Source organism: Staurois parvus, unplaced genomic scaffold (assembly GCF_062004578.1).
Source record: "Staurois parvus isolate SC_StPar_1 unplaced genomic scaffold, SC_StPar_1.0 ptg000001l, whole genome shotgun sequence".
In the NCBI taxonomy this organism is placed as follows: Eukaryota; Metazoa; Chordata; class Amphibia; order Anura; family Ranidae; genus Staurois; species Staurois parvus.
This window is the reverse complement of record NW_028317797.1, coordinates 2,139,523-2,211,611: the sequence shown is the minus strand read 5'-3', so window position 1 is coordinate 2,211,611 and position 72,089 is coordinate 2,139,523.

The following is a 72,089-nucleotide window of genomic DNA, read 5'->3' as shown; positions in this document are numbered from 1 at the left end:
GAATCATATGGAATTTATATAAAATTTTTGGAACAATTACCATTTTACAAGGGATTCTAAGGATAGGACAAACAACAAAGGTGACAGTGGACATCCTTGCCCGGTCCCATTATACATCTTAAAGTTCTCTGATATTTCCCCATTAACCTTTATTGCCGCCGTTGGCTTACTATACAATTTCTCTATCCATGTTCTCATTATAGGACCTATTCCCAAAACTTTCAGTGTATCTAGCATGTAGGACCAGTTTACTCTGTCAAATGCTTTCTCAGCATCTATCAACATTAACAAAACAGAAGATTTTTCTCTTTTACTTTTTTGTATAATCAACAACGATCTTAATCCATTCTCCCTACCCTCTCTCCCAGGAACAAACCGCACCTGATCCATATGAATCCACTCCAGCATTAAGTCTTTTAACCTATCTGCTAGCACTTTTGCATATAGTTTAGTATCTATATTTAACAGGGATATTGGTCTATAACTAGAACATTGTGTACCACCTCTCTCTTCTTTTGGAATTATTGTTATGTGGGCCTGTAGGGATTCCTCTCTTATCTCCATCTCCCCTCCCAGTGCGTTCATATATGCACTCAATTTAGGTATCAATTGATCTTTACATTTTTTTTAATATCTCACAGTGTACCCATCCGGTCCTGGACTTTTCCCTACTTTAGTGCTCTTCAATGCCCTTTGAATTTCTTCTTCCGATATTGGTCTCTCCAGGGACGTTAACTGCTCTTCTCTCAATTTCGGTAACCCCGCTTCTTTTAGGTATCCCTGTCTTTTTTTACTTCTCTCTTCCTCTTCTCTTATGGACTGTTGAGGATTGATATTATATAATTTACTATAATACTCTTTAAACACTTCTGCTATATTTTTAGTAGAATATTTTAGTTCTTCTTTATTACCTCTTATTTTCTCTATATAGTTCTTACCGTTATTTTTTCTTTGAGCTCTCATCAAATACTTCCCAGGTCTATCTCCCCACCGATATCTCTCACTAATCATCTTATTAAATGCTCTCCTCTTTTCCTCTTCCATTAAATTATTTATTTCTTCTCGTTTTTCCATAACCTTCTGCTTGGTCTGTTTTGTTATTCTCTTTTTGTGCACCTGTTCTAATTCAAATAATTCTCTAAGGAGTGTATTAATTCTTTCATTCCTTTTCTTTTTTTTTTTCACCCCAATCGCTATTAAAATTACTCTAATATAGGCCTCATGGGCTTCCCACTCAATCGCCACAGACACCTCCTCAGTCTCATTTCTTTCAAAATATTGTTCTATTTCTCTTTTAATTCTCTCCTCTGTCTCATGATCCTGAAGAAGTGTCTCATTTAATCTCCACATGTTCATCTTTTTTTGTTCTTTTCCCCATATCAACCTCATTGTGACAGGTGCATGTTCCAATAGTGTTATAACTTCTATCTTTGCTTTCACCAAAGACTCTATGGGATTTATTTACTAAAGCTGGAGAGTCCAAAATCAGACTCCCTTCTGCATAGAAACCAATCAGCTTCTAACCTCAGCTTGTTCAATGAAGCTTTGGCAATGAAACCTGGAAGCTGATTGGTTTCTATGCAGAAGTGAGTCTGATTTTGGACTCTCCAGCTTTAGTAAATAAACCCCTATGAGTCTGTGATCTAGCAATATATAATCCAATCTTGAATACGTCTCATGTGCATGAGAATAAAATGTATAGTCTCTATCGTTCAAATTTTTAATTCTCCAACTATCTACCAACTGACACTGTTGTAGTGTTTTCCTTAGTACTTTCACATATTTATTCCCCTCTCTCAGCACATGTGATGTCGTATCCATCTGCGGTTCCAAGCAACAATTAAAATCTCCTGCCACAATTAATTTAAAATCCAATAGTTTCTTCAATATGTTTTTTAGATAGACCTCCGGTTTTTTATTAGGGCTGTATATATTTGCCAATGTACATTCTACCTCTTGCAATTTTCCCTTTCAAAATAAAAATCTCCCCTCTGGATCCTCCATTTTTTCTTCCAGACAGAACCCTATATTTTTCGCACACCCAATTGCTACTCCTTTAGCACGTTTAGTTGGGGAGTCTGCATAGTACCATACTGGATAATGCTTAGAATACAATGTCACGCTTGTTTCTTGCACTAAATGGGTTTCCTGTATAAACACTACCTCAATAGATCTTTTTTGTATCTCTAAGTATATTAAATCTCTTCTCTGGTCAATTTAACTCCTTAACATTATAAGTCATAAAGTTAACCTCCTCCATTACTGTATATTTTTCCATTCTTTCTTTCCTTAGGATTCTTCCTGCATCCTCTATCTCCTTTCCTTATGCTGAGTATTACCTATATCCCTTCTGGGGTCTGTGATTCCCCACAGCCCCTTTCTCAAGGTTCCACTGTTCTTTGTATGGTGATTGAGGAGGGAATGTGAGGGATTTAAGCAGAGATGGATAGACGAGGCGATTCGCCCCTCTGGGTCCGCTTCCTCCTGGTCTTCTATGGCCAGGGGCACGTACACGAGTCCCATTCTGTCTAGGAGAGAACCGGCGTCCTCCTCCTCCTAGGCACGCCAGCTGGCTTCTCCCCTCCCAGAGCTCCTTTGCGGCCGGTCACATGGTTCGTTCTGCGTCCTCCTGGCTCCAGGCTGCCCGCAGCGCCTGAAGGAACTCACCTCCGCCTCTTTGCAGCGTCCACCTGGAGCTCCGTCCAGTCCCGGGACCTCTGTGCTCCACAGCCCCGCGGCCTCCTCCTCTCACAGGCAGGTAGTATTCATCACTTTCTCCCGGGCTTTAACAGATCTTCCTGAGGGATGGGGCGGCTGTCTTGACGGAGAGCTCTCACCTTGAGTTCTCCCTCCCTGCCATTTTCAGGCTCCTCCCTCACATTGTGGCACTTTATGATACCAGGAAGGAATGATTTTTCACTTGTCAGCACTTTTTGGATGGGACTTTTTATATGAGTTTTTTCTATTCACTCATTCTATATTGTTTCACAATTTATGTACTATTATGTGTTTATTTTTAATTAATGGACCAAGAACACATGTAATATCTGTATACATGTAGCACAAGACATCTTATTTTTCAAGTATATATAGTATAAGGGATATCTTCTTTTTGTGTTTGCTGCTTTAATTTTTGTTTTGGTTAGTGCACAAGTGCATGGTTTTTACATATAGTTATCTTTAGTCTTGTATATTTGTACAGGCTCCTGTCTGCTGCTGAAATTGCTTACTGTGATTTTACTGCACAATGTGAGCCCCTCAAAGTGTGTATTAGAATCTGCAGCAGGTCAAGTTGAGCCTGCCTCATTTTCTGGCTACTTGATATCCAGTCATCTAGCTTTTCCTCCCCATCTGAACTGTCTTTAGCCCACCCATTTAATTCCTTGGATTTCAGTTCTTTTAATCAAGGGGACTCTGAATCAAGTCCTCCAAAGAGCCAGACCATTGCTAGGGGCTGAGGGCTCTTGAGAGGAGTAAAAAGTTAGGGTGTTGTGTAGTTTTCACGTAACTATGAACAGCACCCTACTGTCCCATCCCACCAACCATGATCTGATTACTTAAAGAAGCACAAAGGCCTAGTGATAACATCAAGTTCAAAATAAGGTAGATAATAAAAATGTCATTAGCATGTTGATGAGGGGCAATGGAGGAACCAAGAAAGGCAAAATAGAAACAGATGAAACTTCACCTTTAACTGGCAGTAAAATAGATTTAGGAGAAGCCATCTCTGACCTCTACAGCTGTTTTCAATTTGAAGTTATTCTATCCCAAAATCACAACAAAGGCACTGCGCTTGGTTTGTATTTTTTTTATCTTTTAACAGCTTAGAAACACCTTCTAGTTGTGTACATTAGAAGGCTGGTAGGTTGCCAAGATCCAACAGAAAGTTTGGCCCCTTTCCCTGAATTGCTCATCAGTAGATATGTCCACTGATCTCCTGCTGAGCAGAGCAAAGTTTGGTGGATGAAAGATCCCCCTCTGCTCTATGGATGGCCGGGTGTAAATAGAACGGCTCTCTGTTTACAGCTGACTGCCCTCCAATCTGCCTACATGGAAAAGAACAGATTCGCTTCCATTTGTTTTTAGCAGATCAGATTGGAGGTAGGCGGGTGTAAACAGACACAAGACCTTTTAAGCCCACCTGTCTACAGGGATGATTGGACTGTCTGATCAGGTCCACCTAAAAAAAATGACCGGCGGACCAGATCTAAACAGTCATGTGAAAGGGACCTAATAGAGAAAGAGATACGATTTCAATACCTGTGTTGGGAATTTGAAAGTTAAAATGGTAGTAAACCGCATAAAAAAAAAGAAAACTGTTATCGCTGCATACTAACAGATTATGACAGACTTACCTGTGGAACGGATCCCTCCAGCGGCACCCTGTCACCGCTGACAGGGAATCCATCTTCACCCAGTCGTCCTTCCAGGATTACCAAATCTGGTCGCTTAAATTGCCGAGCTGCAATGACGTCACTCTGGTGCATGCGCTCAGGATTCACTTTTAATTTATCAACAACACTTAAAAATACAGAAATGAATGAAGGCTTGTTTTAAAGTACCTTTACTGCTTGTTTAAAAAATATAAACACTGTAGCACGCATGATCTGTGCACAGAGTCACTTTAAAAAGGAAATGTAGTTAATGATTACTCTACTGGAGGCTTTTCTGTTTCTTTTAGTTCTGCAAACATATAAAAAAAGCCAACACTTACATATAATTGAATGATTGAAATTGGCAAAACGTCCCTTAATTTACTAAGCTCAGTGAATTTTCTTTTTGCAAAGTGAATTTTCACTTAGTTTAGCCTCAGTCTGCAGCTGCCCAGTCCATAGTACAGCTTTGCTCTACAGCACAGACTGGACTACTATTGTAATTTCCACCCCTGCACCTTCTCTACCCATCTAAGGCCACCAGAGATCCTAAGCAGCTGTGTGAGGAGAGAGGGGAAAAAGAGAGGACACAGATGCTGCAGGGTTGTATGAAACCATAGAAAAGCTCTGCCGACCACCCGAAAAAACAAAGGAAGAAGTAATGGACTACTGTAAAACCTCGGAGAGGACAGAACTTGATTGCAAGTGCAAGGACATGTGGGGGATGTAGTCCCCAGAGAGACTGACAGGAATATGCAGAGGAGGAAAAGGGCAGGGAGTTCCTGTACCCAAGGCAGTCATTTGAAGGACAGTGTGGTTACACAGTGAAGCAGGCTGTCTTCTGGATAATTCACTGTGGTGTCAAAACGTGGAGAGGCTCGGCCACTGGCTTCACCAAGTTGAGATCTCAGCTACTTTTGCCCATTGTTTAAGGGGACAGTACTATTAGTTTAGGACACAGTTTGAGCACTTATGCCCAGTTTTGTGGGACTCAGCTTGAGTGCTCCAAAGCTGGATTTTGGTCCCCATTCTACACCAATGTATTGGCCATTAGGAGTGGGTAGGACAGAGACTAATGGATCCCTGATTCATGCATCGTCCATTAGTTAGGACTCCCCTTAGCGTAAGAGACAATGGTCCACTTTTCCTTTACTGATTTATGCTGTACATTTATTTTTGCAACCTGTTGCATGCCTATATAGTGTTAATTGTGTTTTTGTTATTGATTTACAGTTTTCTGCAACAATATGTATTCACCCTTCATCCCTGGTGTATAGGAGAGTGTGGTGCTGCCCAGAGAGTTATTGGCACTACCTGAGATACAGTCATGTATTTGCACAGACATGGTCCACTGTTGCCACCATCTGAAAACCCTCCCTCAGAAATATCATGCATTAAAGATAAAGGGTCTATAAAGGCTGCAGCAGCAGTGAACATATGCAACAATATACAAAAACAGGTTAAAATAGTATTTCATTGAAAAAAATAAATAAATACACACAGTGCTTTAGCATATTAAATACAGTGCTCTAGGGATTGCTGGAGCACTTATTTTGTACTATGCAAAACTTTCTTGCAACATTTAACACACTCTTGTAATATTCTGTTTTTTCTTGTAACATGCATCTGTCTGTGGTAAGAGGGCAGCATTTTCCTGTAATATGCATATGTCTCTGCTAAAAGCAACTACCTCTTTTAACACAGCAGAATTGCGGCCATTCATCCTGGAGCAATTACAGGTGCAATAATTGAATGCATCTTTATAGTCTTTTGTGGCAAGGCAGTGGATAATCCAAAACGTCTGTTACAATCCATACCATTTCTTTGTCTTCTTTCCCCTTTCTTTAGATACGTCATCTACAATCTGCCTCAGGTAATTTTATAAAAGGCAACCATTTATAAGATAATTCCTCTAAATTAGCCACTGAAATGAATAATACACTGAAACTCTCAAGTTTAAAAAAATGCAATAACAACATTTTAATCAATGATATTGTTGAAATTGACAGACACATCCAGAGTGGCTTTCCCAAGCACATATCAGTGACAGCAATGGAATCATGGATAATAACACTACTGGGCAAATACACAACAGATATCTTAATATAGTTAAAGAATATGTAAACCCAACATTTCCTTGTTAAAGTTTTTATTAGTTTGTCACAAAAAGAACATCGGAACAGATAAGTAGAAAAAACAGGCCACATCAATCACATAAGTGTACAAATTATTGTGCAAATAAAGATAATGGTAGAAGACATGAACAAATACCTAAGATATACAGACCATATGTGACCTAACCATAGAATCATATCTATCAGGTGAATTAGGTAAATGTAGGCGCATCAATAAGGTGGGCTATGGTGAAGGGTGTGGCAAATGCAATATATATGGCGTTCCAGTAATCCAGGTCACAATATACATATGACCATCTAGATAATACAGCCTAAGAGGAATTGATAACCAAAAAAGGAGTTCAAGAAAGAAGAGAAAAGTCAGGATAGCAGAGCAGATAGCGAAGGCTTCCATCTTGACAAATTTATTGGAATGATACATGCTATGCTTAGTCTCAACCAAAATCAAAGAGGGGGATTTCCATGCTTGTGCTATGGTCTGTTTAGCGGCTGTCAAACATTGGATAAAAAGTTTAAATTGTCTCAGCCACAAGGATGCAGGTTTTCAGTTAAGAAGAGCAGTGGTAGGGTAAGGTGGGAGAGTTACCTCAAAAAGAACGGAGGCGAGTGCAAAGATTTCCTTCCAGAACGATTGAACCACTGAACAGTTCCACCAAATGTGCATGGGGCTGGACAGCTGAGAAAACAGAGAGCAGAGCTAGTTGGTGTGTATTTAGCAACTCCGTTGGGTACAAGATACCATCTGGACAAGACTTTATAGTTAGCTTCCATCGCGAAAACGTTAGGCGAGGAGGACTTGGTCATTTGCCAGATTTCAAACCAATCGGCTGTCTAGCGAGTGGTCCAAATCCTTCTCCCATTTTGCTACGTAGAACGGGGTACCTTGGTTAGGCTTGGAAATTATCAATTTATAGAGGGTCGAGATAAGGCCTCTGGTATGGGGATCGTTAGTGCAGATTAGTTCAAACTGGGAGAGATGAGTCAGGACCCTATAAATAGAAATGTAGGTGGAGTAAAAATGTTTTATCTGCAGGTAAAGAAACAGCTCTGATCATGGGAGGCCAAAGGATTAGCAGAGAGTGGGAAAGGATAAAAAGGATGAAGGATGAAGTGTTGACCAACTTGCGTAAGCGGATGAGACCTGCTGCAATCCACGTATGGAATAAAGTGGGACTCTCCCAGGCTGGGAGGAAGACAGGGTTTTTAAGGAAAGAAAGAAGCGGGTTGTGAGAGGATTGCAAGCCTTGTACGATCTTAAGTTTGTCCCAAACAGAAAGAAAGTGTTAAGTAACTGGATTGTGCAAGGAAGCACGGTCCACTGGTTGGAGCCACAGCAAGTTAGTTACCATCAGGGGGTCACAATCTACAGATTCTATAGTCTATAGATACCCAAAGAGGGGTTTTGGCAGTTGTGTGGTATTTGGGTAGGAGCACCAAGTGAGCTGCATAGTAATAGGAGGGGAAGTGGGGGAGACCCAATCCACGGCTAAGTTTGGGAAGATAGAGTGTAGATTTGGGCACTCTTGGTTTCTTTGTGCCCCAGACATAGGCCATGGCTCTCCGTTGCAGAATCCATAGGAAATGGGCTGGGACAGGGAATGGTAAAACCCTAAAAAGGTACAATAATTTGGGCAGTATGACCATCCTACGAACATAATCTTGCCCATCCAAGAAAGTGAAAGTGAAGACCATCGGGACATCAAAGCCAACACATGTTTAAGCATGCAAAAATTAGCAGCAAAAAGGTCTGTATGGACCGTGGTCAGTTGTACACCTAAATAGGGAAGATGGTGATGGGCCCATGAGAAAGGCAATGCCGATTGGGCTAACTTCTTCTCTTCCTCAGGTAAGGATACATTAAGTTTGGTGGATTTCTGGGTGTTAACTGAAAGACCCGAGATAGTGGCGCATTGGGCAAGTGTAACCAGCAGGTTTGGTGCTGAGATGTGTAGAGTGGAAAGGAACAGCAGGATATCATCTGTGAACAGACATAATTTATGATGATGGTTGCCTAGCTCGATACCCTTGATTCTAGGGTCATATAGAGCTGAGATCCAATGCAAGAAGTGGGGGCCGAAACCCCACTTTCGTAGGGTATAATGCAAGTATGACCAAGAGACCGTATCAAATGCTTTTTTAATATTGAGTGAGAGGAAGCATGTAGCTGCATAAGCTATCAACACTGCCCGCCGAATGCTGTCGCCCACTTCCCGATGTGACTGGAATTTGTGTAGCACCCTGCCGGGTTGCTGGTGTAGATGTGCCATGTTAATTTAAGTCTAATGCTTAAAGGGTTTGTTCATTGATTTAAGGGTGAGCAAAGTGTCTGGCTTGTTAGCTTTGAAATAATATTTATATCGAGAGTGTCGCAGGGAGTTTTCCGCTGATTCAGTTAGGAACAGCTCAAACTCCAAACGTGCTTTGTCCAATTGAGTTTTATTTGTCAAGGATGGGTTAGTTTGAAATGCTGCATGACAGGAGTTCAAGTCAGATTCCAATTTATGAAATAGGGCTGTGCGTTCCCGCTTGAGAGTTGCTGTTTGGCGTAAGATTGCTTCACGTATTACTGGCTTATGCACCTCCCATAGGAGGAGAGGGGATATGTCAGGTGTGGAATTATGTAATACGTAGTCCTTAAGTGCTATCTCGATATCATATATGGGTTTTCAAGGATAGAATCATTAGAAACCCAGGAGGTATTGTGGGCCGACGGAATAGGGGATGCTGTGGTGGTTAACACCGCATTGTGATCTGACCAAGTAAAGGGAATTAACATGGATGCGAGCATTTCGGAGACCATGTCTATATTTAAAAAAATATGATCAATTCGCAAAAAGGATTTATGAGGATGTGCATAATAGGTGAATTGTTTTTAGTAGAATTCCATTCACGCCAAGCATCCACCAGTTTGTACTTAGTAAGCAGGTGGCGGAAGGGAAGCTTAGTGGGGCTGTAAGAAGGAGAGAAGGGTGATTTATCTAAGAAGGGCAGTAGTACCTGGTTAGAGTCTCTGCAGAGTATAACTGTACCCAGTTCATTTACTACCTCAAATAAGTGGGAGAGGAAGAATGTGGGATGCCTATTGGGAGCATAGTAGGACATGATAGTAACATCCGAATCCATGAGTTGACCAGTGAGGATTATATAACGTCCCATTGGATCTTTAATTTCGGCTGAGAGAGTGAAGGGGGTAGTGTGGTGGAATGCAACCAATACTCCTCATTGTTCAGTTTCCGCAGAGGAGGTGTAAACCTGAGGGTACTGTGGGTGGAAAAATTTGGGTGTGGCTTGTGTCAAAAAAATGCGTGTCCTGTAGGCAAATTATGTGGGCCTTTTTGGCCGCAAGTGAACGGAAGACCTTTTTAATCATTTTTGGGGAATGTTGAGTCCCTAAACATTCAGGGGGCCATAATAGTGCACCAAGAGATCATAGAAAATAAACAGTCATACTTACCATGGGTGGCGCACCAACCCTCGGGGGGGGGGGGGACCAGAAAAAAGATCCAGAAGAAGATGTGATAAATAAAAGCATTCCAAACTTAACATGTAAAGAAACTGAGAAACCAAAGTTGTGGGCCTGTTGGTGGGAAAATCAATATCACTCCAAAGGCAGGGATGATACTGTCGAGTGGCCACATAAATAGCATGGACAGCCGAGGGTATCATAGTGGGGACACAAGGAACAGTCCAGAAGGGATCTAAGCCCTAAATAAGAGTAGATGACAATGTGATGTTCTGAGCCCAGCGTGGATATCGAATTCTATTGCTCCACAGGAGGATGAAAAGGGGCCAAGGGGTTAGAATGAGAATAAAAAGGGAAGGGGGGAGGGGGGCAGCAAAGGAAGAAAGAGGAAAGGGGGTAAGGGGAGGGGTGACCATTGGATCAAGAGAAGGCAGATAAAATGCATATCATAGATGAACCCAGATGGACAGTGCAGGGTGAATAGACACCCATTATCAACACTGAGACTAAACTAAGGGCGGGAGACAAGCATAAGTAAATACATAAGGCAAAGGTATAATATTGAAAAAATGTGAGACCATTAGAAACGGCCAACATTTAAGTCCCTGAAACTGAAAAAACACAGACGGATCAGTATGCGTGATGGGGAAGGGAATGTGGAAGGGAGGGAAGAAAGGGAAAAGGGGACAATGGAAGCAGGCAGGGTATGTGGAAGTATGGAGACTTGGCCCATGGTATGCTAACATTGGTAGGCCCAGAGATGAAAGGATATACTTGCGTGTCAGTCGTGCAGGTAGAATTCGTTCAAGACGTCATCTACATCTAAGATGAGCGCCTCACAGGTGGACCAGACGAGGGGAGAAGAGGTACCATCGATATGGGAGGGAAGCTGTCAGTCCACTGAGTCCTCCACAGCCTGGGCAGGTGAGGCAAAATGACCCCTCTTGTAGGAGCTTTGTCACTTTCTTCCAGAGGTAGCTGACCTAGGCTTGCGTGGAGAACTGGAGGCAGAATGGCAATGTGCCCCTTCCGCACTACGGGAATGCTCCATCAGATGCAAGTCCTGTAAGATGATTTGCAGTTGTTCAGGAGAGAGGCATACATTCCTAGAGCCTTGGTGGGTAAAGCGGTAAAGTGGGGAAAGCCCCACTGGTACGGGATGTGGTGTTGGAGTATTTGGAGCTGAGGTTTTATGGCTCACCTCTTAGAAATTGTAAGTGGAGACAGATCCATAAACAGTTGGTAGTAATGACCCTGAAAACAAAGGTTTTCTTTTACCCTGGCTGCCACCAGAAGTTGTTCTTTGGTGCTATAGTAATGAAGATTAGCTATAATATCTCTAGGAGGGCCCTCCGATGTTTGAGGTGTTAGAGCTCTGTGGACTCCATTTCCAAACACTTGACAGGTATGGTGGGTAACCGCTCCTGAAAAAGGACCAGCATAGTTGCTTGGAGGTTCAAGATTGACTCAAGAATGCCTCTGATACTCAAATTAGAGCGTCTGGCCCTATTTTCATAGTCTTCAAGCTGAGATTGAAGTGTGAGATTTTCCTCCTTTAAATTTTCGAATTCTGTCAGGTAATCTTTGGTGTGTGATTCTTTCTCATCTACCCTAATTTCAAGCTCAGCCATGCGGTGTCCCAGTTCCCTGATTTCCAGGTGAGGCTGTCTGTGATGTGATGTGAGGTCTGCTTTAGTGTTTTATGGAGTATACGCTTGATATGTTTAAACAGACTGGGAACACTGCAGCTTGTGAGGGCTGTTGTTCCATGCGCCATAAACACAACATTTCATGTCCTTGATATTTGTCTGCTGTACCATGTACTTGTATGACTAAGTATCCTGTTCTCTTTGTATTGCTTCCTTTGTGTGAAATCCCTGATATCCCTGCCAGTCCCTCTGCTTTCCAAAAAAAAAAAAAAAAACTGACCACACTAGGCATGAAAGTGTAATGGTATGGGGCATGGATAAATACTGATGTACAATGTTAAACTGCAATATGCTCTTTGGTCAGTAGATGGCAGCAAAGTACAAGAATCGATATTGCATTGAGGTTTACTAAGACAAAAACTAATGCTTATTTACTTTATAAAGTTTATTGAATGCTAATTTAGGGGCTGAGTAGGACCCTCAGAAGGGTCATAGTGAACTGTAAGTGCAGGTTTGAGGCTGCAATTAGGAAATTACTTACTGCATCACAAACTCTCTGGGAAGGGGAGGAGTTCCGGTGCAGAGCATGAAGTGACAGGGAGTCTGTGTCTGGCTGGTGTGTGCTGAGGACGTCTGGAGAATCTGTGTGGAGCCTGGAAGAGGATTTATGGCTCACAGTGGAGTCTGGTGACAGCACCTAGGGAAGATTCATTGCGACGAGACCGGGAAACAAGTGACTGTATGGTCCGGTTCTGGAGTGGACCAGTGGATCAGGAAAAAGCACCAAGAGCCTGCCAAGGAACTGTGAGTGCGGCTTTGCCTCAGCACATCGCACCACACGTGTTCAGTGACATTTAGGATATACCAGAAAGCTACAAGAGACGTACTCCACTTTTCTTTGGATTACAAATAGTATTGCACAATACTTAGGGTGCACCCCAACGTTATATCTTGCTCAGGAACATTCAGGCGCAGCAGGCTGCTTTCTGGACATTGGGGAAAAGTCCGCAAGTACGGGGTTAGTGTTAGACTGTATTATTCTTACTGTATGGTTATGCGCTCTTATCATTCTGTTTATGTATGCTCAACTACTTGTTCACTATAACTGTTCAGTAAATGTAATTGTTGTAAAAGAACCGCTGTCTGTGTCTGTGTGGCATCATGTACCCTCTGAATCTGTGGGCCCAGCCCTCGGTTTTCCTTCAAAAGCACAGCATGGTCAGTTCTCTAGCTGTGCTGGGAACTCAGTGTGCTCTCCCCAAAAGGTGATCAAACGTGTCCTGATATGCCCTGCAGCACCTGGGGTTTACATAAATTTTAAGAATTGGTGGTATATTCTTCCAAAACTTTGTATTCTTAAGGCATAGCCAAAAGCAGAGTATTCAGCTAGCTTGATTACTCAAGCACCTGGGTCAGTATTTTGCCCTGATTTTTTATGGTCAAGGATATCATTGGTGTTTTAAAGTCTGTTTAGTTTTACTAAGTGGGTTTCAGATATAGCTGAGAACATGCTATTAGTTTCAAATATGATCCATGATGTCAGTACTTGCCATGGTATGTATAGTAATACTGGCACCACACATGGACTAATTTATTGAAATAAAGTTCAAGCAATAAACATAAACAACACAAAAGTTAGGAAAAGTCTGATAAAATGAGTGGTGAAGAAGCAGAAAGGAAAGACAAAAAAGAACTATAGGTGCAACGCTGGGAAGAAAACTGTAATGTTCCATAAAACTTTTAGCCTTTAGCAAAACATGTTTTATTTCAGTATATCTGATCCTCATACTCACTGTGTTTTTCTGTTTGTTTCTTACTCAACTATACCTTTTCGATCTCTTATTTCTTATCCTTATTGTACTGGATGAAGTATCTGTTTAGTATAGAGTACATTGGAATGAATTAGATATACTTAATTGTTTGTAATCTGACAAATTGTTATGGCACATTTGTACGCCTCTTATTCGTACACTAATAAACTAAAGTAAGCCTTCTACCAAAAATGAAAGTATTTTTTGTATGCCACCAACCTAAAGCTTGTAATGTACTCCCAAGTTGGTTATTCCTAGGCCTGGAATGGTATTGATCCAGAAAATGTGCTTAAGTGTTCAGTCTTTAAATTTGAATTGATGCAACAAAATGTCTAGGCCATGCTCTGAACTTTTTATACCTAGATAGGAAATATTCTTAATCACTCTTGTGTTTATAGCAATGGCTGCACTGGTTTAAGTGATTTTGTATGTGCAAAAATCTATAAACAAAATATATTGAAAAAAATTTTCATATTATTACTTCCCCCTCCCTCTTACAAAAACACTGACAGCTTCCTTACTTTTTAATTATATATAGAAATATAGAAAAGCCCTCCAGCTTATTCTTCTCTTGCCTAGACAAGAATGATATGTGCATTGCCCTCCAAATGCCTTCTGAGATACCTACATCATATATCACAGGAGGTATTTTCATGATTAACAAAATTCTGTGATATCTTGCAGGCTGGCAACATGTGAACAAAGACACAGAGCCAGATCTCTGTCTGCACTTGATATCTGGAGCTGCATAATTAGGGGGTTGGCTAATTACAAAATGGAAGAGGATGAGAAAGACCAAGTCAAGGAGGTTGGTATAATGGAAAATATGGAGGATGATATATTAAGGAAGATGACAGCTTAGGACATGGCCTGTAGTAGGACAATGGTGTGAGAAAAGAGGACTATGCTGAATTCACTGGGCTTGTAAGTACATTGTGTGACGGTCAGACCCCCAGCCCTTCTCAGCAACTCTTGACTGAAGGACTAGCCAATCTAAAACTGCGCTGTCACATGCGTAACAATGCCACGATCAGCTACACCCTGCACAAAGATTTTCCAGCTAATGGACCACAATCTATGTACCGCAGCCTGAGAGCGATTGTTACTGGGTCAGGTTAATTACGCAATTAACCCTTCACACTGCCACCACCACCTTTTTGTACAGAGTAGAAGGAAATTCGCGAATCTTAGCAGTAACACTATGATGTTTGAATAAGCATCTGTATACACACTGTCACCGCAGACAGATGTATGCAAAAGTTTAAAAACACACAGTAGCGCTCTTCAGAGACAGGGATTCTTAGTTTGCATTAAAAAGCATTAGAAACAGTTCAACACTTTTCAGAAAATAGGATTTATTACTAAAAGGTCAAAATGGTGCAATAAAAATATTTACAGAAAAAGATGTAGCATATATATATATATATTTATAAATACAGAGAGCAATACCACAACAGAGAGATAACATAAAGACATTTAGAGAGGTAGAATACTTGCCGTCAGCCTTGGTTTAAGCAGATCAAGGTCCTGAACAAAAGGGTCCCGTTCTCCCAAGTTTGTTCCTGATGTTAAAAAGGGAGAATTCTTAATTTTACTTGTCCAGGCCTGACAGCCTATTTTGTAGTCCTCAGCAGGGGGTGTCTCTGAAGCCAAGGGCCAATTGCCTCATTTGGGAAGGGGGGTTTAGGCGGAGACCCAGGCTAGAACTAAAGTCCCTCTCAAGTAATACCAGGGTCAATAACCTTCCCTAGGTACATGTAGCATCCTATCCACTGGCAAGATAATATGCAGAACGATATTCTGACTGTCCAGACATCACATATGACATATCTGCCTGTGACGGTTAAGGAGATATCGATTTCTGCTCTCGGGTAGATGTAATCTAGGGGTGTAAGATATCAGGTGACTTGTAATAAAATTACCTCTCTGAATATTGTTTTATGGTATGTATTACCTACGAGAAATTACGAAATTGTAAGAAAAAGTGTTTTCACATGGGATGCAGGTTTTACTGCTATTTCGGAATGCGTTTGAAGTCCAGTGACTGACAAGTTTATAGCTTTACAATCAGCTTCAGAGCAAGAGTTTGCCAGACACACTGGAATCAGCTAATTGGGTTTACAACCATGAAGGATATCCAGCTGTGTTCTGTGCACTCCTGAACCCCGCACACAAGGACCACATGTCACTCAACAGAGAGGGAGGGGGGAGCTGATTTGGAGTGAAAAATGATACAAGATGGAGGGTCTTTACCAAAATGAATGTTTGCGTCCATATTTGTACGTACTATTGCTAAACATTGTATATTTTTGCAGCATAAAAAAGAGCACCAAAATGTAAGGGGCAAATACACTGTACATTTTTTAGGAAGTTGAAGTTCTTTTTAATTCGTTTTTCCTCTCCTTTGCTTTTATAAAATATAATGGGGGTTTGTAAGACTACAGATGAATTTATATGAATTTCTATAGCTTTATTTAGCACCAGTAATTTTTTTTTATGAATGTTCTGTAATGTCTACCCCCATTATTTATAAATGTATAACTTTTACATTTATTGAAAATCTTGATACCTAAAACCTTTGTCTTCTAGAGAGAGCAAATATTGAAACACATCCCCAAAGTGTTAAAAAAGGATGCTTTTTAACTTTCTTAGTGATTTGTGATTTTAAGGGTTCTTATCTAAAAAATCCTATAGATTAAATTACTTTTGGATTTAGGGTCACTTAGGATACTGGCAGTTAGCCAGTTCCACATTATCACAGTAAGATAATAGTTTTCTGGACAACATAAAATGGTTTTATGCATGGACTCAAAGTGGAGTACTTGTTTATTGTTTCTGTGATATATATTTATTATGCCTCCCTTTTATGTCAGAAACATAGGTGATTAACAGAAAGCATTATTTTACGCTCCAGTTTAAGTGTATTAATGTAACTGAGAATTAAAAAAACATCCCTAAAATGAGCTGTTTGCTTGCTTTTTATAATATTCTCAGCTTTAATGGCCAATGAAAAACAAACAAACAATATATGGTCTTGTCGCACCTTTCAGCTTTTACACCAAAGTGTACAATGTGATTAAACAAATGGTGAAGTTTGCATTATACTTATAAATTATGTTCTTTATGGAATTAATAAAACAGTTTATCAGAATATAAAATGAACAGGAAGAGAAGTAAGAGGAATATTATGAAAATGAAAATGGAATTCTTAAAGAAGCATTACTAAAAAAATAAAAAAATATTTTTAAAGGGGGTTCTAGTGTTTAAGGACTAAAAGGAGGAGGTAATAGGAGAGGACAATGCCAGAATATAGTTGGGTGGGGGGGTGGCGAAGATGAATACAAGAAGAAGGATAAGACAAAAAAGAATGAAGTGGAGATGGAGGGGAATAGAGTGGATTGGGGGGGGGGAGGATGCAATAAATGAAAGGACAAAGAAAGAGGGGAGAGAGCAAAATGGAGGAGGATGAGAAACACCAAATTAAGGAGGTTAGTAAAGAAAAAGATATACAGGATGACCAATATGAAAATGAGGAGAACTGTAGTCTATTGCCTTTAATTCAGTAACACTCAAATTTTTTAATACACTCAACTATTTGAAGGAATAGTTTCAGAAAAGTATTCATGGAAACGCTTTTATTGAAATGACATAATTAGCCTTTTGGGATTTTAGAAAGGTGATTTTAACATTGGTGTAAGAGAAAGACTTTTATTAACTGGAAAAGTTGTGTTGGCTGATACACTTAATTTCATTCAATTTGAAATCCTGAACTGGAGAATTTGATGCAAGCATGCTGGTGTAGATAACAGTTATGTCTGCCATATATCCTAATATGTAAATGAATAGCATGAAAAGAAACAGGTAAAGCTTGGCATATGCACCAATATTAGAAATACTAAAATGTTGATATGAGTGGTCAGATTTCAAACATAAAATACAAATTGACAGCTCTACCCCAATGTTTTTGTAATATGATGTGCAAGTAAATACTACCCTTATATCTTTGCACTTGAGATGCTGATTAAATGGCAAACTAATCAGTTTAGTGTCATAAACCTTTTCTACAATCCTTCCCACAAAACTCAAATTCTTTACTACAGATTCCCCAAATAAATTCAAAAAATGTCCACATTATAAAGTTCACAAAATGTCCACACTGTTCAATCTTCCAAACATGATAAGAGTCCAATTCGCCACTTCAAGTCCAAAATACAGTTGTGTCCAAAATTATTCAACCCCCAATGCTGTAAAGGGGTTTAGGGACTATAGTGTACATTTGGAATTGTATTCAGAATCAAATCCTACAAGGACGTTGTAACTACCCAAATGCAACTAAAATGACATCAATTGTTTATGTAATACAGTAGTAAATGGTTCTTATGTGGTTTCTTCATTGCCACAATTATTCAACCCCTTAAAGACTACCACTCTGAAGAACAGAGGTTCATACAGGTGCTTTCCATCAGGTATTGAAAACACCTGTGGATGTCACCGAGCAGCAATCAAGCATAATAAGCACCAATTAGGCAGCTTTAAAATGACTGTGATACTCAGCTCCTTCTAGACATTTACTGGTGTGGTTACAAACATGGTGAAGGCAAGAGAATGGTCCAGGAAGACAAGAGAAGAGGTGATTTCTCTTCACAGGAAGGGCAATGGCTATAAGAAGATTGCAAAGATGTTAAACATACCAAGAGACACCTTAGGAAGCATCATTCGCAAATTCAAGGCAAAGGGCACTGTTGAAACGCTACCTGGTCGTGGCAGAAAGAAGATGCTGACTTCGACTGCTGTGCGCTACCTGAAGCGTAGAGTGGAGAGAAGTCCCCGTGTGACTGCTGAGGAACTGAGAAAAGATTTGTCAGATGTGGGTACAGAAGTTTCAGCCCAGACAATAAGACGCACACTGCGTAATGAAGGCCTCCGTGCCAGAACTCCCAGGCGTACCCCCTTGCTGTCTCCAAAGAATAAGAAGAGTCGACTGCAGTATGCCAAAAGCCATGTGGACAAACCACAAAAGTTGTGGGATAGTGTTCTGTGGACTGATGAAACAAAATTAGAACTGTTTGGGCCCATGGATCAACGCTATGTTTGGAGGAGGAAGAACAAGGCCTATGATGAAAAGAACACCTTGCCTACTGTGAAGCATGGTGGAGGGTCAATCATGCTTTGGGGCTGTTTTGCTTCTGCAGGTACAGGGAAGCTTCAGCGTGTGCAAGGTACCATGAATTCTCTTCAGTACCAGGAGATATTGGATGGAAACGTGATGCAGTCCGTCACACACCTGAGGCTTGGGAGACGTTGGACCTTTCAACAGGACAATGATCCCAAGCATACCTCCAAGTCCACTAGAGCATGGTTGCAGAGGAAAGGCTGGAACATTTTGGAGTGGCCATCGCAGTCACCAGACTTAAATCCGATTGAGAACCTCTGGTGGGACTTAAAGAAAGCAGTTGCAGTGCGCAAGCCTAAGAATGTGACTGAACTGGAGGCCTTTGCCCATGAAGAATGGGCGAAGATACCCGTAGATCGCTGCAAGACACTTGTGTCAAGCTATGCTTCACGTTTAAAAGCTGTTATAACTGTAAAAGGATGCTGTACTAAGTACTAAGATTGAATGTCACTTGGGGGTTGAATAAAACTGATAATGCTGTGAGCACAGAAAAGACATTTGTGGTTATTTCATTATAACTGTTATGTTATATTTGTCTGACCTACAAGTGCCTCTTTAATGTAAATGTAAGCAAGATGACTGAATGATCAAAAGCAATGTCAAACTGGCCAAAACACTCAATTTCAGTGGGGGTTGAATAATTTTGGACACAACTGTACCTCAAACAAATATAAACTGAATATAGCGCATTATCTTTCAGATAATAAAATAAATTCATCTGTGATGTCATGCAAAACCCACTCGTGACAAAGAGAAAAAAAAATATTATATAAATAAAATGAAATAAATAAATCCCAAATTATACAGTATTAAAAACAATGTGTATAAGGTGAGCCCACCTATATACCCCACTCATGAGGTTAATATGGTTCACAAAACTCGTGATATAGTGTATAAATCACTCCAACAGGTGAAATCACAACAAATCTAACATAGCAACTAGTGATTAAGTGCACTAATCCAAAATAGTGCCACCACTCTGGTAGGATAACATGCTATTACCCTCTTGCAGCTTGCACAGGTGTTTCAAACAATCAAAAGTGATAGGTAACTTTCCTCTTAGGGAATGAGCAATGGAAACCTCCCCGCTCCTCACAGGGCAGAGAAGAGAAGACTCAGCGGAGTAAATGAATAATAATTCAAAATTTTAACAGCCGCTTACATATAACAAGATATAGCCGTCCATCCTATTCAGAAACCAGCATCAAAGATGGCCGCGCTGCTCCTTCCGGTTTTACGTCTGACGTCACGTCTCTGACGCGTTTCGTCACTTCCGACTTCTTCTCGAGGTATGGCATTGAGGCAACCACTTACCATCAAGAACCCTGGAGCAGAAATACGACTATTGCTATCTTACATCTAGTTTTTCTCACTGACAAAAGCTAACATGAAGCCACAAGGCTAAAATTATATCCCAACTGTAAAACACAACCAACAAGAAAAGTTAAAGATGTATAACAATCAGTTATGACCCAAGTGAGCGCAGATAGTTAAAACAGCAAAAAAAAGGCTTAGGCTACAACAATCAGAATCAAAACATAGCTTGGCAACAAACAAGACAAAGGAATTGCAACTCAGACATTAAAACTTTGAAATGACTGTACATTTGTTGCTTAGACACTGTTCCAGTGTACTGAGCAGAATTTGTACTTTCTACCAGTTAAGTGTGCCTGATGTGAATTTTAAATAAAGTCCACTAGAATGCCAGGATGCTTAAAAACAGTGCCTCAAACCAGTGGGGAAAGATAACATAACATCAAAGATCCACCAGCTGCTGAGAAAAGGCAAGATTTCTTGCAAGGAGGATTTTCCAGGTTGCATTTAAACCTGTAGACCTTTTCAGTCTGCTATGAAATATCCCCTGCTTAACACCATTGATCTTGTTTGGCTTTTAGGTGGTGTTTAGGAAAATATAGAAGGGTTCAAGTGATTCAGTGAACATAGGTTTTATATCACAAGCTTCACACCTAGAACAGTGGATGAATAAGATCTAAACTACATAGGATATATTATATCCTAAATATAGTGCAATTAGTGTAACTAAAAAAACTGTACAATTTACAATCTCTGTGCTCTAAACCCATAATATTCCACATATATTTAATATATCACTCTTTATAAAAATGTTTCTAAAACAACCTCATTTCCACTAAGTGATACACTATATCTATAAACAATAATGATCATGAAATTCTTTCAATAAAGGTCTACAAAGAAATGTTGTTTTAGTGTCTCCAAAAATCAATACTGTTGATCCACTCCAAATCACGTGTTTGCCCCACAATAGTCCTCTTCTATCTCACTCACTGGAAATGATTGTCCTTCAGCTTAGTAAGATCTGCACACATTTATTATCAATCAGAAAGAACTCCTTGCTCCACAAGAATCTCCACATCTCCCAGGAATGCCAAAAGTACTCCAAATAGTGTTTTACCATTTAAAACCATTTATTAAAATGAGTAAAAACTATACCACTCATATTATTAAGTGCAGTAGCTTAACTAAATACAGCTGTTGGCTGGGTCTACAACTATGCTCCACTACCCTGCAATCAGAGAGTACAGATGCTGCTGTGTGCTTTAGGAGAGCTGCTCCATAAACTGGTCCTGGCCTTGCTGAAAGACTGCTTTCCTTTGTACACAAGCTCCTTTCAACGTAATTTATCATGTTACTTAGTATTAAACATTAAACATCCTTACTTCAATTAAAATTGTAATTTTTTTGTTCTGCTTCCTAAAATATCATTCATATAATTTATAAATCAGGTTACTCTCATTTGCCATAATAAAACACTATATCTGGATTTTAGCCACTGAATGATAGAATTATACCAAAACCAGAGACTAAATGGATTTATATAATGCAGACTCTATCACCTAGAGGTTTAAATTTGGATAGAGATCTTAATTGTTTTATTGGTAAAAAAACAAGGGCAATCTGATTTGTATTTAGGATATAATAAATCTGATAGTGTAATATTGCAATTGATCATAGCATCATTTAGTTGTTAGAGCAAGGGGATAGCGCAAAAAAAATGTTTTATTTATTAATAGGATATATACAGTATTTAAAAGCTGAAGATTGACTACTGTGTTAATAACTAAAGTGTGATACACATCACTATTTTATTGCTGGGAAAACTGGCAAATGTGTTTTACTTCACTGCAGAAATAGCAATAAAACTAAAAAGTTATTGCCATGATTGCATTGTGCTAGTCCTAAGGAGTCCTAAGGAGAAAGATATCAAAGTATACAGTATGTTTACTAAACTAGGGAATTAAAAATTTGGAAATATTTCAATATTTTTCTTTTTTACTATGTAGTGTAAAAAGGAAATTAATATGTTACAATTTTTCTATGGCTGGATGGCTATTTTGCCTCATCTTCACCATCACTAGTCCCCCATACACGGTGTACTGATTAGGGAAGTTAATCTGCAATTTATTTTCAATATTTGCACCTTGCTCCAGTGAATTGGTAAGGAGATCCATTGAACTACCACTACAAAATTCTGCCACTCCCTATTGACTCTCGGCTGAAGTTTGATCTGTCTGTGTCCAGCTTTAAGCAGGCAGCATGTAAGATAATAGAAAATATTTTCAGGAAAAAATATTACAGAATAGACAATAAGTGACAACAAAATAAACAGGATGAAATGTGAAAAAGTACTTAACAAAGTTAGCTTTGTCTTTGTGTCCAGCAAGTTCATTCTGATGTCTAATCTGAAGAGCAGCTCTCGTGACTTACCCTTAGCTATCCTGCATGGTTTCTGTGAAAAACTGAGAGCTCCCAGCTAGCAATTACAGCAATTTTATTGGGGGCCCCTCTAGAAAGATGTGTTACAATCCCACAACCAGAATATTGTTGAATAGAATGAATTCACTATTTCTTCTTCTTTTTTAATCCTTAGCTGGTGATTGGGGAGCAGGTCATCCTTACAAACACAATTTCTGGCCATGTTAATGGTCAGGCACTGGTTCCTTAGGTCTTTCTCAATGTGTTTGAGCCACATATTCTTCAGTGCTGCTTGTTGAGCCCTCCAGTGAACAGGACTTTCTCATACAGTAAGAAGAGTTTATATGCCAGTTGACAAGTGTGGAAATGATGCAAAACTATAGCAGTCTGTGTTTTTGGATTTGAGCTTCAGCTAAAGACTGAGGGTCAAAGCTTGGCAAAATTGTCTCTTATGATGATCAAGAAGAGTGACACCCAAAATCTATCTCAGGCTTTGCATTTAGAAGACCTCAAAGTTTTTCATGTTATCTTTGAGTATGTTTCTGATCCATACAGGAGAACTGGTATTATCAGTGTTTGGAAGAGATACATTTTGGTCTTGATGGAGATATTAGCCTTTTTCCAGAGCAAGGTAAATGCTACTGTTGCCTGGCCAATCCTGCTGTGGACTTGGGTGATGGATGCCACCTTCTACTCTTACACCAATGATTCCAGTTATTTGAATTATTGGACCTGCTCTATTGGATTACATTAAGGTGAACACTAGCTTGTGATCTATCTGTAATCATCACTTTAGTCCTATCCGAAGGATTGGGCAATGCAGTAAAGGAAGTAAAGGATGTTGATGGACTCTACAGTATGTCAGCAAATATGGCGCTGTTTTCTGTGAACAGCAAGTTGGTCAAATAATTGTTCACATATTACCAGTGGCTGTCTTTGAATGCTTTGCTCATAATGGCATTAATCACACTATTGAAAATTAGGGCTGAATTGACACCTGTCTGGAAGACCCCAGTTTGCATAGGAAATTCTTTGGATAGCCCATTTCAGTTTCATTCATGCATGGAAATGTTGGATGATCTTTAGCAACACATGCTTGTTCCCCAATGCCTTCCATAAGATGTGCCAGTGCTAGTGTTAAGCTATTGCAGTAAGATGTCTCTCCGAGCTTTGATCCATTAGACAGTGACTTGGTCCACTCCGAGCACCCTTCCTTTCTTCAATGATCTTATGGCTTTCTTTATCTTATCAACTATTGGCTCCTGGATTATCCAAAAGATCGGTTGGTGGTGGTTCTGGTGGTGGACCTGGGGAAGATCTTGTGCTATAGCTGTTGGACAAATTCTTTCCACCGCTGAAGGTGTTTACCAGGGAAGCTCACAAAAGTGCCATCTGCTTTCTTGATGTTGTCATTGGTTGACTTAGTTTTACCATGCAGTCTCCTGAAGGTGCCTGGAAACTACTTCTTCCAAGTTGGCTGCCAGAGTAATCCTGTAGGCATCTCAATCCAACTATCTGTTTTTCTTCTGCATTGACATTATCTGATGGTTTGAGTGATACATATTTGTTGAATAGGGCAATGGGCAACTATTTTCTGAGAGTTGGGTCTCCTAGCCCAGTTTAATTTGGTTGTTGAAGGTGATTTGTACCTGTTGCAATTGCACATGGACAAGGTTGTGGATGGATCCACAGTCTGACCCTCACATAGGAATCTGAGCTGATCAGGATGTTGTCAGGAAGCTAAAAATTATACACATGCACCAGCATGCAGATGAGGAACACTTTCCAGTAACTGCTGGAAACTACTCACACATCAGCACATCTGCATGCAGATGCAACCTATGAGCTCATCGGTACAAATGTCTTCATAAATGGCACACTGCTGCACATGCCCAATCTCAGGAATGGCACCAAGAACCCTACTTAAGAGAAGGACTAATGACTGGAAATAACTGGGTGATCTTAAACTACCCTTTGCCCTGTGTTCCTGCATTCCTGATCCTGTTATCTGACCTTTTTTGCTGACCTGGCTTGCTCCTGACCATGCTCTGTGATTTCTTGATTCTTAAACTGGCTTGTCTCTGACTTGACCATGATTTCTCTCACTCCTCCATGATTTCTCTCACTACTCCACCCTGGCCCAGCTACCAATCCCGTTCCTGCTGTGCACCTTTATTGACCCTAGCTTGCATCCTGACCATGTTTTGGATCCTATTGGGTACCTGCACTTGCCCTGACAGGACTTCTTTACAGTATCAATACCATGAATCCAGGGTCCATTTCCTGGGTATCACTTTGCACAAATGCCTCCTAATGTCTCTCCACTGCTGTCCAGATACTGCTTCTACCTGCTGTTACTCATGGTACTTTGTGTCTTGCTCTTCCAGCTTATCTTCATACTGAGGGGTGCTTGAAAAAGAGCTGCAAGGGAACCATCTTATCGCTTCGACCTCCAGTCAAGGTATGTGACAGATTTAGTCCAGAATGGCTAAAACTTTTCTAGATGAGTTACACCATGTAAGACTGTGCATGTGAGGATGCTGAAAGTGACGGTTACCCACTACTGGGTTGTTTGATTCAGCAAAGGACTGCAGGCACCATCCATTGTCATTTACCATAACATGGATAAATCTGCCCAGCATTTTTTCCCATCCAGTCCTGTCCACACCAATGTGAGAATTGTTTTGTTGGGAAAAAACGATGAACATTGTAGGGATTTTGACAAAATTTGTAGCAGATTTTTAACTTCAGCAGGCTGGTTTTAAATGGGAGGGACTGGTTCATTATAATCAGCTGGTGCACTTTCAGTGCTCTAATGAGAAAAGTTGCAAGGTCTGCATCCCTCTGGATGTTTTAATTAGCTTTAAGGAGTAGTGATGGGCCAAACATCCCCCCTGTTCGGTTTGTGGTTGAACATTCAAACCTACCGAGAGTTTGACCATGAACTTCAAACAGAGACAATTCACTGAGTGGTATCTGAGTGGTATTATTGCATCTGAGTATGCGGTAATATACCACACAGCGACTAAAATACCACAAGAGTTATATTATTAATTTATGCACTATTTTAGTAATGAAGTCATTCTTTAATGTTTTAGCTGTCAGTGGGGTTTCCCGCTGACAGCTGAATGTAAAAAGAAATGCCGGCATTGCCCGGCAATTAAAAAATAAAAAAATAAAAACTGTGTGGGGTTTACCTCTGCATTCATACCAAGCCCTGGTATGGATTTAAGGGGAACCCCCATGCCACAATTCTTTTAAAAATGGAGTGGGGGTCCCCCCAAAATCCATACCAGACCCTTATCTGAGCATGCAGCCCGGCAGGTCAGGCCAACGAGCGCCCCCTCCCCAACCATACCACATGCTCTCAACATGGGGGGTGCTTTGGGGCAGGGGGGTCTCCCCCCCAAAGCACTTTGTCCCCATGTTAATGGGCCAATCACAATAAATTGTCAGGGTGCAGTGCATTGTGGGGCACAGTGAGCAAACAGCCCGCCAAACCCTATTGAAGAGTATCCAACCAAATTGTAAATTCCTATTGCAGAGGTATCTAACATTTGACATGTATATTGCTGCAGACTCCTGGGAAAATCAGTGAGCCAATCACACCAGCAGGAAATGGCATTTCTGGGGCCTTCTGTACTCCATGGGTTGCCATATTGCATTGGATGTTACAGAAAATTACAGTAACTACAGACTGAAAAGGAATAGTAATTTTTAATTACATTAAATTGCAACATGGCTTCTGTAGCAATTGCTTATGCTATATCATTTATTTTTCTTTACTCTATTTTTTTTTTCATTAAAAGTTACCTTAAAGTGATACTAAAACCAGGAGCATGCAGTCACTATACCTGGTCTCCCACAGTACAGAGAACATGGACATGCAATTATTTTAGTCAATATAAACTGCTAAAGTGCAGAAATACCAGCTGGGATGCTCGAGAGTGCTCATAATCCACTAGGAGTCCACCACCTTATATGGATGTGCACTCACCAGAATGCTACTTGTAAATAGCATTAATGCTGATCCTTATGGGGGGTCTCAGGAAGCCATAAATAGGGACCGGACTTCTCCAGGGTCAGGGCTATGCAAAATCAGCAAAGGATCCTCCTAGGGGGAAAAACTCACTACAGAAGCCGAAGGTATGGCAATATAGTGTAGTATTTATTGTAAATGATTTAAAAGTAATCCACGTGGATACATCAAAGAGTTAAATGCATAAAAGCATACAAAGATGGCTCAAGCCACGGCGCGGTGACGTCAGCACGTAAGGCTTCACCTAACGTGTTTTGTGCACATGCACATCCTCAAGGGCACGCCTACTAGCTATTTTTCATAAGTGCTCTTTTAAAAGTCAACACATACTGGAGTTTGTGGAAGTGATCTGATGGCCGACATTCAGCTTGTCAGATTTACACACAGGTTCACCCTGGGTGCGTGTGGAAAACCCCCTGCCGCCACTGGCATACTACGTATGATGGTGGCAGTAGAAGGGTCAAGGGAAAATACCTTTGCAATGTCTAATTCCTCTTGAAAAGTGAACAGCCCATTTTACTTTAGCAAATCAACCCACTGGTAAAATACAGTGACAAATTCTTGAAGCTGCAGGAAACAAATGGAATTGCCAACTACTGCAGCTTTAATAATGCAGTACATACATTAATAAATAAATAAATAAATATAATGATTAGGCAATCACAAAGCAACACAATTTACTCTTAGAATGTTTGCTTTTCAAATGCAGCCTTTTTTTTTCTTTTTGCTAATCAGTTTGCATTTGAATATCCTGAGTTATGTGGAAAAAAACTTTTGTAACTGAGTTTTTAAATAGAAAATTAATACTACTAATAAGTATTACTATTGCTGGGCTGAATGAGAAATTCACTATAAGTTCATTTAATTTGGTAAAAAAACAGCAAATACATAGATTAAAATTAATCACTTTAGTTGCCTTAAAGGAAAAAATCCCTAGTAAAGATACATCTTCATCATTAACTCCATATAAAGAAATGCTTTTTCTCTACAAGTACTAAAGATTGCCCCTCATAACCATTTAGAACAGAAAGTTAATGAGGTCATAAGAAATATATTTAGTATAAATCAATAATATTCCAGCAGAAAATATTTAACATGGCTCATTTATTGATTTTCTGCTTTTAACCCCTATTAGCACTATAGTATGTGAGGACATCTCTGTGATGGAAACATTACATATTATTGTAGATAGATAGATATATAGATAGATAGATAGATAGATAGATAGATAGATAGATAGATAGATAGATTAGATAAAAATAACACTGAATCATTTACATCAGCCCCCACTAAAGACAGAATTTGAATGGTGTTCATCCTTTCTTGCCTCAAAGTGAGGACTCTAGTGACATTTTAGTCCAGAGCCTGTAAATCTGCATGGTAGATATATTGCTCTCCTAAACTCTGAGAACCAGTCATATGTAAATGATAAGTTTCAGGCTTAGGTTTAAAATAATGATTTATCATGTTTTTAATCAACATAAAATATATATTTTTTAAATTCTGATTAGAAACACGGGGGGGGGGGGGGGATTTACTAATGCTGGAGAGTGCAAAATCTGGTGCAGCTCTGCATAGAAACCAATCAGCTTCCAGATTTGATTGTCAAAGCTTAACTGAACAAGCTGTAGCTAGGAGCTGATTGGCTACCATTCAGTTTTATTAAATCTCCTCCATAGCTTTTTAGTGTTAATTTATATACAGTAGATCTTTGTGATGCAATATTGACATGAAATGTATAGGTGTGCATAATTTACATTGCAAAAAATGTGCTTATATTAAGCATGTATTATTTTACTCATATTTGTAAAGTTATATCTTGACATAGAGTGTAGAGATTATGCTTCTGTAAAATAAAATGTACAGCTGCAGTGCTGCTCGAAGACTTCAATCAGACAAAACCTGTTGAAAAATGCATAACTTGCAAGTGGAAATTGATTTACCTTGTTTATTGTTTTGTTGAAAGACCCTAAGTAAAAATGCTAATCCAGTACCACCCCATTTAGAGAATACAGAACCAAGTATCATTTTGTGGTGTTAAATAAGTTGTATGGAATGTATTAATGGTAACAAGAAAGACAAGAAAATAGATTCCCTGCATCAGCAACAATAGACCCCCCCCAGCAAACATAAACCCCAAGCAACAATAGATCCTGCCCAGCAACAAAACACCACCCCAGCAACCTTAGATACCCCTCAGCAACAATAGACCCCCCAGGAAGAAAATACGCCCCTAAAATACCCCCCAATAAATATAGATAATAATAGATCCCTGACCAGCAACACTATACCCCCCGCCAGCAACAATAACTCAGCAGCCAGTATCAAAAGACCCACCCCCTCAACAGTAGCTCTCCCCAACATAGGACTCCCACTCGCTGTGTGTGTATATATATATACACACACAGCAGGTGAAATAAGTATTAAACACGTCACCAGTTTTCTTGGTAAATATATTTTATTTCTAAAGGTGCTATTGCCATGAAATTTTCACCACATGTCAGTAAAAATCCATGCAATCCATGCAACCCATGCAATCCATGCAATCCATACATACAAAGAAACCAAAACAAATAAATTCAGAAATTAAGTTATGTGTAATATGTCCAGTCAGCAGAAAAACCATAGGACTTATGAATCACAAATGCTGGGATTTTTGAACTGCACAACTCTCTGCATATCTAACGTACATGCAAATAAGATATTTTTATGTTGCAGATTCTTGTGATTTGATCTCTACTGATCATTATTTTTATTGTCCTCACTGTCATTAAGCAAGTCTTGAAAATTTAATAAAAATACTGAAAAAAAGACATGTATTTGCTACCACCATAATCTTTGAAAGAGTATAATCGGCAGCAATTATAGAACATTTTTGGTCTGACATGGTTGCAGGTGGAATAACAAATCATAATTAGTATTCTAATGTGTTAATTTGTTTGCAGATATTTGGTTGATGACCATGGGGTCGGTTTAAAGGAGAAAATGATATACCCACAGCTTACCTCCATGAACAATGGTCTTACTTTGTAAACCTCTGTGGTTACAACACGAGGAGCAATGTGTTATTTTAATAGTAATGTAATGTTTTCACAGTCACAGTGTCAATGTTTGCTTGAAATAAAGCTTTGAAGAAATGTCTAATGCTTAGATGTTGTGATGTTAGCAGTTTAGTGATAATGTGCTTATTAGAGCATAATTCCAGCAAATAGACAATTTTGCTTTAATTACGTTTTGGTATATGTTGTGCTTTTTATAGAAAATACCTTTAATCATACCACACAGCATGAAAATCTTTTGACTTCATTATTTTAGCTTAGTATGTTTGCAATAAATGGCTGCATAATATTAGGCTATATTGGCACAATACACTAGCAGTTTTGAATGTGCTTTTGGCTATAACATGTTGATTTGCATGGAACTGCTCACTGTCTTAAAAAGGTTAAAACCTTTCATATTTTTTAGGCATGTAACGGAATGAGACATGTTATTAAGGCTCTACTGTGCTGTTAGGACTTTAACATGCATAAAATGTCTACTTTTACCCTTACATTGCATATCTGATTGTCCATTACAGGTATAATTTAGAAACCTTGTGAGGATCCCCTGTTTGCCAAATCTGCATTATAATTAAAACCACATGTTTTGGGGGTCACAAAGCACTGCCAATGTAAGACATTTAAGATTCAAGGTAAATGCAATGTTTTGTACATTATAGAGTTGTCATAATATTAAATTCTTATAGCTTATATGTTGCACTTTAAAAATTCTACAAATAATCTGTGTATCTTTTCCATGCAAGCCAAAGAGAATGCAGGATCATCTTACTGTATAGGAAATGTTCATCTTTTGGAACATGTCATGTTCTACCCATTTTCAAATTGGAGCATGTAACATGTTCCCACTCCAGGAGCCACCACCCAGTCCACTGTATCTAGTGACAGCTAGACCCACTAGCTGTCACTATTTAAAAAAAACAAGGCCGTGCTGGGCTCCACCCGCCCAGCCACATCATTCACTCACAGAAGTATGTGGCTTGTAGTTCTCAATGAACTACCATGGTGCTTTTGAGCACTGTGGTAGTTCATTGATTCTACTTATCAGTGTGTATCTGCTTGCCTGTATGAGGTACAAGCAGACAGATACACGTCTGCAGGAGTCCTGCATGGCACCCTCTATCTGCTGATCGTTGGTGCATTGCTTTCTAGACTCTAGTAATAACAAATAGTAAATGCTTTTTTTTACTTGCAAAAAAGATGTGCATTTATTTTTTTAAAGATACACTTATCCTTTAAAATCACCTCAAAGCAACTCAGAAGTGGCTAGAAATCAAGCAAAGTGAATCAACGAGCCAGATGCAGTTGGCGTTAATGTTCTTTTAAGTGAATTTCAATTGCTTCTGAGTATGATGTCCCGACTTAAAATATAAATATACTTTCAGAAAAAGTACTTTTGCTTCTACCCCCTGACCTAAATAACCCCCCCCCCACCCAGATTTATACTTACTTAAATAGTTACTTAAACTGGAAGCCCTAAGGCTTCTATAGCTGGCATCTGATTTCTTCACCTATAGCAGCCCTCTGTCCTATAAAGCAATCAGGCTTACTGGTACTTGGTTGCCCCCATGTCTTATATAAAAAGGTATAGTGCCTTGCCATCATGACAAAAACTGAGCACAGCAAAGGCACTTGCGGTTGGCAGACAGGCAAAGTAGTTTATTGGCAGTCCAGGTACAAAGCAGGCAAAGTTCAGAGTAGTCAGGGTCAAATCCATAGTTAAAAGGCAGACAGAGTTCATAGAATATTCCAAATTCCAAACCGAAGTCATAAAAAATCCAAACAGCAGAGCAGGGCAGACAAACAGGGAGCTTGAAGCACATGTTAAACACACTATCACAGGCATGAGACTGCAGGCTTGGCTGGCTTAAATCAGGTTTGGTCTCCACTCAAAGACTGGCCACATCAATCATCTTGCAGGTGGACAGGCAGACATAGAGAATGCAGCTTAGCCAAAACCAGGATGCTGGAATGAGAGCAGCAGCTATCATGGAGCAGAAGTGTTCCCTTTCCTTGCCTGTGCAGTAAACCTTTATAGACTTCTATGGGGCTATTTTATGATACAGAAGATGTGAAGCAGTTTCATAGACGTTAGTAGAGATCTACTGCACAGAAATGACCATGAGATAAAAAGATTTTGATCCCCGTTCCTGAAGATTCTTAAAGACCATCACCATCTGAAGCAGGCGAAAGTATATCCTGGGAGGGGAGGGGGGATATGCTTAGATCAGGGGCCTTGAAGCAAATGGATAAATGTACTTTCTGATGAAGTACTCCTATCCTTTGATATGTTTTGTATTGAGGAAAAGAAACAAAATATGAAAAAACATTTATGTTGCTGTCAACACACTCTTGTCTCTCTAGGTCTCAGTCGTTCCACAAATCTAGAACCATTAGTGTAGGTAATGCAGATTTAAAATAGATTCTCTACTATTAGCAAAAAGTAAATTCCCTTCAGCCAATTTAAGATGACTGACCATAGAGGGCTTTCTCTACACTTTTTCTAATTTAGCTGGGCCCCGATGGCTTGAAGAGCTTAACGTGTATGCATAGCCAACCTTTTTTTTTAGTTTTGGATAAAGTAGAGAAGAATTAGATCCCCTGTCAAGTTGTGTATATTGTCCCTGCTGTGTATATTCACACATTTATTTTCCCTGATGATCTAAAATGTGAATTTTGAAAAAAGTTAGGGGAATTCTTCTTAAGGCAGCACATGTTTCAAAGACAACAATTTACAAGGAAAATTTACCTAATTTTGTAGCAATATCCTTTCACTTTCTCTTGTGTCTCAGAGACAAGAAGTAAAAGAAAACATCCTCAATGGTACAGGGGTTATAAGGATAACAACAAATAAATTGGCAGGAGTTTAAACCCTTCCATACTTCCCGCAGTTTTGGCTATCCATACATTTTAACATCGAATGGCTTTGGGTAATTGCAGAAATAGCCAGAATTAAGGAAGAATTTTACTCTCCCGATCAATATGAACTATTTTCAATATTTAGTAAAGTAGCTTTAGGATATGAAGGTATACAGGAGTCTTCATGGGCAATTTTTTCTTTCATTTTGAGGAGGGGATTTATTAATGAATTAATTTATTTTTATTGCAGGTACTTATATATAGCGCTGTCAATTTATGCCACGCTTTGCATATATATTTTATATTCACATCAGTCCCTAACCCTCAAGGGGCAAACAATCTAAAGTCCCTAACTCACATTCATACAGACACATACTAGGGCCAATTTAGACAAGATCCAATTAACCTACCAGTATGTCTTTGGAGTGTGGGAGGAAACCAGAGTACCCGGAGGAAACCCACGCAGGCACAGGGAGCGCATGCAATCTCCAGGAAGGTGTTGTTATGGATGGGTTTTCTTAGCTAAGCAAACCCTCCAGTTGCATGCCTGAGCTAGTGGCAGATAGATTTCATAAAGTAAATGTTATATGAATCATCTGCCCTCACTCATGATGACCACAGCTAAAAATGCTTGGGGGTGTTTTTCAAATTGATTTCTCAATAAAATAATACATGGAGACACGGGTGGATGGCTGAGGATGCATTGAATATTAAAAATTAATTAAATAGAGTTTTCGGTTTGTGGTACTCACATACAATTAGGTTCCTCTTTAAGTAATTTTATACCCCAACATAGTAAAAAACAAGATGTACACTTATGGCATATCTCAGTTACAGTCAGGTCCATAAATATTGGGACATCGACACAATTCTAACATTTTTGGCTCTATACACCACCACAATGGATTAGAAATGAAACTAACAAGATGTGCTTTAACTGCAGACTGTCAGCTTTAATATGAGGGTATTTACATCCAAATCAGGTGAACGGTGTAGGAATTACAACAGTTTGCATATGTGCCTTCCACTTGTTAAGGGACCAAAAGTAATGGAAAAATTGGCTTCTCAGCTATTCCATGGCCAGGTGTGTGTTATTCCCTCATTATCCCAATTACAATGAGCAGATAAAAGGTCCAGAGTTCATTTCAAGTGTGCTATTTGCATTTGGAATCTGTTGCTGTCAACTCTCAAGATGAGATCCAAAGAGCTGTCACTATCAGTGAAGCAAGCCATCATTAGGCTGAAAAAACAAAACAAACCCATCAGAGAGATAGCAAAAACCTTAGGCGTGGCCAAAACCACTGTTTGGAACATTCTTAAAAAGAAGGAATGCACCGGTGAGCTCAGCAACACCAAAAGACCCGGAAGACCACGAAAAACAACTGTGGTGGATGACCGAAGAATTCTTTCCCTGGTGAAGAAAACACCCTTCACAACAGTTGACCAGATCAAGAACACTCTCCAGGAGGTAGGTGTATGTGTGTCAAAGTCAACAATCAAGAGAAGACTTCACCAGAGTGAATACAGAGGGTTCACCACAAGATGTAAACCATTGGTGAGCCTCAAAAACAAGAAGGCCAGATTAGAGTTTGCGAAACGACATCTAAAAAAGCCTTCACAGTTCTGGAACAACATCCTATGGACAGATGAGACCAAGATCAACTTGTACCAGAGTGATGGGAAGAGAAGAGTATGGAGAAGGAAAGGAACTGCTCATGATCCTAAGCATACCACCATCAGTACATCAGTGAAGCATGGTGGTGGTATTGTCATGGCGTGGGCATGTATGGCTGCCAATGGAACTGGTTCTCTTGTATTTATTGATGATGTGACTGCTGACAAAAGCAGCAGGATGAATTCTGAAGTGTTTCAGGCAATATTATCTGCTCATATTCAGCCAAATGCTTCAGAACTCATTGGACGCCGCTTCACGGTGCAGATGGACAATGACCCAAAGCATACTGCAAAAGCAACCAAAGAGTTTTTTAAGGGAAAGAAGTGGAATGTTATGCAATGGCCAAGTCAATCACCTGACCTGAATCCGATTGAGCATGCATTTCACTTGCTGAAGACAAAAAACTGAAGGGCAAATGCCCCAAGAACAAGCAGGAACTGAAGACAGTTGCAGTAGAGGCCTGGCAGAGCATCACCAGGGATGAAACCCAGCGTCTGGTGATGTCTATGCGTTCCAGACTTCAGGCTGTAATTGCCTGCAAAGGATTTGGATTAAAAAGTGAAAGTTTGATTTATGATTATTATTGTCCCATTACTTTTGGTCCCTTAACAAGTGGGAGGCACATATGCAAACTGTTGCAATTCCTACACCGTTCACCTGATTTGGATGTAAATACCCTCAAATTAAAGCTGACAGTCTGCAGTTAAAACACATCTTGTTTGTTTAATTTCAAATCCATTGTGGTGGTGTATAGAGCCAAAAATGTTAGAATTGTGTCGATGTCCCAATATTTATAGACCTGACTGTAATTTTAGATTTATTTTTTAAATCACCTGTCCGTATGCCAAACAATAGCCACAAGACCCCACCTAAAGTTCTTCCCATTCTCTTCCCTTAAATTACAGAGCTAACTTTCCCACTGTTTAAGTTCACCATTTTACAACTCTGTATAAGGAAAGATGTTTGATAACTATAGTAAATTAACTGGAAATGCCTTCATAAAATTTTAACTGCTTCACAACCGCTCTATAGCAGAAAGACGGCTACAGCACGGTTGTCCAGTTCTGGGAGGGTGTCCATGGACGTCCTTCCAGAACACTCCCCCTGCACACCCCTAGCGGCACACACCAGTGCTGTCGGTGATCGCTGTGTCCTATGATCACGTGATGATGTAAAAGGCCAATCACAACGGCCTTTTACCACGTGATCAGCTGTGTCCACTGACATTTATTATTTCTTTTACTTGAAGCCTGTAAAGCATTTTACCTGCGATCAGCAGATCAAAGGTGCCATCAGTATATCTGTATGCTCGTACCTCATGCAGGCAGGCAGATACACATTGACAGGAAGAGACAATGAACTACCAGAGCACTCAGCAGCACCATGGTAGTTCATTGTGAACAAACTGAGAGCGGCAAAGGCTGATGGTACTTGTAGTTTCCCATTCAAAGAACTCTGTGAATGAATGACGTGGCCGGGGAGAACAGAGCTCCATGTGACAGCATTCATTTTAAATAGTGACAGCCTAGTGGGGGAGAAAATCCCCAGCTTGCTGTCATTAGAGGCAGCAGAGTGGGCAGCGACTGCTGGAGTAGGAAAATGTTACATGTTCCACCCTAAAAACATGTAGAACATGTATGTAACATGCTCCCAAAGGTAAACTTATCCTTTAAAAATATTCTGTCTTGGTCATTATCAGGGGCGGACTGACCATTTGGAAACTTGGGCACTGTCCGAGGGCCTGGGGTTAGTAGGGGGCCCCATGAGATTCCCCTGGTACCTTTTTCATAGGCTTTTTTGAGTTTGGGCAAGGAAACAGGGGCCCCATTAACCCCTATTGCCCGATGGCCCCATGAGTTGTCAGTCTGCCCCTGGTCTTTATATATCTTGCAGTGATTTTAGCAAACCTACATTCTGCTCTATTTCTCTTCTGAAGGCTTCAGACAGCAGTAGTTGGTCCCTTGTGACTGCAAAATGTTAAGGGTTACAAATAGGGTAACATTTAGGACACTTGATTCATTAGAAAAACAATTAAACTGGGAGATCTTGGGGTGAATGTGACATTGACTGAAAATTCACTGCATACTTTGACTATTTATGTACTGTATATGGCAATTATATTAGTTATCTCATTTATAAAAACCACTAAAGCAGTACATAAATGTATATTGAACCTTGTTCACCCATATAAGCCAGCAATGGCTATGGGCATTATAAAAAGACCTAACAATAAAAATAAAGCATTATCACATTAACTACTTACCATGGCATTGGCCCACAATAACTGTGTGACAGCCATAGTGCACCAGAGATTAAACTTTATCAGAAGTTAAGTGCACATACTCTTTTTATTACTACAATAAACTTAGCAGTTATTGCAAAAGTCTGATGCTTCCTATGTGTTTTATATTTTCATTGTGGAGACTCAAATAAACTTCTGAGGCATTTGCATTTTTTATAAACACCCCCTCACCTAACGACATCTGCACATTTATGATTATGTCCCTTAACATCTGCATTGTGATAAATTAAAATGATGACTTTGAAAGTACTAAGGGTGCTGATATTCAGGAACATTTACTGCCTAGCTGATTAGAAATGCATCTTTCTACATAAACTACGCCGGTACCTGAAAATGATTTCGAAGCTGGATTTGTGTATGATCTGTGATTACTACTATGGATTTTTACTACCACATACGGCTATAAAAGCAATAAGACAGTACATAAATGTTATTACCTTTAAATAATTCACTGCAGACAAACCTATTCCTGTTGGGGATATTTTCTATTGGTTGCTCAGTGTAGTATTAAACTCTTAAGGCATTAATTGGCATTTGGCAAGCTAAATAAAACAGGAAAATAAGATGCAGCAATAGCTGAAAAAATATCTGATTTGCATAGTAAAATAGTAAACAGGCAAGTAATGACACATAAAAAAAGAAAGAAAATGTGTTGGAAAAATACAAAACACTACATACTATCATATTTACTAACTTATTTACTTTTATCCTTGGGTATAAAAACATTTTTTTTTTTATAGTACCTAAAGTGTTTCCAAACCCAAGAATAAAAATATATATTGAAGTTTACCAGTTCCTATATGAAGCAGCTGGTATTCCCATATATATATATATATATATATATACTGCTCAAAAAAATTAAAAGAACACATTTTAATCAGAGTATAGCATCGAGTCCATTAAACTCCTGGGATATTGATCTGGTCAGTTAAGTAGCAGAGGGGGTTGTTAATCAGTTTCAGCTGATGGTGCACTAGATGGGAAACTATGAGAAGACCCCAAAACAGGAATGGTTTTACCGGTGGAGGCCACTGACATTTATTTCTCTACTCTCTTTTCTGACTGTTTTTCACTAGTTTTGCATTTGGCTAGGGTCAGTGTCACTACTGGTAGCATGAGGTGATACCTGGACCCTACAGAGGTTGCACAGGCAGTCCAACTACTCCAGGATGGCACAACAATATGTGCCATTGCCAGAAGGTTTGCGGTGTCTCCCAGCACAGTCTCAAGAGCATGGAGGAGATTCCAGGAGACAGGAAGTTACATTAGGAGAGCTGGACAGGGCCGTAGAAGGTCTTTAACCCATCAGCAGGACCAGTATCTGCTCCTTTTTGCAAGGAGGAACAGGATGAGCACTGGCAGAGCCCTACAAAATGACCTTCAGCAGGCCACTGGTGTGAATGTCTCTGACCAAACAATCAGAAACAGATTTCATGAGGGTGCTAACTGCTCGGCACCATAGAGCTCGGTTGGCATTTGCCATTGAACACCAGACTTGGCAGGTCCGCCGCTGGTGCCCAGTGCTTTTCACAGATGACAGCAGGTTCACCCTGTCCACATGTAATAGATATGAAAGGGTCTGGAGAAGCCATAGAGAATGTTATGCTGCCTGTAACATCATTCAGCATGACTGTTTTGGTGATGGGTCAGTGATGGTCTGTGGAGGCATATCCATGGAGGGAAGCACAGACCTCTACAGGCTAGACAATGGCACCCAGACTGCCCTTAGGTATCGGGATGAAGTCCTTGGACCCATTGGCAGACCCTATGCTGGTGCAGTGGACACTGGGTTCCTCCTGGTGCATGACAATGCCCGACCTCATGTGGCGAGAGTATTCAGGCAGTTTCCGGAGGATGAAGGAATTGATACCATTGAATGGCCCCCATGCTAGCCTGACCTAAATCAAATAGAACACCTCTGGGATATCATGTTTTTCTTCCATCCAACACCACCAGGTTGTACCTCAGACTGTCCAGGAGCTCAGCAATGCCTGGTCCAGATCTGGGAGGAAATACCCCAGGACACCATCCATCGTCTCATTAGGAGCATACCCCAACGTTGTCAGGCATGCATATGATCACATGGGGTCAATAAAAAACTGCTGTGTACTATTTTGAGTTGCTGCAATGAAATTTCAGCAAAATGGATTAGCCTGCTGCATCATTTTTTTCAGGGTGTCTTTGAATTCAGTCCTCTGTAGGTTGATAATTTTCGTTTCCATCAAACGATGGGGCATCCTTACATTCCTAACACATTACCCAGTCCATATCAGTATAGCTATCTAGCATGTTATTTTTCCCCATTGAGATTTGATGTGTTTTCAAAGTGTTCCTTTAAATTTTTTTGAGCAGTGTGTATATATATGTATATATATATATATATATATATATATATATATATATATATATACAGAGAGAGAGACAGGAACAGTGCTGTCACCCTAGAACAGAAAGCATGTAGGAGCTACAGAACACCTCTCCTTTTTTTTTTTTTTTTTACTTATTTTGTTTCATTTGGGAGGTTTTCCTTCTCTGTCTTGATACACAACAGAAAGGGAAAAAAGATCTTTCCAAAGTAAGGGACATTTGCCCTCTATTCCTGGTCCATTTACATTTTTTCCTCAATTTCAGTCCCAGCGACAGAGGCCACCAAGACACATAAAGCAGATAAAAAATCTCAGCATGAGGCAAAAGCTACAATAAAACCTGGCAAGGGTTCTAACCCTTTCCTACTCTATCTAAAATAAAGAAATGGCTTTAGATAAATTTAAACTTTTACATAACTGATCCTAGCTCCTCCTCTCAATTTTCTTATGTTATTAATCTCTTCTTCTATCTATGGGGTAGAATGAATTACTTTGGCTTTGGTGATATCACTGCTAGCCATGCCTATTTGTGTATATCTGACTGGCAAATGTCAGACCTGTCGTATTGCGGCAAATGCTCAGCGGCTGCAGATGGGTCAGTGGGCGTAGGGTTTATTTTCATTCCGGAGAGTCAGCAGCAGGGGCGGACTGACCATTTGGAAAATTGGGCACTTCAGTAGGGGGCCCCATGAGATGCCCATGGTACCTTTTTCATAGGCTTTTTTGAGTTTGGGCAAGGACACAGGGGCCCCATGATCCCCTATTGCCCGGGTGCCCCATGAGTTGTCAGTCTGTCCCTGGTCAGCAGCATCATGACAATGCTGAACCCCATGATTTACGATTGATTAAAAAGATGGAACCGTTTTTTGGCTTTTTATTATTATTAAAGGACTTGTCAAAAACTGTTGCTTTGTTTTTTGTTCAATTAAAGAATTTTTTTAAAAGACTAGTCTCTTTATTTCTTTACTGAATTTAACCCTTTAGTGAATAGATAGGGGTACAAGTACCCCTTACTCATTCATAAAGGGAGGCTGTATCAGGGTGTCCCTTTATTTAAAAGGGTACCTTGATGTTAATGAGCGCCCTGCCTGGAGACCCCCACAACCACCAGGCCAGGGTTGTGGGGAAGAGACCCTTGTCCCCATCGGCATGGGGACACCATCCTAATTCAGAGGGCACGTGGCCTGGTAAGTTGCGGGGGCGGCACTCATTCGTCCCCACCCCTTCTTGCCCTGTCAGGCCTGTGCTTGGATCAAGGGTCTTCTAGGAATTTAGGGGGGACCCACGCTTCCCCCCACAGTTTTGGGGGGGGTAGGGTTCCCCTTAAAAGTCCTACCAGACCTAAAGGGTCTGTTATGGCTTTTGGGGGAACCCCCATGCACTTCCCCCCCCCCCCAATTTTGGGAGGTGGAGTTTCCCTTAAATGTCCTACAAGGCCTAAAGGGCCTTGTATGGCTTTTAGGTGGAACTTTTTAGAAAAATTTGCTGTTGTAAAAAGCATTCCTTTCAAGTCATTTAAAAATAAAATGCCAGTCCTGCAGCAGGTTCTATACATTGTACAGATGTGCAACTCTGCAGGTAGTTTAAGGGGACCCCCAGGCATGATATTTAAAGGAATTTTAAATTTTGTTTTTTACTTTAAGCAATGAAATATTATTTTTTTTTCACTGATTCATGTCCCTCAGGGCAGTAATTGAGTCCCCATACCCCTTTGATCGCCAATAACTTGATATAAGCCTTCAAAATGGGAACCTTTGAATTCACAAGTTTGAGTCCCATAGATTTGCATTGAGTTTGAAGTTTGCGGTCGAACGTTCACTAGGTTCAAATGTTCAACCGCAAACCGAACATGGGGTTGTTCGGTCCATCACTACATTACTATGAGGACAGTAGCGCATAGTAGAAAGATGCTGAGTGTCATATGGGAAGAGACAACCTAGATAAGATAACTGCAGAATTTGTTACTACTGTACAGCACTTGAAAGGGTTTTATTTGCATTTAACACCCTAAACTAAGGTCAGGGAGTTCAAGCCATTGTGTACGGGCTTCAGATCAGTGTTCTGCATTTTAGAGGGGTTACCATCCTCTTCCACCCACAGAAGTTGGACCAAGAGTATGCTGATTTAAAAAGGCAGTACAAATGTCAAATGTCTATGAGGATGTACAACATTCAGAAACCAATTAGGCACCAATTAAGTTTCACTATTACTAGTATACTTAGCATTGTGATTACATTTTAAGGATATAGTATTGTAGAGGTTTGCTTCCCTCTAATGTCTAAATTTGTAAACTCCTGTAATAACATTATGTATGCACTTTTTGCCCCTGGGTTGTTGGCTTTGAAACCCTAGAAGGAGAAAGTGGAGAGAATGTCTCAGTCACATGTCCTGTCCATGTTCAAACCCTGAAAAGCCTATTGTGCAAGTATTCCTATGATCTAACAGTTTAACTGCAGCTGCTGAGTATATATCTATATCCTTGTGAGGGACAGAGTATCTCTACCCTGTCTTTGTTATTATTCCACATGCACAGTGCATGATAGCTATGTACAGTATGTGTAACTGTGTTAATGTATGTAGTGGTCACCTTGCTGTATATTAGTAAGTGAACCTGTTGATTACATTAGAGTTTATATACCTGTCTTGTTGTTTTAGACACTACTAAGGAGTTCCAGTGCCACACCACATCCTGATAGTGAGAAGGGCCTTTCCAGGATGGTCAAAACCATTGCACAGAGCAGGTAAGTATGACAGGTTATTTTGTTATATAAAAAAAGTGGAACCTTTAATATCACTTTAATCTCTTCTTCTGTAGAGTGTGTGTTATTTCTATACTGGTGTGCATCGTTATCTTTATGGGTAATGTTATATGCTGGTTGCAGTAGTTCTTCTGCTCCCAATTACTTTGTTTAGATTAGTGATTCACTTCCCAGGAAGGGAATCCCCTCTGTTGACAAAGGCCCTGCCCTTAGTGGAAGCACTGCCAACTTTATTATCAAAACCAACTCTTCCACTAAGTGAAAGTTTTGGTTCTCTTATTTACCTACTAATTTAGTACAATATCCTGTAGGCCATTTCTCACCCCCCCAAAGTGTTTCCCTTAAGTTTACAGTACTGTGGAGTGCAGTATAAAGGAAAATGCACATTATATACATGCTAACACTACAAAACATGATAGGTTTTATTAGTTTAGAACAGTTAGAACAATGCAGACTGGCCAGTGGATGTCTACTTCTTGTGCACTGATGTTTGCTTTAACCACTTCCTGTCCACCGTATAGCAGAAGTACTGCTACAGCGCGGCTCGGGTACGCAAAATCACGTATATATACGTGATTTTGCATTTCTGGGTTGGGGGTGCACACAAGGCACACGCCGCCATTCGTGGCTGTGGCTGTCAATCGGTGGATTACTCGCCGCTGCCCGGTGATTGCCAAGCATCTCCTATGGGGGGGAGAACTGTTTGTAAACAAAACAGTTCTCTCCCCTGTCAGCTTCTGCACACTGCTTTGCATGGCTGTGCAGTGAAGCACAAACACACATCCCCACAGTAAAACACACCCAGCACACAGTTAACCCTTTGATCGCCCCACATGTTAACCCCTTCCTGCCCAGTGCCATTAGTATAGTGTCAGTGATTTTTATTAGCACTGATCACTGTATTGGTGTCACTGGGGATGTCAGTTGCACTAAATCAGTTCACCCAGTGTCAGAATGCCCACCGCAGTACCGCAGTTCCGCAGTCCCCCAGTCCCACTATAAATCTCTGATCACCGCCATTACTAGTAAAAATAAATGAAAAAAAAAAATCCCAGTATATACACCATTTGTAAACACTATAAATTTAATGCAAACCAATTAATTTACACGTATGGGGATTTTTTTTAGCAAGGACATGTAGCAGAATACATTTTGGCCTACATTTATGACGAAATTTGATTTTTAAAATTTTTTACTGGACATGTTTAATAGCAAAAAGTCATAAATATTGTTTTTTTTTTTCAAAATCGTTGGTATTTTTTTTTATAGCGCAAAGAATAAAAAAAACGCACAGGCGATCAAATACCACCAAAAGAAAGCTATATTTGTGGGGAAAAAAACTATGTAATTTCATTTGGGTGCAGCATTGCATGAGTGCACAAATGTCAGTTAAAGTAACACAGTGCCGTAACGCAAAAAATGGCCTGGTCAGGAAGGGGGGTAAATCCACAGGAGGGCAAGTGGTTAAAAAAAAAAACCAGCCAGCATATGTGTGCTAAGATATGGGACAAGCAAAATGTAAGATGTGGTCACATAATGAACGATGCTTGTATACAGTTCCTATGCAACCTCTGCTACTGACCCACTCAATATAATCATTCTCAACAAGAGCCAGATGCATTGAGTTGTCATGTGGCCATTATCATGGATGGAAAACCTTACAGCGAGCTGTGCTGATCCCAACCACATAAGAGAAGTGACTGGTGGCCTTATTCGCTATTCATTGTCCAGTTTAAGACAGAATATTTCCTTTTTGTAAATGATCATGCTCAAAACAACTTTTAAATATATTGTTTGTCTTTGTTACACCACAGTTTATGTTTCCTAAGGAGTCAGGACTGAGAGCACATAACAATCATGGTCACTTGTAATTTAAATAGAACATATTCATGCAGAGTTGTTATTACTTGCAGGTCATGCTCAATGCAGATGTCTTATCTTAGACAGATGGAAGATAGCTAATAGGAAAAGATTGCCTCTTCACCTCACTCCATACCGGTGCATGATAAAACTTGCCCCTGTGATTCCAATAAGCCTAGCTCACAGACCCACCCACTGGGAATTCACTCAGTACTGCAGAGTGGGTCTCACATGTTTAAGCATGACATTAACCTTCTTTGTGTTCATTTGTGATGTTGTTGCTCTTGGCAGGTGACTCCTGCAGCTTTTAACATTTTTCCCCTTAAGGGATTAAGTAGAGGGCTTTGGTTCCATCCACACTATTTTAACACAAAGGTTAAATCTCATTTCACAGAGGATTTTAGGCACATGAATGTCACACATCAAACTGTGCAAAAGCATAATAATTTTGTTTTTCGTTGAAATGAATCATCATCTAAACATACACATAATTTGCTTTATTTATTTCGGTAATTACATCCCACTGGCAACATTCTTTCAGCTAACAATGCATATCCTAATCACCTTCCATTCATACAAATGATTTCCTTAACATGCAGAACGTAACAAATATTTAACGGCTAGGCAAAATATCTTCTTTGCATTCTTTCCTAACCAGTAGGGGGTGCTGTGATGTGTCTTTAATTTCCTGAAAACATTCACTCATTTGTCAATGAAGCATTAGAATAATTGTTCCCTTTTTGCCGGTTATCCTGCTGTTTTCAGTCATTTTCCCAAACGAAATTATTTACTCATTTGAAAGTTCAGCTGTGCATGTTTTAATTGATATGCTCTCATAGGACTCATATTGTTAATGACAATAATTAACCCAAAATGGCTGCTAAATAATTATGCTCCAATAATATGCAAGATGGTACCACCATTTATGAATCCTTTGTGCTAATCTTTATTATTACCTTTGAAACACACAATACAGATTTAATACTGTTTGAATGAACATAGAATGTATATTATTTTTGAAAACTTCATTTTAGCATTTATTTGATAACATATGGCAATCAATGAATTCCACATTGAGGAAATTATACTTATATAAGATTTATGAATCTGAAACTATTCATATAAGGCATGACAAAAACTAAAAAGAAACTAAAGAACTTCATAGTACAAAAATTAACTAATATGTTAGTTCTATATCTGGTCTTATCCTACAGACCAGCTTCTGTAGTTGCTATTTTTATGTTGTGAAACACAGCATTCAGCACTGCTCGGACCCCTTAGGTAAAATGTATGAGACCTCTCAGGAGAGGGCAAAGAACTAATGGTATTGTAAAGTCAGCACAATAAATGTTATCTCACAATCCACAAAAGTGTAGGAACATTCTATAGTTCCACTTTATCCGTGGCTGCTATTGTGATAATCATGAAAGAGATCTTAGTTAAAGTGGTTGTAAACCTCAGACATGAAATATGAACAAAGATAAACCCGGAAAAAAAAAAGAATAAGCGTAAGGCCAACATGACTAGGTAAACAGGGCAACAGGCAGATTTAGGATTAATAGAATTAGGAGGTAGAAGGTTATGTACCAGGATTGGTGGGTTTGAAAGTCTAGAAGGGACATCGATATGGTCTAGACAGGATTGAGAATAATTCTAAGCAGTGGCAATCCAATGGACGAAGAATATATTTCCCACTCTCCTGTCTGAAAATTTGGGGTTTTGTATTGATCAGTTGTTGTAGTGGCCTGTTGGTTGAGATCTTTGGAGGCCTTCTAAATTAACAGTGTTATCACTTAGTAGGGACTCATCTATGGTATGGATGTCCTCTGTAGTCCAGTTAACGGTGGGTTACCTGGGAATTAGGATCATGGAAATATATGTGGAGAATGTGAGAGTTGGAATCGTTCCCGAGTTGGTGTGCTGCGGCTGGGGACCTTTAAGTGGTCATGCAGATACAAGAAGTTTGGTTCTTTGTGCTTTAAAAGATCAGTTACCTTGCTTTATTGATTTTAAGGAATTATTATTATGTCCCTATTTTAAAGGAATGTTCTTATATTTGGTTATTGGTTCATACATTTTCACTACAGACAATTTTCACTCCATATGGTGTTGGCCTGATTATTCCATAATATTTGTAAATGGGGTTATAGTGTTGTAGCGGTTGCCGGTGAGGTTGACATCAGTTTTACCCTAGTCAAGCATATCCCTCTACAGCGTGTACTTGTCTTAGTCCAGATGTCATTTGCTTTGTCATTTGCAGTCTTCTGCTTTGTTCCTCTGCTGTCAGCATGACAAGTTTTTCTGACACCAAGAGAAAAATGGTGACAGGGGAGGGACCTCCAGCAGATTGACAGCCTCAGCTCCATTCCTGTGAGCTGTGTGGAGGGGGTGTGGCTTTTCCCTCCAATCAGCTATCATAGCTCTCCTCAGTGAGCTTTGCAGTGTGTAATTTCAGCTCTCCACCCCTTTTTTTCTCCAGAACTCTTAGACAAGCTTTATACATCCTGGACTTTGAACGGATGTACAGAAGAGAATACTGAAGATAAACAGGTATATCTTTTGTAGGAGGATTTGTGTCATATCTGTGTATTACATGAGGCCAGTCACTTCATTTAGTATATGAAAGGGTTTACAACCACTTTAACCATGATTGAAATTTTTTGCAAAACTGTGTTCATGTTTGTGTATAAACCAGAGCCCTCAATACTGAATGCCTAGGCCACGTTTATAAATGAGAACCAGATTCTTACCTAAGAGGTCTTTGTCCTTGCAAAGCACAGGGAAAGGGTAACCTAGCTTCTCACCTTTCCAGCAGCATTTACTTATTTTTTACTTTGTTGGGCTGCTAGGACCAGAGAAAGAAGAACCTGTTCCAAAATGACTTGTCAAAGTACACAGAGCTGGCCTTTTTTAGTGGCCCTATGTGGCAGTGCTGTAGTAATCATGAGGTGCTTAGCACTGTCACATGCTCACCTGTACCTGGATGTTCCAGGTAACTGCATGGAGAATTGTGGGAGCAAGGAAAGTTTTTACATGCTGTTTGCACTGGGGAAGCATGGGGGTGGGGTGAGTGTGATACATATGTGACATGGGTGTTTAGAATGCATGGATGAGGAGTGATTGACACTCAACTGTCATAATGCTAACGATTATAACCATTAGATAGGTAACTGGAGTTCAAAACAACAAGTTGGAAGTGTACATTAAACTGGACAAAACCAGTTAAAACCAGAGATATGGCTGATATTCACCAGATGTGCATTCTATCAAAATATGTAACTACGCATGACAGCACGAGCCGATCACTCGTTGACTCTAACTACTATGCAGAATCATACATGATGTTATATAACCAGGAGATACTGCGCATGGCAGTAGATAAGGACATTCCAAATTATGTATATAAAAGAAGGTGGATTCTAGGGGAATTTGGGACTCATTGAAGATGCGACAGACGTGCCTTGCGGTGATTTCCCGGATTTCCCCTTGCTGATTGTTGGAGTCCCCCAATCGTTGGGCAACGGGTGATGCTACAATATTCGGTGATGTATTGATGCTTTATTCTTGCTATAATACGATCTAAATATGATTTGCAATTCTGACAATTCTTATGTTATTATACTAACAGAACTTATTCAATAAATCATGTTTTGCTTTAATACTTATTAAGCCTAATCCGTGTATTAGTGAGCGATTGTAGTGGTGTTAAAAACACATTATTTTGAGGCAAAACAGTGAGTTACAGCAGTAATAAACCCCAAAACAAAAAATAATATATCGCAGCATACCATCTTTAAAGTGGTGGCTGCAATTATTTTCTTTTTAAGAGCTTTTTTTCTTTATGGTCACCTGGTGATCCTGCTAGTAACACACTTCGTGTCTTAGAGTGACTCCGTTCTGGATCGAGGTGCAACAGAGACACCTTTGGAGAGCAGCATTGTCAATCTGTGGAGACAGTAGTGTTAGATGCACTAGCAGTTTTAGATGGACTTAACTATCAGATTGAAGCTAATCTCCAGCTAACACTTTTAAGCAGTTATTGCTACAGGTTTTTCCTATTGTGGTAAAGGTTTTACATAAATGAACAAAAACTGACCATTGTAAGCAACACTGTCAATATTAAATGGTTTATCTCAACCTTCTAACTGCCACTTTTGCTGGACAAATTGGTCTGTTAAAGGAAGTTATAAAATATCACTGGATCACCATGTGAAAATAGAGAGGGGAAAAAGACTAAAAATGTTAAACTAATGCAGCCATCACATCTAAGAATTGGTGTTACTATGTAATAATTTTTGGTTTTTTATTTTACTGATTTGACCTTAGGGAAAGGGTCACTTTAATGCATGCACAGGGTAATTAATACTAAGAGAGAAATATTTGCCTAACTTACCAATATTAGGCCTGTTTGTGAGGAACAAATAACTACCCCATCAGCTTTTCAGAGATCAATTTAGCAGGATAGAAAATGTGGCTGAATGAAGATCCTACCTACATGTGTATGCTGTTATAGACCAGAAAGGTCTCCAAAGACTGACTACAAGTCTGGTGAAGTGGCTATTAAGCGTATGTATAGGCCAGGGGTCGACTGACAACTCATGGGGCCCCCGGGGATCATGGGGCCCCTCTGTCCTTGCCCAAGCTCAAAAAAGCCTATGAAATAGGTACCAGGGGCATCTCATGGGGCCCTCTACTGACCCTGGGCCCTCGGGCAGTGCCGAGTTTCCAAATGGTCAGTCCGCCCCTGGTATAGGCCTTTTTCGGCAGGTTTATTTTTTACAGGTACTCACTTAGGGCTGAACATTTTTGCAGGACTTGGTATATGTATTATACATTTACATCTGCCCTTGAGGAGCTTACAATCTAAGGCCTGTACTTCACAATCATACTAGGGCCAGGTTGCCTACCAGTATGTGTTGAGAGAGAACAGAGTACCTCCACAACTTGCAAACTCCATGCAGGTAGTGACATGGCTGGGATTTGAACTGGCAACCCTTTGGCTGTCAGGCAGAAGTGCTAATCACTGTGCTGCCCCAGTGCTTACTTTAAGATAAATGTAAATGTTCTATATAAAATATTTAACACACTGTTTGAAAATGCATATATTATAACTGGAAAAATGTATATTTTTTATAATATCATTTCAATGATGTCCTTTAGTTATTGAACATATCTACTGCCAAAGGCATAGCTATGTCACAGCAGGCTGTGCGACTGGTATAGAGTCCTTTAGTATAAGAAACCCATTTTTTTTTGGCTGCCTGATGATTAATTATGAAAACAACAATTACTATACTGCTGTGTAAGTTATTGCTATAGAATAGAACAGGTATCAGTTAAGGGATTACCTTTAAAAATTGAAATTAGAAAGCCAGGGGGGCCCAATATTTTTTTCTCTTTGGGTTAGCTTCGTATATAATTATAACCCCAGTCTACAGGCTTTATTATTCTCTGGAATGCAACATGGGAAGCTTCACAGCAAAATGATACCAGCATCATTAGCATACATGGTGTATACATTTCTCTAAGATGACATGATTTTTCCTTTTAACACCTTCTCTGGTAGAGATTTGTATCATTATTTTTTCTTAATGTAGCTTCAAGGAAGGTCAACTGTACCAGAAAGCAATACTTGCAGAAATGCCTACAAGGCACAAGGTCAGAGTGAAGAATGTTTTATATGAGTGCATATAGTTCAGCTGCTTATCATGGTTATCTTGACTTTTATGAAACCATGCTCACCTGAATATACAGGATTGGCTTAAAAGCATGTTGATTATAGTTAAAGGGTAACTCCACTTTGGTGGGAAAAAATTGCAAATTAAAAATGAAAATGTATAATATTGCGACTCAAGTCGTATTGTAATTGAACATTATTAAAAATTACATTTCCTTTTCAATCTGCTACTCAGTCATTTTCTGTAAAATATGGCAACCTGGAGGCGTTCTGTACAGAACACCCCCCAGAAATGTAATTTTCTGCTTGTGTGATTGGCTTACTGATTTCCCCAGATGTCTGCAATAAGATACAAAACTACAATTTTTGGTGAGATACTCACAAAGGGAAATCACATCTAAAGGGATGTAGACTGCCACTTTCCTCACTAGAACCCTGCAGCAGCTGATTGATAATTAAATAACACACATAAAGTATATATATATATATATATATATATATATATATATATATATATATATATACTTTATGTGTGTGTATAGAGGTACACCAGGAGGAGCCAGCAGTTTTTAAAGTTTCTCGAAATTGCTCCACAGCCAAACACGCAGTAACAGGTACACCTTGGCTCAATGAACAGTCTAGGTGTATGCTTTTCTGACATTTCAATGAAAAGCTTGAAATTGGATAGGAGTAAGTAGGGTAGCTGTGGAATACTCCAATAACCTTTAGAAACAACTTTGAGGACACTAAGCTTCTGTAGAACTTTGAGCAAGGTTCTTGTAAAAATACATAATGAACTGAGCTTTGTAGAAGTACCTGTAGGATGTAAATATTTACATCCTACAGCAGAGTCCTTGCACTTAGAATTAGGTAGACCGAGCTCTTCAGGACATCAGCCATATTGTTTCCTTTACACACACAGCTGACTCTCTAGCACCAGAAGGGTGGGAACAGCCTAGGATCTAGGATCTCTCACATCAGTCTGTACTTACAAATGTCTTCAGATGTTGGCTGCCTCTGGCCAGTATCTTACAGACACCTTTTTCTAGTGACATCAAAACAGATCCTCAGACAACAGCCTCTAAGTCAACTTCCAGTGACTTTCAGCACCAAGGCCCCTCAATTAGCCCAGGCTGTGATCTCCTCCTGAAGGACAAGACACCTCTGTTCCAGGTCTCAGACTATTTATACCCATTTCCCAGTAGCCATCTGTGCAGAGCCCACAGGGATTGGCTGATACAGTATAAATATTCATGATGCTCATTTTCTGTACTCCACACCTATGTTCCAGAACCGCCCAGAGGGTTCTGAAATGTAGGGTGAGAGCAATCAAAACTGCAGCCTGTGAGATACAGAACAGATCTAACCAATTACATGCAGCTGCACTGATTACAGTGAACTAGAACTAAATTTGCCTAACCCAGAAATTGCAGCCACAATGATTACAGTGAGGCAAACTAAATGTATCTAACCTAACACCTGACTAGGAGGGTGCTACACATGACAAATACATGCCCTGTAATAAAAATAAAGACAAAGTTATACTATGATAATGCTAATGAGGATAAAGAAGGGCAAGGTATAGATGTGATAAAATGTGTACAGGTCAATACATTGAATGGTGAAAAGCAGAATGCAAAAATTATTTCTAAAGTGAATGACCCCTCTACCTAAGAAATTAACCATTAGCATTGTATCCATTTTGAAAGACCACTCATTTTTGTGGGTGTTGGGTCTCTTTGTGGGCATGATTGAACATATATACTTAATGCACAAGGTAACTATATTACTACTGCAAGTGTAGCAAAAAATTCCTTTTTAAAGCACAAAAGAAAGTAGCATGGAAATATACAAAATGAAAAAATATACAATTTTAAGGCCATTCATAATCCCCAGATTAGGCAATAGCCCCAAAGGGGAAATTATGTTAAACTACCTAAAACATTGTCGTAACCATTCCAGTTTTGTTGTGCTGCACCTTATTATAGCATGACTCACAGGCGATTTGTACATTTCCAGCCAACTAATGGATGAGTTAGATGCCCTGAAGTCTGTCTGAATATGCAACTCAATCTGGGTTCATAGAGGTCAAAGACATGATTTAAAATATCCCATTGTTCTGTTTTTAAATACAGAAATATTTTAATGTAAATAATTCAGTTCATTAGACATAAGCTAAATTGATGAAATGAATGTTGACTTTAAACTATTATCCAGTATTAAACCAGTTTCAGCAAACTATAGTGAGATGACAGTTTTTCAGCTTTAAAGCATTTCCAAAAAACCTTGACCTTTTCCCCTTGTAATACCTTTCATATGGAACATTGAATCATACTGAATGTTGTTCAATATAAAGCAGTTTGAAAATGAAATGAAATTATGTATTGTTAATTTTTAGAATGGTAAAATAATGAGCCATACTGCTAAGGACAAACGCACTTGATAAAGCTTTAATGAACTTTTGATGTCTTGGTCTTTCAGCAGTAGCATATGGTATTTCAGGATTGGGATATTGCCATGATTTGGAAAGTGTGGTGTCTGTTTAATATACAGTTAAGTTTCTTCAATCTACAATTAAAGTAGAGCTAAACCGCCTTTAACAATTTTGATATGTATCACACGGCCTTAAAATGAACATGTGGCCAGGCTATGGAAGTTAAAGTATTTACATATTCCAAACAAGCAGTAAAGGATTAAGCCATTACAGACATCTGCAGCTGCAGCCATTATGAAGTAATTATTCTTCAAAGTTCACAAAAGAAGCACTTTCACTCAGCTCACACTGTTCTCCCTCCCATTGTAACTTGGCAGCCTGCTACCCTTCTAATCTCCCACGTAAACATAAAGCAGGTATAGTGCATGAGGAGAGCAGAGGAGACCCAGTCTGGACAACTTCACTGCTCCTCTTTTGAACTTTGAGGATTAATTGCTCCACTGTGCTTGCAGTTATAGAGGTCAGTATGAGCTTGTTTTAAAAAAATAATTTACTGCTTGTTAGGAACATGTAAATATTTGACTGCCTTTAGCCTGGATACATGGGCGCAAGGTGTCTTCAGTCACCCGTTATTCCTGCTTGGAGTCTGTGAATGGTTCTCGCAGGCAGTTCATGTGCCACTTTCATTTTCAGGCAGCCACATAATTACAGTCCCTGATGTGAATCTTTGTTTCAGTTAAATTTTTCAAATTTTTGTAGGTTCTGGGTTTAATTGTGAACTATCAAAATATTTTCTCAAACACATTGTAACCATATTATTACTGACATGGTACCAAAATCAGTTTTAAGCAAAATAAAACAGAAAGTAGCATGGGAATATACAAAATAAAATAAATCTATAAATCCCCATACAGGCATTGTCCAATCATCAACCTCAAAAACAGGGATAACAACACCACCTACCATATCAGTGCAGCAGTGTCAGTGTTGTCAGTCCATGGAAGGAAGTTTGCTACAGCTTGTATTTCTGGCAGAATTGTTAGGTCATGTTTACTACTGATAGCAGCATGATAATAACAGGAATGAATGTGCAGGTAAGCTTTGCTTTAAAGAAAGTTTTAATTTTTGTTCACACATACATTTTAGTGGAATATAAAAGTACATTTTCAGAGAAACAACAATATCAGGGGGAGGATATTGATATCTGGTAGATCTCCATTATGATGTGGTTGGAACTTAATATCATGGATGTCAGTTTCACCACCTTCAGCAAAGTGCCAGTTCTAAATGTGAAATGTGACAGAGGTTGGTTTAGGAGTTCAGAATAGGATATACCGTACATGAACAAAAAAGAATAATATTTATGACATTTAATAAAATATCAACATTCCATGAAAATGTTTGTGTTTTAGTGCTGTCTTGTTATTTTTATAGATATTTGGGTGAGTCTCTCATCATAGAGATAGCAGCTACAAAATTCTTTAGAATTAGGTTGTGCTTTATTTACAATTATCTATGGCGCAGTTCATATGATTTTTAGCTTTAATTTAATAAAATACAATGAAAATAATACCAAAACATCAGGTGCCAAATGATGTATACTAGTAACGGTTATTATGTAGAAAGTAGCAAATTCCACAAATGAAGAGCCCAGGGGCAGACAGACAACTCATGGGGCCCCCAGGCAATAAGGGATCATAGGGCCCCTGTGTCATTGCCCAAGCTCAAAAAAGCCTATGAAAAAAGGTACCAGGGGCATCTCATGGGGCCCCCTACTGACCCCGAGCCCTCGGGCAGTGTCTGAGTTTCCAAATGGTCAGTCCGCCCCTGGAAGACCCTGAACACCAAGATAGTATATAAATTCATTACTTTGGTCCAATGTAACATTTTACTTCTACTTGGCTATATTCAGGAGATTGTTTCATCAATTAAACATGTTATATAATTTTAAGATATACCAGTTGAAGCCGAATCGGTAAAACACGTCACTTGTTTTGGCATGTTTTAACACAAAAAATACTACCCAGGTTTTTGTAAATTTTCTTTTAATATCGATAGCTTTAAGGAATCAACAACTAAAGACTTAATCTTGTAAGAAAATGTTATGTACTGTACAGGATGCTGAGGATGGGTCCTAGACAGGTGCTATGTCTCACCCATTTTTGGGTTGTGATCCCTTCAAGGGAGATGGTTGTGGTGTACTCAGGGGTTCTCACTTGTGCAGGGATAGTTCAGTAATAAAGAGAAGGAATGAATTACAGTTCTCTCCACACTAATAATTTCCTGTTTGGGACCCAGAATTTTGGAGGTTCAGAGAGATATTTGGGTGGGAAAGAACCTCCACCCCTGATTATGGGGACTCTAGTCTCAACGTGGTTAAGCAGCCTCCAGGAAGCAACACTTAAGACAGGAAGCTCCTAGTGCTGGGGTGAAGTAGTAGGAGTAGTAGGAGACACATGGCTGAGTGATGCATGCGAGCTGGAAGCTGCCAAACAACTGAATCTGGATTTCTTAAATTTGGGTAACTCTCTTACAGGAACTTTGTACTGCATGTGCTATATTTCATTTGTGCTGAAGCCAAGCAGACTTTTGAGAAAATAAAGACTTTAATGTTTAAGAGAAACAGCTTTGCATGTAATCCTGAAGAGCTATCATTGTGGTTATACCCCTGAATTTTACAGTACATAAACTAAACAAGTGCTATGATATATGGGATATATGGAAATAATGCCTTAGGAAATATGCAAACAAATTGATGGCAAGTAAGATGGCAAAATGGAAATGCAAAATGACAGGAGCATTCCAGTTCCATATATCAATTTTCTGGCACTGTTGGCCTTGGTAAGGATCATGCAGCTAACTATTTATGTGATTTCATCAGCTGAGGGAATGATTGACTTCAGATAATCAAAATAATCCTAGGGCTACATGTTCATGTGTATGGGTGTCTCTCTTCCACTTTGTGCAGAGATAATTATCAATTACTGCTTGGAAATTCTGTTTTTACATGTAAGAAAACACCTGAAAACAGTTGGGATGATATTAGCTTGTCATCAAACAGCCCCAGAACATACTGTACATCGCATCTAAAGCAGTGGAAGCAGTGCCCGTGCTTTTTATCACTTCCTTTTCACCTTCACAATAAAAGAGTTAAGGATCATCACCATCAACAAACTAAAAATCATTGCAAACAAGAACATGCTGTAAAAAACATTAGTCACCACCAAGGGAAGACATTATTGTCCAAGAGTAAAAAGTCAGAAATTGAAATAAATACTAGGTAGCATGCCCATACATCACATGTCAAAATAACTATTTTTAGTGATCAACAGTAGAGCAAACGTCTTAGTTCCTCTACCATCCAAATTAGTTTGTTGCAATGATACCATTCAAGGGTGTGTAATTTTCGAAGAGATAAGTAGATTGTCATTAGAGAGAATAAAGGTGATTGGCTATCCTTGGTTAAGTCCAGTCAGATTGCATATCTGGACAGCCAGTACATTTTATCATGACAATAGAGGGGGAGGGTGCTATAGGTATTTCCAATTCATGTTGATTTTTGCCCTCAGTAAAGAAATGTAAATACATATTTACTGTGGAAAAATCTTTAATAAAAAAATGTAAACCTTCATATTCACTTAGAATCAAATACTGCTTTTAAAGAGCAAATCCACACAACAAGGAAATGTAATCAGTGAGCTATTAATTCAATCCAGAAAATGCCACACCCAGTAACTAGTAATTTTCACAGGTGCAATATACATCATTATAGGTATAATTACTACACAATCAATTTTTAATCCACAGAAAGCTATGATTTTGTAAAATTGCCAAAGATTCAAATTTCTTGTAACCATGGAAATAGAACTTTTTGTACAGAACACCATAGTATGCTCATTCTTGTTTTCCTGAGATCGGCAAACTGATTTTCTCAAAAGCCAGCACTGTGCTTATACAACCTTTATTGAGCAAGGGAACTAAATAGATCCCAAGGTTTCAGTATTGTATCCTGTAACAACTTGAAATTATAGCCAGGTCCTCCCACTTAGTTTGAGGAAGTTGATACAATGGTTTGCCTCAGTTTCTATGGAACAGAAAGAAGTAGTAATATTCTATAAAATTTGCATTTATCCTTCCAGTGCATACTACAATCTAGAAGTAATGATGAGCGAACTGAGCAAAGCTTGCCTCTCTGGATATTCATGAAACACTTTAAAAAAATTGTAAATCCCGAACATACAGTACAATAGCACCTAAATCCCATTAAAGTCTGTAGGAGTCAAATCTTGTATTTCGTTCTCACATTTTGTTCTCTCTATTCCAAGGCCAATTTGTAAGCTTTTGCTAAAAAGTGTATGGGTAGCTAGGCACTGTCATGGGGGATATATATAAATGCAAATTTAAATAATGCTACACATGATATTTCTTGGATATCCTGAATGCCAACAAACAGGCCAAATGACTGCATTGACCAAATGTCAACAAACTGGCCAAATGACTTTATGACCATATTTGATCAATTAGGCAACCTGGGATCCCACTGCCTGAGTGTTTACAATTTGAAACAGTCCAACAGGGGGCATCTGGAAGATTCATTTAGTGGTGGTGGTAGATACACTATATTGCCAAAAGTATTGGGACTCCTGCTTTTACATGCAGATGAACTTTAATGGCATCCCAGTCTTAGTCCATAGGTTTGAATATTGCATTGGCTCACCCTTTGCAGCTTTAACAGCTTCAACGTTTCTGGGAAGGCTGTCCACAAAATTTAGGAATTTATCTATGGGAATGTTTGACTATTCTTCCAGAAGCGCATTTGTGAGGTCAGGGACTGATGTCGGACGAGAAGGCCTGGCTCTCAGTCTCCTTACTAATTCTTCTCAAAGGTGTTCTATCAGGTTGAGGTCAGGACTCTGTACAGGCCAATCAAGTTCCTCCCCCACAAAACTTGCTCATCCATGTTTTTATGGATCTTGCTTTGTGTACTGGTGCGCAGTCATGTTGGTATAGAAGGGGCCATCCTCAAACTGTTCCCACAAAGTTGGAAGCGTGAAATTGTCCAAAATGTCTTGGTATGCTGATGCCTTAAGAGTTCCCATCACTGAAACAAAGGGGCCAAGCCCAACCCCTGAAAAACAACCCCATGCCATAATTCCCCCTCCAGCAAACTTTACACTTGACACAATGCAGTCAGGCAAGTACTGTTCTCCTGGCAACCCCCAGACAAAGAAGTATGATTCATCACTCCAGAGAACATGACTCCACTGGACTAGAGTCCAATTGCGGCATGCTTTACACATCCAACTGCATCCAACGTTTTGCCTTGCATTTGGTGACGTAAGGCTTGGATGCAGCTGTTCTGCCATGGAAAACCATTCCATGTAGCTCTATACACACTGTTGGTGTGCTAACCTGAAGGCCACACAAAGTTTGGAGGTCTTTAGCTATTGATTTTGCAGACAATTGGAAACTTCTGCGCACTGTGTGCTTCAGCATGCACTGACCCCACTCTGTCATTTTATGTGGCCTACCACTACATGGCTGATTTGCTGTTGTTCCCAGTTCAGTCCACTTTGTTATAATACCACTAACAGTTGACTGTGGAATATTTACTAGCAAGGAAATGTCACGGATGGATTTATTGCACAGGTGGCAACCTATCACTGTACCACACTTGAATTCATTGAGCTCCTGAGAGCGATCCATTCCTTCACAAATGTTTGTACAAGCAGTCTGCATGCATAGGTGCTTGATTTTTTACACCTGTGGCCATGGAGGTGATTGGAACACTTGAAGTCAATGATTTGGAGGGGTGTCCCAATACTTATGAAAATGTAGTGTATATCACCAGTAAATGAATGACTGCAGCAGCCAGAGGTAAACTGGCCAAATCTGGTCATACTCATGGTCAACCCAAACCTGAAGCTCAACCCTGTCCAGGGGAGGAATATATATATATATATATATATATATATATAAAAATATATATATTTTTTTTTTATTTTTTTTTTACAAAAACACACTCATATTACAATATACAATATACTGGGATGAAACATTTATGTTTTTCTGACTTTGAGACCAGTTTTAAGTCTTTAGCAGGAAGCCAATGGAAGCAGTACGGAGGAGGCTGGTAGCTGAATAAAAAAATTAAAATTCCAAAGATTTACTTTCCAGATTATGGACACCCTATCACTTAAAGTGATCTCAAACTCAAAAGCTGAAGATTCGATATTTGTTATAGTTATTGTTATACAAAGGTTAAACAGTGAATTTCCTGGTATGTGAGTGTGCCTAGGCATTCCTGTGCTTACAGTCACGTTGCTGTATATCTGAAGTGTCAGATCCAAGGCACTGCTAACACAGAGTACTGGTCTCAGGAGATCTACCGTAAGATTTGGTGACATCACTACTGTGCTGCCCACTCTTCACCTTTTTAGAGGCTCTGACATGAAGAATTAAAGCCACTACCAAGATGACCACCTTCACACAGAGACCCAGTGCAGAACGAAACATGGCATGTCAGTAATAGGGAAAACATAAGCTTCAGGGAAACCACAGGCAACCCTAGTGACTAGTCTTGTGCCATCTTCCTGTCTTATTTCAGGACAGTTTTCAGGGTGCAGGTGCTATTTCACAATATACATTCTAATACAGAAATAACTATGATGTGGAGAACCTGTGAATTATCTAAAAAAAAAGAGTTTTTGGAATTCCCTTCTAATTCTAAATAACTTGTTCTACCACATTACACACTAGAAAGGCTGTGCTTTGTATTCAAATAGCACTCAGAAACAGATACCAATATGAATGTTAAATCACATATCAAATTAGTCTTGTAGAGAATTGTAATGCAAAGTGCCAGTAAAAAAAAAATGTGAATTTCTGTCACAAAACAGATGGCTATTTGCTGCTGCCTTAAAGCTATATGTGAAGTTGCTGTTGATAATGGAAACACTGTGTCATTAAAGATATACAGCTCTAGGTGAAACATCATCATGTTTCCCATCACTGTGAAAGCATTGAGTTTAATAGCGAACATCTCTCGTTTCACCCCTTTGATCAGCAGATTGAATATGGTTATATACATAATGTATATGACATAGCACAGTGATGGATGTTATAAGGCCAATTTATATTTAAGGAGATTACTCGCCTCTCATTGTCACTCCTGCAAATGTCACTGGGAAACACTGGTTGTCACCTGTTGAGAAAACTATTCATTGCCATGGAATGAAACATGAAATGCACAGAAGTGATTTTACACAGCACTTGTTTTCTTAACGTCATTTGTGGCCTGAAAAATTGATGGATTACTATGAGAATGTCTGTAGGAAACTTAACATACATAAGCAAGATAGCCTAACCTAGAAAACTTTGAGATTAAAATTAAGATAAAGTGACTTTTTAATATAATTCCATATCCCTTTTACTACTAGGTAAGAGGTTTATATTCTTTTGAGAACCCAAACTTCAGAGTATGCAACTTGACCTAAAGTGGAAGTAATGTGTCATAATCAAAAAGTGCTGACAGGCAGGCTTTTTTTTTAATGACAGAAGAGACTGTAATTATCTTCTGTCCTAGATGCTCCTACTTGTCTGTCTGGCCTTTGTTTTCTGTTGGTGTAAACTGAGACACTCATTCACAACTCAGCATCCAAACTTGACATAATTCTGTGTAAAGACAAAGCAACTCCAATGCACATTGCCAAGAGTTTAATCATATAGCCCTCTCCAAGAAGACTACAAACCCAAAAGGAAGACTGGGAGAGGATGAAAGCAACAGAGGAATCGTTGACGATACAGCACTGGAGGAGATGCTGTCAAACACATTATGGTAAAAGATCCTGGGGGCCATTTTTTATTTGTTGCTGGCCGTTTACTTTCCATTTATATCTCCTAAGATTCAGTTGTTCCATCAGCATTATTTAAATAAACATGTATTCAAAGATTATAGAGACTGTGATTACTGATTGCTCCTTTTGAGAAAAGTGCTAGTTGTCTAGATGTCAGGCTAATGCTATAAATTTAGGAGAAGAGAGCCACACCAAGAATATTTTTATTTCATTACAATATATCTAAAGAAGCAAGTCATTGCGTTTTGTTGGTTTTAAGGAACTCCATTAAACAGGATTAAATATACTGATGACAATTGGACTCAAACATATTAAAATTTTAGTATCTTGAGAACCAGGCATCAGCAGCTGATTTAAGTCACCCTGATGATCCAAAGGTATCCATATCATCTGTGGCACTCATTTAGAACAAGTTTTCTTGTACTGGTTAGTAAAGAGCGAACTGAGAAAAGTTTGGTTCACTGGACATTCACAGAACAAACATTAAAAAAAATGAACATAGCAGCAAACTTCACTGAAACCTGTGGGAGCTGAAACTTGTTTTTTGGCATTTGCAGGGCCAGTTTGCAAGCTTTTGTTAAAAAAGGGCATGGGTATCTGTGCACTTCCATTAATGACATGTATTAATGAAAAAAAATGTTTGTGTAGCAGAGTACTGAAAGTGGCCTGGAGGAGGCTGCTTGTGCCCACTCTCCTCTTTCATTCCTGCCACTGTGATGCTGACTGAGAGGAAAGCTATGATCTTCAGTTTGCTCTCTCCCCTCACTTCCCTGCTGCTGCACAGCATGAGAGTGGCTATGTGATTTCTGCTCACTCCTGCCCCCCCCCCCCCTTACTCCTGGCAGTAGATGATCTGAGCCAATGAGGGGAGGGAGAGAGGGAGAAAACTTGCTACAGTCCCCATGAATTCTGGGATATGTAGTCCTTAAAGGGGCACAGCACAATACAAGTGAATCAAGACTAATGGGCTGTGCACTACAAGGGACACAAATCACTGCACACAGGGAAGGAGAGACACAGGATTTTTCCCGGGCAATTCTGAAGAGATCTTTTACAGGAAGAAGCTGAGCTGTAAGATGGGTGCAAGAATACCTGCAGCCTGGAGACCAGAGAATGTAGAACCACCATTGGGGTGTCTATGCCTACACCAGGAAGGACATGGAGGATCTGCAGGGGGGGAGACTTATAAGGCTTACAAGAATTTGTAAGGCCCCCAGATGTCTGATCCTGTTCCCTACATGGATTCATAGGAGTACTCTTGGTTACCAATTCACAAAAAAATAAGTAGTTTATAAAAAAACATGTCCCACAATGTATATCCAAAGTTAATCACCTCATAAAGAAATGTAATGACACCATTGACCCCCCCCCCAGTATAAACATAAGAGCCTTCACAGCTTGTCATAAAATGGCATCTGGGTGTAAAAAACTGGCAGGGGATCCCAGGTGAGTTTGTTGACCAAAAATAGTTTTGGGGATATTCGGTCAATGATGTTAGCCAACAGCACCACACCCAATGTGATTATGTTCCGCAGCCAGCCAGGTGTATCTGTATCTTAGCCTATTTGTTTCTGTTACTGCCCTTTGCTATGTTATAAGATCCCATTACTGCCTGTTGCCTTCCTGTAGCTATGGTCATCCTGCTGTAGGTTATGGTTGGGACATTTTGCGGTGGGATCAGCTGATGAATGCATCTTTTGTTTAATCATACGACAGCAAATCTTATTCTGCCTAGTTTCTATACAAGAGGAGGGCCCATTTTTTTCCAGAATGCTTGGGCTTCTTACCCACTAAATTAGTAGTACTAGCCACCTAAAAGAGGCTCTATATTGCCATCTAAACCCTGCTGTGTTTTATTCTATCCGAGGCGACCTCAGTTATTTCTGCCTGGATTTAGCGCTACATAAACAAGGTTGTGGTCATATATAAACAAGGTTATAGTCATATTTGGATCCTGATGAAGCAACCAAATGGCAAAATGTGTTGAGACCTGTGACTGTCATCCTGCACTCTGGCCCTCTACATTCTACAACTCATAATGTGCCAATTATATCTGTTTAAATAGTTATTGTTAATATTGGCCTACCTGGATAGCGCTCCCTCAGGGTCATCTATACAGTTGATCTTTGCACGCATGGGATAACTTGTTTTTATTGGTATATAAGCTTTTTATGAATATTGATGGTAATAAAACTTTTTGCATTTTAAGGTTGTGTATTCATCTTTTTCTTGGAGTTATGCCTGTCACCTTTGAGTCCTTTTTTGCTTTTTGCTTTTTCTATAGCTATGTTCGTGGATTATGCCCATTGCTGGCTGCCAATCCTGACTTCTTACAGACTCTGGTGTAGTCACCTTTACTAGAGATGAGCGAAGAAATGAAAAATTCGATTCGACTGATTCGGCGAATTCGTGGACAATATTCGATTCGAGTCGAATAAATTCGCTGTGAATTTAACTTAAAAAAGGGTGTTTCTAGGCTTCAGAGAGACTTAATATTAGTGCAGAACACTGTACCTTTAATTTAAATGCCCTTGGAGTCTGCTGGGGAAGAGAAATAATACTGTCTGTCAGTATGACATGCAGATGAGTGCCGTCGATCTTAGAATCACTGCACACTTCACTCCTTTGGCCAGTCACGGGGCCAAAACCAGTGTTTGGAGCCACAGTGTGGCGGTGGAGGCAGCAGCAATGGGAGGCCATACAGCAACCTATGACAAAATGGAAACCAGCAGGAGCGTGAGGAGACCTGAAAGTGGCACATGGCAGAGTGGGAGCAATGGGAGGCGGTACAGGGACCCAGGTCACACTGTGGGCCCAGCAGCAGCGTGACCAGGCAGTACGGGGGCCCATGGCCGATATGGGGCTTGGTGGCACCTATGGAAGGCCTGTAATCTGCCAGCAACCTATGACAAAATGGACAACCGCAGGAGTGTGAGGAGATTTCAAAGTGGCACATGGCAGAGTGGAAGCAATGGGAGGCCGTACAGGGACCCAGGTCACACTGTGGGCTCAGCAGCAGCGTGACCAGGAGGTACGGGGGCCCATGGTCGATATGGGGCCTGGCGGCACCTATGGAAGGCCGCTAATCTGCCAGCAACCTATGACAAAATGGACAACCGCAGGAGTGTGAGGAGATTTCAAAGAGGTACATGGCAGAGTGGAAGCAATGGGAGGCCGTACAGGGACCCAGGTCACACTGTGGGACCAGCATCAGCGTGAACAGGCGGTACGGGGGCCCATGGCCGATTTGACCTCATTCATCCCATAGTCCTGCCGACTCACGAATAGCGTGGCCTCCTCAAAGGGCCTGAGCAAGCGCAGGTGTCACACATGAGCTGACAATGGCTGACATCTAAGTTACACAGGGAGTACCTTTATCCGCTTTTAACATCAGGAAATCTGTGATGGCCTTTAGCTGTTCGTAAAGGCGGTCTAACATATGTAGGGTTGAATTACACCTTGTTGCAACGTCACAGCATGAGGAGTCGGTACGGGGGCCCATGGCAGATTACATGTCTGGCAGCAGCAATGGGAGGCCCGTAATCTGCCAGCACCCTATGTCAAAAAATTTAACACACCAGCAGTGTGAAGAGACCTGAAAGTGGCACATGGCAGCAGAGTGTGGCGATGGAGACAGCAGCAATGGGAGGCCGTACAGGGACCCATGAGAGACTCTGGACTTGGCAGCAGCATGAGGAGGCGGTATATAGGGGCCCATGGCAGATTAGGGGCCTGGCAGCAGCTATGTGAGGCCCGTAATCTGCCTGCACCCTATGTCAAAAAATTAAACACACCAGCAGTGTGAAGAGACCTGAAAGTGGCACATGGCAGCAGAGTGTGGCGATGGAGACAGCAGCAATGGGAGGCCGTACAGGGACCCATGAGAGACTCTGGACCTAGCAGCAGCATGAGGAGGCGGTATATAGGGGCCTATGGCAGATTAGGGGCCTGGCAGCAGCTATAGGAGGCCCGTAATCTGCCAGCACCCTATGTCAAAAAATTAAACACACCAGCAGTGTGAGGAGACCTGAAAGTGGCACATGTTTGAGGCATGATTCATGGCGGATTTAGTCAGTTGTGTCAGGAACTGGTGGTTTGAAATCCAGACTAATCCACGCCTGATTCATTTTCACAAACGTGAGTCTCTCCACACTTTGGGTGGACAGTCGTGTCCTCCGCGGAGTTACAATACCTCCTGCCGCACTAAACACGCGCTCCGATGCCACGCTACTGGCCGGGCATGACAGCCTTTCAAGGGCAAATTCAGCTAGTTGGGGCCAAAGGTCAAGTTTCGTTGCCCAGTAGTCAAGGGGATTGTCTACCTCGGTTGGCAGGGTGCTGTCCAAGTAGGCCCAAGCCTGTTGTTTGAGCTCCTGCTCCAGGTCCACCTGATGCTGCTGCTGCTGCTGCGGCTGGTTAGTAGTTTCCTCACTGCGCTGGTGAAGAAAGCTACTCATCATCGACTGCAGACTGAGGCAGCCGCTGCTGGTGGAGCTGCCACTGCTCCTACCACCCCACCCCTCCCCTGCTGCCATGCCAGCGGAACGCGAGTGCACAGGGCCCACAGTGTCTGAGGATGGACGTTGGCGCACAAAGGCAGAGACCAACTGACTACATAGGTGGTTTTTATAGTACGTAATTTTGGCCTCCCTCTCAGCAGGTGTGAAAAAGGCCACCATTTTGGACCGGTAGCGAGGGTCCAACAAGGTGGACAGCCAAAAGTCATCCCTCTGTCTGATGGTTATTATTCGGCTGTCGCTACGCAAGCAACCGAGCATGCTATGGGCCATTTGTGCCAAGGAATGCGAGGGACTCCCTGCCTCCATCTCCACAGCATACTGCCACGGTGCGTCTGGGTCCTCTGTCTCCTCCTCCTCCTCCTCTACCAGATGCTCCTGCTCCTCCACTCCTGTCCGCTGAGTGGAAAAACCACCCATTTCACTCAATAATTCCTGAGCACAAATGTCCTCCTCTACCTCCTCCTCTTCTTCCTGTCCTGCCCCCACAGGGGTCATGTGGCGTTGAGATCTGTGCGCCACGTCTACCGCACCCTGACCAGCCATTGTTAACAGCATTTGTTCCAGGACGTGCAACAGAGGAATGACGTCGTTCATCCCATAGTCCTGCCGACTCACGAATAGCGTGGCCTCCTCAAAGGGCCTGAGCAAGCGGCAGGTGTCACGCATGAGCTGCCAATGGCTGACATCTAAGTTACACAGGGGAGTACCTTTATCCGCTTGTAACATCAGGAAATCGGTGATGGCCTTTCGCTGCTCGTAAAGGCGGTCTAACATGTGTAGGGTTGAATTCCACCTTGTTGCAACGTCGCAGATCAGGCGATGCTGTGGAATTCCGTTCTGCCGCTGCAGCTCAATGAGGGTGTTCTTTGCGGTGTAGGAATGGCTGAAATGCATGCACAGTTTACGTGACATTTTAAGGATGTCTTGCAGTGGGATGGTGGATTTTAGGAACCGCTTGACAACCAGATTGAACACGTGAGCCATGCATGGCGCATGGCACAACCTTCCTTGACGCAGAGCAGACACCATGTTCTTTCCGTTGTCAGTCAACATGGTTCCGATTTTTAGTTTGCGCGGAGACAGCCATCTGTCGATTTCTCTGTTCATTACACTCAGCAGTTCCTCCCCTGTGTGACTACGTTCGCCAAGGCATACCAGGTGCAGCACAGCGTGACACCGTTGCGCCCTGCACATGTGATATGCCGGTCGGGTAATGGGACTTGGCACGGGGGTGGCGGCTGAGGACACGGCGGAAAAAGAGGTGGTAGAGGCGGACATGCTTGCTGGACCAAGGACGTGCAAACGTGGAGGCAAAAGCGTCGTGACCTGTCCAAGTTGCTGGTGCGGCTGTGCCGGCACCACGTTCACCCAGTGGGCCGTAAATGACATGTACTGTCCCTGACCGTAGTTACAGCTCCACACGTCGGCGCTGCCGTGCACTTTGGCAGAGACCGACATGCTCAAAGACTGGCCCACCATCTCTTCTACATGTGAATGCAGGGCTGGCACTGCCTTTTGGGCAAAGAAATGACGGCTTGGCACTCTCCACCGCGGCGCGGCACAAGCCATCATTTCTCGGAAAGGTGCTGAGTCCACCAGTTGGAAAGGGAGGGACTGCAGCACCAGCAACTTGGACAGGAGGACGTTCAGCTTTTGCACCGTCGGGTGCGTGCTCGCAAACTGTTGTCTCTTGGATACGGATTCCAAGAAAGACTGTTGACGGAATCCGAGAAGAGGAGTAGCAGGAGAAGGAGCATCTGAACGAGCGGAAGATGCCAACGAGCGACAACTCCCCTCAGCAGAGGTGTTGGAGCCTTGACTGGCTGATAGAGGGCGATTGACGACGTCGGGTGACGGAGCAAGTAACGGAGCGGGTGATGGAGCGGGGGCTGGGGCAGGCAGAACCGCCGTATGTTTATCACGGTTTTCCCAGGCCACCGAATGGTGACGCTGCATATGCTGACGCAACGCTGTAGTCCCAACATGGGCCCCCTGGCCACGCTTGCATTTCTGGCCACATAGTCGACATACGGCTACGTTTACTTCCTCGGGCGGCTTGAGGAAAAATTGCCACACCACCGAGTAGGAAACTTTGCCCCCGCTACTCTTCACTGGCTGACTGCTACTTCCTCCGTGCGCACCGGCACCACTACTGGCCGTGGTGGTAGGCTGCAGTGGAGCTGGTGCTCTACTCCGTGGACGTTTGGCTCCACTGACACTGATGCGACCCTGCTGCTGTCTCCTGGGCAACCCACCGACTGTTTTGCTCGCTGCCAAGCTGCCACCCTCTTCTCCTGATGATGCGGAAGAAATTGCCTGATGACGACGAGGCTGCCAAGTGCGATCAACCTCCTCATCATCAAGTAGGGTCTCCGCCTCACTACTAGCCCCCTCGGCTGCGTCTGGGTCAGGAGACAGACCTGTCTCTAGACCGGCTACCGAGCCACTCTCCTCGCCAGTACTTGTTCGCTTGGCTGCTGAAAAGGCCGATGTCTCCCCCCGTTCCTGACCGCCCTCTGTTAGCTCTTCCTCACTGTACAGTGGGGCTGAGCCCACAGCATGCGATACTTCGCTTGGTGAGGGAACAGCAAAGGACAGGGGCAGGTAGAGGACACGTGATTTCAGTGGGCTTGCTCCCGGGCCATGCCAACTAACGGTTGTGTCTGATGTACCCACCGACCGTTGGCTGTAGGTGTCAGAGGTGACCTGGGAAGAGGAAGACGACCGAGCCAACCAATCAATGACGGCAGGGTTGTCGGTGGAGACACGACCGCTGGATGACACCGGGAGCACTGGCCTCTGGCTGCGAATACTGCTGCCTCGACCCCTTCCTCTGCTGCCACGTCTGCTCGCTCCTAAAACATTGCCTCCTCTGCCACTCCTCTGCATGTTGTCTGACATACTATTTAATTCAACGATTAGGTGTCCCTGAGTAACAATTCTCTGGCACTCAGTAACAATTCTGTCTGTCCCTGAGTATGAATTCTGTGGCCCTGAGTAACAATTCTGTGTCTGTGCGAGTAACAATTCTGTGTCTGTGCGAGTAACAATTCTGTGTCTGTGCAAGTAACAATTTTGTGTCTGTGCGAGTAACAATTCTCTGGCACTCAGTAACAATTCTGTCTGTCCCTGAGTAACAATTCTCTGGCACTCAGTAACAATTCTGTCTGTCCCTGAGTAACAATTCTCTGGCACTCAGTAACAATTCTGTCTGTCCCTGAGTATGAATTCTGTGGCCCTGAGTAACAATTCTGTGTCTGTGCGAGTAACAATTCTGTGTCTGTGCAAGTAACAATTTTGTGTCTGTGCGAGTAACAATTCTCTGGCACTCAGTAACAATTCTGTCTGTCCCTGAGTAACAATTCTCTGGCACTCAGTAACAATTCTGTCTGTCCCTGAGTATGAATTCTGTGGCCCTGAGTAACAATTCTGTGTCTGTGCGAGTAACAATTCTGTGTCTGTGCAAGTAACAATTTTGTGTCTGTGCGAGTAACAATTCTCTGGCACTCAGTAACAATTCTGTCTGTCCCTGAGTAACAATTCTCTGGCACTCAGTAACAATTCTGTCTGTCCCTGAGTAACAATTCTCTGGCACTCAGTAACAATTCTGTCTGTCCCTGAGTAACAATTCTCTGGCACTCAGTAACAATTCTGTGTCTGTGCGAGTAACAATTCTGTGTCTGTGCAAGTAACAATTTTGTGTCTGTGCGAGTAACAATTCTCTGGCACTCAGTAACAATTCTGTCTGTCCCTGAGTAACAATTCTCTGGCACTCAGTAACAATTCTGTCTGTCCCTGAGTAACAATTCTCTGGCACTCAGTAACAATTCTGTCTGTCCCTGAGTATGAATTCTGTGGCCCTGAGTAACAATTCTGTGTCTGTGCGAGTAACAATTCTGTGTCTGTGCAAGTAACAATTTTGTGTCTGTGCGAGTAACAATTCTCTGGCACTCAGTAACAATTCTGTCTGTCCCTGAGTAACAATTCTCTGGCACTCAGTAACAATTCTGTCTGTCCCTGAGTAACAATTCTCTGGCACTCAGTAACAATTCTGTCTGTCCCTGAGTAACAATTCTCTGGCACTCAGTAACAATTCTGTCTGTCCCTGAGTAACAATTCTCTGGCACTCAGTAACAATTCTGTCTGTCCCTGAGTATGAATTCTGTGGCCCTGAGTAACAATTCTGTGTCTGTGCGAGTAACAATTCTGTGTCTGTGCAAGTAACAATTTTGTGTCTGTGCGAGTAACAATTCTCTGGCACTCAGTAACAATTCTGTCTGTCCCTGAGTAACAATTCTCTGGCACTCAGTAACAATTCTGTCTGTCCCTGAGTAACAATTCTCTGGCACTCAGTAACAATTCTGTCTGTCCCTGAGTATGAATTCTGTGGCCCTGAGTAACAATTCTGTGTCTGTGCGAGTAACAATTCTGTGTCTGTGCAAGTAACAATTTTGTGTCTGTGCGAGTAACAATTCTCTGGCACTCAGTAACAATTCTGTCTGTCCCTGAGTAACAATTCTCTGGCACTCAGTGACAATTCTGTCTGTCCCTAAGTAACAATTCTCTGGCACTCAGTAACAATTCTGTCTGTCCCTGAGTATGAATTCTGTGGCCCTGAGTAACAATTCTGTGTCTGTGCGAGTAACAATTCTGTGTCTGTGCAAGTAACAATTTTGTGTCTGTGCGAGTAACAATTCTCTGGCACTCAGTAACAATTCTGTCTGTCCCTGAGTAACAATTCTCTGGCACTCAGTAACAATTCTGTCTGTCCCTGAGTAACAATTCTCTGGCACTCAGTAACAATTCTGTCTGTCCCTGAGTAACAATTCTCTGGCACTCAGTAACAATTCTGTCTGTCCCTGAGTAACAATTCTCTGGCACTCAGTAACAATTCTGTCTGTCCCTGAGTATGAATTCTGTGGCCCTGAGTAACAATTCTGTGTCTGTGCGAGTAACAATTCTGTGTCTGTGCAAGTAACAATTTTGTGTCTGTGCGAGTAACAATTCTCTGGCACTCAGTAACAATTCTGTCTGTCCCTGAGTAACAATTCTCTGGCACTCAGTAACAATTCTGTCTGTCCCTGAGTAACAATTCTCTGGCACTCAGTAACAATTCTGTCTGTCCCTGAGTAACAATTCTCTGGCACTCAGTAACAATTCTGTCTGTCCCTGAGTAACAATTCTCTGGCACTCAGTAACAATTCTGTCTGTCCCTGAGTATGAATTCTGTGGCCCTGAGTAACAATTCTGTGTCTGTGCGAGTAACAATTCTGTGTCTGTGCAAGTAACAATTTTGTGTCTGTGCGAGTAACAATTCTCTGGCACTCAGTAACAATTCTGTCTGTCCCTGAGTAACAATTCTCTGGCACTCAGTAACAATTCTGTCTGTCCCTGAGTAACAATTCTCTGGCACTCAGTAACAATTCTGTCTGTCCCTGAGTATGAATTCTGTGGCCCTGAGTAACAATTCTGTGTCTGTGCGAGTAACAATTCTGTGTCTGTGCAAGTAACAATTTTGTGTCTGTGCGAGTAACAATTCTCTGGCACTCAGTAACAATTCTGTCTGTCCCTGAGTAACAATTCTCTGGCACTCAGTAACAATTCTGTCTGTCCCTAAGTAACAATTCTCTGGCACTCAGTAACAATTCTGTCTGTCCCTGAGTATGAATTCTGTGGCCCTGAGTAACAATTCTGTGTCTGTGCGAGTAACAATTCTGTGTCTGTGCAAGTAACAATTTTGTGTCTGTGCGAGTAACAATTCTCTGGCACTCAGTAACAATTCTGTCTGTCCCTGAGTAACAATTCTCTGGCACTCAGTAACAATTCTGTCTGTCCCTGAGTAACAATTCTCTGGCACTCAGTAACAATTCTGTCTGTCCCTGAGTAACAATTCTCTGGCACTCAGTAACAATTCTGTCTGTCCCTGAGTAAAAATTCTGTGGCCCTAATAACGTTTCTGTGGCCCTAAGTAACAATTCTCTGGCACTGAGTGAAAATTCTGTCTGTCCCTGAGTATGAATTCTGTGGCCCTAACTAGCGTTTCTTTGTCCCTAAATAACGATTCTGTGGCCCTCATTAACAAGTCTGTGTCCCTGAGTAATGGTTCTCTGTCCCTAAGTAACTTCTCTCTGTCCCCAATTCTCGTTTCTGTGGCCCTAACTCTGTCCCTGTCCCTAGTACAGAGCGGTCTGCCTCTGTTCAATGACTGCAGGCAAATGAAGATTTCCAAAATGGCCGCTATATATACCTCGACCATTACACAGTGCTGGCTGGCTGGCTGCTGATTGGCTGATGCGATCACATGTCGTTGAGGAATGCATTATGGGGCAGCGCGCCTTGTCTGCGCGCCTTCCCCGACATCCCCGCTCCGTCGCCGCACATGTCAGCCGCCATTTTCGGAAAAATTTCGATTCGCGCGTCCGAATTAGGCTGTTTTTGGGATTCGGCACGAATCGAAATTTTTCCGATATTCGACTCGAATTCCACTTCGGATACTTCGATTCGCTCATCTCTAACCTTTACCACTTGCCCTCCTGAGGATTTACCCCCCTTCCTGATCAGGCCATTTTTTGCGTTACGGCGCTGCGTTACTTTAACCAGTTCCCAACCACGCTATGGCCGAAGGACAGCTACAGCGTGGTTGTGTAATTCTGGGACGACATCCAGGAATGTCACTCCAGAACACGCTCCCCTGTGTGCCCCCAGCGGCGTGCACCTGGCGCAGCCGGTGATAGCTGTGTCCTACGGACACAGCTGATCATGTCATATGGTAAATGGCCAATCACAGCAGCCTTTTACCACATGATCAGCTGTGTCCAATGGCACAGCAGATCACTGGGTAAATACAATTGTCGGTTATCGGCTGCACTTTCTTGTCACAGCGTGAGGAAAGTATTGCCGAGAACTGACAGTTGTCAGTGAAGGGATCGGCACTGATGATCAGTGCCCAGCAGTTCCGCCCACCTGTGCCCATCAGTGCCGCCCACCTGTATCTATCAGTGCCACCCACCTGTACCCTGTAGTGCCACACACATGTGTCCAGCAGTGCCACCCACCTGTGCCCAGCAGTATCACCCACCCATGCCTATCAATGCCACACACCTGTGCTCTGCAGTGCCACCCAGCAGTGCCACCCACCTGTGCCCATCAGTACCACCCACCTGTGCCCTGCAGTGCCACCCACCTGTGCCCATCATTGCCACCCATCAGCGCTGCCCAGCAGTGCTGCCCAGCAGTGCCATTTATCAGTGCCCAGCAGTGCCGCCCATCAGTACTTTCCCTCAGTGCCGCCTATCAGTGCAGCATCATTAGTGCCTCCTCATCAGTGCCGCCTATCAATGCTGCCTATCAGTTCCTCCTATCAGTGCCCATCAGTGCTGCGTATATGTGCCACCTCATCAGTGCTGCCCATTAGTGCTGCCTATCAGTGCAGCCTCATCAATGCACATCAGGGATGGAGAAAAATGACTTGTTTGCTAAATTGTATAACAGAGAAAAACTATTTTTTTCTAATTTTTTGCTCTTTTTTTGTTTATAGCACAAAAAATAAAACACCCAATAGCAGTTAAATACTACCAAAATAAAGCTCTATTTGTGTGAAAAAATGATAAAAATTTCATATGGGCACAATGTTGCATGATCGTGCAATTGTCATTCAAAATGCGACAGGGCTGAAAGCTGAAAATTGGCCTGGGCAGGAAGCAGGTATAAGTGCCCAGTAGGCAAGTGGTTAATGGAAAATTGCGCAGTCATGCAATGCTGCACCCAAATTAAATTTACGTCCTTTTTTTCCCATGAATAGAGCTTTATTATGGTGGTATTTGATCACCTGTGCGGTTTTTTATTTTTTGCGCTATAAAAAAAAAGCAAAACTGTTGAGGAAAAAAAACAATATTTTTGCCTTTTTGCTATTAAACATGTCCAGAAAGTTTGTTTTTTTTAAATCTAATTTTGTCATAAATTTAGACCAAAATGTTTACTGCTACATGTCTTTGCTAAAAAAAAATCTCAATACATGTAAATTAATTGGTTGAAGTGTTTACAAATGGTGGTATATACCGGTATATATACTGTGCTTTTTTAAAAAAAATATAATTTTACTAGTAATCGTGGCGATCAGCAACTTATAGCGGGACTGCAGCGGACATTCTGACACTGTACTGACTGACCTCTCCCGGTTAAACCCATACAGTGATCAGTGCTAATAAAAATCACTGACACTGTACTAATGGCACAGGGCAGGAAGACGTTAACATGTGGGGTGATCAAAGGGTTAACTGTGTGCTGTTTTACTATCTGGGCTGTGTTTGTGCTTCACTGGAAGCACACTGCTTTGCATGGCTGTGTG